This window comes from Eumetopias jubatus, unplaced genomic scaffold, assembly GCF_037043125.1.
Source record: "Eumetopias jubatus isolate StellerSeaLion01/CBP00866 unplaced genomic scaffold, mEumJub1_p1.0 scaffold_10, whole genome shotgun sequence".
NCBI classification, from domain to species: Eukaryota; Metazoa; Chordata; class Mammalia; order Carnivora; family Otariidae; genus Eumetopias; species Eumetopias jubatus.
The window spans coordinates 35,348,051-35,419,746 of record NW_028274816.1 but is presented as its reverse complement, the minus strand read 5'-3'; the positions used below and the strand labels follow the sequence as shown (position 1 = coordinate 35,419,746).

Below are 71,696 nucleotides of genomic sequence, written 5' to 3'. Positions count from 1 at the left end.
TGATGGGCTTATTCTCTTGAAATTATTTGCGAGGTTATATATTCCTCAGAACTACTTGTCATTATGGAAAACTTAAGCAAATTTAAAGGTCGTCTTTTTTTTTTTTAAAGATTCTATTTATTTATTTGTCAGAGAGAGAGAGAGGGAGAGAGAGCATAAGCAGAGGGAGAAGCAGGCTCCCCCACTGAGCAAGGAGCCTGACATGGGGCTCGATCCCAGGACCCTGGAGTCACGACCTGAGCTGAAGGCAGACGCTTAACCAACTGAGCCACGCGGGCATCCCATCATTTTGTTTTTACACAAGTGTAACATCTTGAAGTCCAACGACTCTTCTCTGGCCTCTGCCACAAGGTCCCAACGTGGCTGTGAGGGTTCTCCCCATTCCATTATGAGTTCTGGCTTTCACAGGGTCACCTGCAGCCATGACATCTAGGGGCGCCAAGGTGTGCCGCACTTCGGGCTTCACCAGTTTCTCCTCCTTCCTTTCCCTCTTCCCCTTTCTGGCCTTGGGTAGAGAGTTGGGTTGAGCACACTCTTCTACTCATAGCACACCGGCATCCCCAGGATCTCTCATGGACAATAAATACTCCCTTGTGGTCCCCAGAGGTCACTCCCATTTCTCCAGTTCACCAAACAACAATTCTCATATTTAACGTGGGGTTTTCTGGGTATGTGTCCTTGGAAAATATATCCCATTGTCTTGTGTGATGTATTTGTCATGTATGTAAATGGTATTGTTAAATCTTATTACTTTTTCCATCGAGCATCTGTTAAATCCATTCACATTGCTGCGTGTGCATCTGAACTGTTCCCTCAAATGCCTTGCCATGGTCAGAACCCCCTATTTTCTTCTTTCTCTTCCAGCAATGGGCATCCAGCTTGCCTGACTCCTTGCCACCACAAGAAGTAACACATAGGACAGCCTTGTACCTGTCCCTTTGTAAAGCTGTGTGAGCCCTTCCTTGAAATACAGACCTGAGGGTAGCATTGTTGGCTCTCGGGCACACTTGACCAAGTGCTGGTTTTCTCTTCCCCAGAGTAGCTACACCAGCTGCCCTGCCCACAGGCAGGTGGTCCCACGGTGCCCACATCCTCGCCAACACTTGGCATTATTTGGCTTTCTAATTTTGTCAGTCCAATAGGCGTTAACATGCTCTCTCACTGCTTTAATTTCCAGGATTACTAACGAATTGGAACACCTTTTCAGATGCTTGTCACCTTTTTGGGTTTCCTTTTTTATAAGTTACCTGTTGACATCGTTTGTCCATTTTCCTATCAGGATTACTCTTTCCTTCTTGCTGATTTTCACGAGTTCCGAGGATCGTCTACAATTGTGCTGTCCCGCATGGTGGCTCCTGACCATGTGTGATTACCGAGTGCTTGAACTACGGCCGGTCCAAAGGGAGGTGCGCTGACTAGGGTAAGATGCACTTATGATTCTGAAGGCTCCACATGCCGAAGAGAAAGCAAGATTCTCCAGAATTTTTATATTAATGCATGTTGAAAGGATATTCTAGATATATCAGGTTAAATAAAGTATCAAACTGATTTATCTTTATGTTTTTAAATGTGGCTGTAGAAAATTTAAAATTATGTAAGGGGCTGCATTATATTTCTAGTGAAAAGTACAGCCCTGGATATCAAGCCCTTGTCCATTTCAGACCTTGTAAACGTCTTTTCCCGTTCTGTCCCCTTGTTATCAACTTTATTCATGATGTCCTTTATTTTTGAAGAAGTCTTAATTTTGATCTAGTCACGCTTATTGATTTTGTTGCCTTGCCGTTGACCCTTTGAAATGCGTTCTGAGAATTCCTTCCTCTGTCCTGGCGCACAAAGGTATTGTCCTAAGCTTCACTGTCCATTGTCCTAAGCTTCCTTCTCTCACTCGTAACTCTTCACGGGAGGCCACTTGTATGCAAGGCTTTCTGTGGGGATCTTGTCTAGTGAGTTAGTTTTCCGCATACCATCTATTAAGCAATTTGTGGTGCTACCTTTATTGTTTGAAATTCTTACCCACGCACGTGCACACGCAAGCACGTGGGTCTGCGTGTTCATGCTCCAGCACTAATTTTCCTTCCACAGACATTATTCTTGCTAAAGGATATACTATTGAGAACATGTATTACCTGGTATGCTTTCACTTAATGGCTCACAAAAAGTGGTCTTTTGTGCATTTCTTCCCCGAAACAGAATCTAGCAAATACCATTAGTTATGACGTAGTTTTTTTAAAATCTGTGCTCTCATCCAGTTGCATAGAAAGCCTCCCACAGAACCTTCTTCTAATTCCAGTTTGTCCAAACCTTCAGTGTTTTCTATGCCGTTTCCAGTGGCAATGCTGACAAAGAGATGGATTTTATATTTTGCATTTTTCTTTCTATTATTTTACCCATTTTTACGGTAGCGGGAAGAACGAGCGTTTCCCCAGTGGCATGTGTCTCTTCTTTCACTAAGACATCTCCAAAGAGGCTTTTCTGTATTTATAATTATATTCAGTAAAATTTTTTAAAGCACGAGACTGAGTACTGTCTGATTTTACATACTGCTGAAGAAAAATTGTGGGGTTTTGTAACTTCACGTCCTAGAGGTTTGGTTTTTCAAGGTCTCGTTAATCATGACAGCTTTGATCTCATTAGCTATTAGCTCTGGTCTAATAGCAGCTAGGCTGAGAAAGGGGGGCGCTGTGCAGACCCGCTGGCCACTCCTCCTCCCCGCCTTTAGCTTGTCAATCTGATTTGGAGGCATCACCCCCCCCCCCGCCCCCCTTCAGCACACGGAATTTCTGTGGCACTGACACCAGACCGGCTCATCTGGGCACATGACCCAGACTCATCAGCCTATTCCATCCTCCTGGCCCTGACTGGCTCACGGATGGGCATGTGACTCAGGCCTGGCCAATGAGACTCAGTTCTAGGGTTTTATTGGAATATTAGGCAAGAGAAGCTTTCCTTCCATTGGGGGCGCCAGCCTGGACCGCCAGGGAAGACTATCTGAAAACCCAGTAGGCCTGACGGTGTAGCCTGAGTTCCTCCTTCAGTCTTGCCTACTCTCCAAGATATGAGCCATTTGTTTATGGCTATTTGGGTTATTTATGGTCATTTTCAAGCTAGAGAAAATTTGAGGAACCACTGTGCCCTAGTCTTTATCTTTAAGGCTATTTCTTTTTCTTTCCTTCCTTTTTTAAAAAAGATTTTATTTATTTGAGTGAGAGAGCGCACGTGCAAGAGCGCGACGGTGGCGGGGGGGGGGGGAAGGGGACAAGAAAGGGGAAGGGCAGGGGGGCGGGGCAGAGGGAGAGGGAGCGGGAGCGGGAGCAGACTCCCTTCTGAGCAGGGAGACTGAAGCTGGGCTGGATCCCAGGACCCTGAGATCATGACCTGAGCCGAAGGCAGACACTTAACCGACTGAGCCACCCAGGTACCCCTTTAAGGCTGTTTCTTAATTATAAGGATCTGTAGTGAAGGCACAGGGCAGAGTGACTGTGATCTGAGGCTTTGTTGTGGGTTATCTGTTACCCGCAGGCCTCGGGGTGGCCTGAATGGAAAGGCCCTTCGCATCCTCTGCTCTCTAAGTTGGAGCTGATGCCATCAACCACGAATTCACCAGCTTTGCGCCCACCTCCCAAACTATGTTAAATACACTAACAGTTAGCCATCCTGTATTATATACTTGACATTTACTAAGAGGGTAGATCTTAACTGTTCTTACCACCGCCCCCCCCAACACACAAAGAAAATGTTCATCAGTGACCTGATGGATCCACTAACCAGCTTGACCATGGCAATGATGTCGTGACATATACGTGTATCAAAACACCCAAGGTGTACACCTTAAATATACACAATTTCTGGTTATCAGTTACACCTCAATAAAGCTGATAAAATATATAATGCTGTGGTAAGAGTACTTGCCTCTGATTTCTGATCTTTGCAGATGTTCTGGGAAAAGGGGGGATGTGCCAACTCAGCAACCTCCTGTATAGCTAATTACCCAGAGAATTCTGTGTTAGAAAACAGTGACACTGGCATTACAATGGAAGCAGAGAACCCCAGCCTTGACAGGATCTCAGAGATTCTGATTTGTAGCCTTATAATCAGAGGACTTGTGTCATCCTAATAGAGATTCATGCTCATGTATAGTTTCATGGCAAAACTCCTTAGAAAAAGTCTGTAAGTTTCTTTTAAAATTAACATTCACTTACCCTGCAACCAAACCTTTCCATCCCTGTTTTTACTCATGAGAAATGAAAACGTGTTTACACAAAGATGTGTACACAAATGTTCTCCACAGTTTTATTCATGATGGTTCCAAACTGGAAACAACTTAAAAGTCCAGCAACAGGAGAATGAGGGTGGTTTTTTTTTTTAAGAAGTGATATATTCAGACGATGGAATACCACTCAGCAATGAAAACGAATGGACTACTAACAAATAATCTGATTAAGAAATGGGCAAAGCAACCAAGAAGACATTTTCCCAAAGAAGGTGAATGGCCAACTGGTACCTGAAAAGATGCTCAGTATCCCTACCACCAGGGAAACAGGAATCAAAACCACCATGAGATATGCCCTCATGCCTATCCAAATGGCCACCATCAGAAGAACAAGAGATAACAAGCGTTGGCAAGCGTGGGGAAAAAAGGGAAACCTCTTGCACTGTGGTTGGGAATGCAAACTGGTGTAGCCACTGTGGAAAACAGGATGGAGGTTCCTCAAGAAGTTAGAGATAGAAATACCATATGATCCAGCAATTCCACTTCTGGGTCTATATGCAAAGGAAATGAGAAGAGGATCTGGTGAGACTGGATGGGATTGGGCACGTTCAGCGTGGTATGGCCACAGACATAGAACAGGACCTTCAAAAGGTATCCGCACTCCCATGTTCGCCGCAGCGTTATTCATAATAGCCAAGACACAGAAGCAACCCAAGGGTCCATCAGCAGATGAATGGATAAAGAAGATGTGGCATATATATTACATCCAATGGACTATTATTCAGCCATAAGAAAGAAGGAAATTCCACCATTTGTGACAACACCGATAAACCATGAGGGCGCTACGCTAAGTGAACTAAGTCAGAGAAAGACAAATGCTGTTGATGTCACATATGTGGAATCTAAAAAAGCTGAACTCACAGAAACACAGACTCAAGAGGCAGTTATGAGGGACTGTGGGAAAGGGGAGATGTTGGTCAAGATTATAAACGTCTAGCTCTATGATGAATAAGTTCTGGGGATCTAAGGTACAGCATGGGGATTTGAGTTCCTGATACTGTATTATACACTTGAAACCTGCTGAGAGTAAATCTTCAATGTCCTCACCATGAAAAAGAAATGGTAGGTAGGTATGCGACACGATGCAGTTGTTACCTGATGATACGGTCTATTATGGTTTGCAATACGTAAGTGTGTTAAATCAACACGTTCTGCATTTTTTTTTTTTTAAGTAGGCTCCACCATTGCGGGGCTTGAACTCACCACCGTGAGATCAAGACCCCAGCCGAGATCAAGGGTCGGATGCTCAACCAACTGAGCCACCCAGGCACCCCAGCACATTGTGGGTCTTACAGGTACACAATGTGAAATGTCAACTGTATCTGAATAAAGCTGGGGAAGAAAGGAATGAGCTACTGATAAACGCAACATGGATAGATCCCAAAGACATTTTGCTGAAAGAGGCCAGGCCCCAAAAGTACACAGTGTATGACTTCCATTATGGGGATTCCTAGAGGAATAAACTAATCTAAGGTCTAAAAATCAGGACACAGGTTTTCCAGCCGAAGCTGGGGCCCTGGAGAAAAGGCAGCTGGGGCCAGAAACACCTGCTTCTCCCTTCCTCCCCTCCCCCCACCCAATCGCTACCAGCAGCTCCCCTGCTCAGACCACTGGCACAGGAGCCTGGAAATCAGCCATGGGTACCGTCAACGTCACGGTCAGCAATGGAGCGGAGAGCCTGCCTTGCTCCTCAGCTCAGGTTGCCAGATTTAGTGACTAAAACCACAGGATGTGTAATTGAATTTGAATCTCAGATGAACAATTTTTTTCGCGGGGGGGAGGGTTAGTATATGTCTCATGCAATATGTGGCACCTACTTACCCTAAAAAAAAAAAAAATCATTCGTTATCTGAAATTCAAATTTAGCTGTGCATCCTGTATTGTACCCTGAATTTTCTGGGTTACGCATGACAGAAATCCAACACAAACTAGTTAGGCAAAAGAACAGCTCATTCGCTGATGGTGTCAAACCTTGGAAAGGACGGGCCTCTGGGCCTGGAGCAGGAAGCCTCCCTCGGTCCCTGGTCGGCCCCTCTCAGCACCGGGATGCGCTCTCTCACGTGGCTTTGCTCCGGTCCCCCGGGCCCGCAGCAGCGGGCAGCCATCCGCGGGGCGCGGTCCTGGGTCACAGCCTGGCAGCCCCACACCCTGGGCCTCACAGGCGGCCTGGGGCGGAAGCGGCTGCAGGCGCCCGGAGCTACGGCCTCCGAACGTGGTAGGAGCCTCCAGGAGATTCGGAGGCACGTGGAGCCCGTGGGAAGCAAGGTCCTGGATGAAGAGGCGCCGCTCTTTTCCAGGGCAGGAGCAGGGTTCTGGGCAGAAATCAGTTCACAACGTTACCCATCACCACACCAGCCTCTCTGAACCGAGCCGGTGTGAGTTCTCACGCGTTTTGATCCAACTGCGCCAAGAGCTTGTAAGAGCTCACTGAGCCCGTGGAAGACGATGACGTCACCAGGACAGGTGCACCGCTGGGTCAGCCGTCCCCAGGTGCACGCCCAACCAATCTAACAACCCCTGACCCCTCCTTCCCGGGGCAGCTGCCTTCCTACTCCCTTCCCTCCACAAACTATGATCAGCATCCAAGACAGGGCAATTAAATGGTAAAAATTAGGATGTGGGCATCAGGTGTCCCCTTTAAAGACATAACAAGGAGCCTTTCACATTTTGTAAAAAAAAAAAAAAAAGAAAAAAATTGCTATTATATTAATATGCCTAACCTGATTATGGTTTCTTTAAATGCTTTTCTTTTTTCACTTAAGATATTAACGCAGACATTTTAAACTGTATCTTCGTGCATCTCCAACATTAACGAATTATCAGACACTAATTGTTCTGGGTTCTAGCCACTTCTCTCAACAGACAAAGTTTTCCATTTGCAGAATTTAAAGCATACCAGAGCAATCTGTGTTCCTTAATAGCTACAAATTTGTTAGCTTGACTTGGAACCAGCAAAACCTGGGAAGCTATTATGTAAATATAGATAATGTCTGTCCAATGATGGTAATTAATGCAGATCTCCAGAAAGGCATTCTCTTTAGGATTAGGTCTACCATGGCGATGCCTGAAAGCCTGTGGGTGGCACAAAGAACCCCCAGAACATCTCCCTCGTTCCTCAGTGGTTTCTTCAGAGTCTGAGAAAGCCTTTCCCTCCTCCAAAGCCCAGACACTAACCAGCAGTAGACAGGCCCTCTCGCCGGCTCCACCTGTTCTCCTGTCTCCCTCCCCCGCTCAAGACCTCAAAATAGGCTGCTGTGTCTGACGTTGTGTCATCTAAGTCATATTAAAATCAGTGTTGTTAAAAGTTGTGTTGACTCTTAATCAGGGCACAGAGTTGTCTGTCTCAGATTTCCCTAGACAATGAGGTTCTGTTTGCCGTTGCATCAAAGGCCTTTGTGATGAGCTGATCTAATGCTTGCTTTTTCCTTTTTGGAAACTGAGGCCCAAAGAAAGGAAGTGATTCATGGGTATAGAGAAAGACTACATTATGGAAGGGGACCTGGGATCCCCCCCCCACACCAAAAATGGACTGGTCTTTATAGTATCTACTGACTTTAGATCAATGAAACTAAATTTTTTGGCATTGTGTATTGGGCTTCAGTTACTGGGCAAGGGATGTGGAAGATGGAGTGGTGGGTAAGAAGTGGTCTTGGCCTTCAAGAAGCTTTCAATACAATATGAGAATTAGATATGAAATTAGCAACAATGTAAGACAGAAGGGGAAAAAAACATAGTGCTATCTTTTAAATGCCTTGTTCTCCTTGCCACAGGGCCTTTGCATATGATGTTTGCTCTGCCTGGTGCACTCTGTCCTTCCTCCTCATCCTCCTGGTCTGTCATCACTTCCCTTCCCCTGGGAGAGGTCAGAGTTCCTCTCATGCAGTCATTATACACTCAATTCCTTAACCAGACTGAAAGCTCCTTGAAGCCTCAGCTACATCTTTTTTTTTTAAGATTTATTTATTTATTTGAGAGAGAGAGAGAGAGAGAATGAGAGACAGCACGAGAGGGAAGAGGGTCAGAGGGAGAAGCAGACCCCCTGCCGAGCAGGGAGCCCAATGTGGGACTCGATCCCGGGACCCCAGGATCATGACCTGAGCCGAAGGCAGTCGCCCAACCAACTGAGCCACCCAGGCGCCCAACCTCAGCTACATCTTTATTGCTCACCTTTGTACTCATCCACATACGAGTGTAAACTAGCATATTCTATGTATTTTAAAACTATAAAAGATGCCCTGGGTTTACATGTAAACAGAAGCCTCAAAACAACAGAAGGTCTGGAAGCACAGGGACTTTTCCTTCCTCGGTTTTATTATGGTATAATGGACACAAATCATATATATTTAGGGTGCACAATGTTACGGCTTGATATGCATATACAGTGTGAAATGATTGCCACAATCAAGCTAATTAACATTTATTACCTCACAAGTTTCCTTTGTATGTGCGTGTGTGGTGAGAGCACCTAAAATCCACTCTCTTAGCAAATTTAAAGTATACAATATTGTATTATTGACTAGAGTCACTAGGCTGGGTATTAGATACCCCAGAACTTACTCGTCTCGTATCTGAAAGTTTGCCTGATGACTAACCTCTCCACTCTGAACCACCCCCTGAGTCCTGGTGACTTTGTTCCTCCAATATCTGTGTGTGTATTTGCACAGGCTGGGTCCTGGGGACCCAGGTGTGAGCAATACGTGACACAGTCCCTGCCTTCATGGGGCTTCTGATCCGGAATTATAATGCAGGCCATAGGGAGGGTCTTTGATATGTAGATGGATAGGAGCTTTGCCCCATTAGGGCTTGACAGAATGTGCTGGAAGGGGTTACAGAATTTGGGAAGGCCTTTGCACCTCTTGGCTGAGTGTTGGTGCATGATACAGAAGATGCTCCTGACAGTTCATTTTCATGTGTGCACTCATCGGTCTGCTCATCCCAGATGAAACTGAAGGCGTATTTATCAGATTTGCATGTGAGAACACAAAGAGATGGCTCTTATACTGGATTGTAGAATTAAGATTTGAAAAGTTCTCAATAGGTTGAAAGGACAGTTGGAGAACGACTAGAGTAGATCAAATGCGGGTGAATGTTACGAATTGGGTTATTGCCCTGTCCTCAGGGCAATATTGCCCCAACCCCCACATTTACAGGACAAAGGAGACCTAGCTTAAGAGAAATTTGTATGAAGAATCCTGGGAGGTTTAGGTACCTCCAGGCCAGCAAAGTGAATGCAACCCATTGGCCATATTAAATAAGGTATTAGGTCCACATGCACGGAGGGGACTGGGGACAAACCTGCTGGAGAGGCAGTTATTCTTGACTTACAAATCATACTGTTGCTGAGTCCCCCCACCTTCCCCATTCTCATCACCCCTCCCACTCCAGAGGCATCTTGCTGACACTCCGACAATATCGGGGTGTTGAGAGATCCTAGGATACAGCCTGGTGGAGGGGGAGCAGTCTCGCTCCTCGGCTGTCCTCTTGAATCTCAGTTCCACTACTGTTTAGCTGAGTGACACTGGTCAAGGAAGATCACCTTTCTGAGCCCCGTTCCATGGCCTGTGAGGTGGGGCAGACAGTGTGTGAGGATTCAAGGAGGTGCTCTCCACAGAGTATCAAATAGCCTCCAAGCACCCTGAGGCCCCTTCCAATAATTTCTAAGACTGGGTGTGATTTCATTTCTTCTTTCCTTTTCATCTAGATTTGATGAATTCTTCAAACATTCCACACAGTGAAAGCGAGAGTCTTGTTACCAATCCCAATTAGGTATTACAAAAGCCCCATAAATCTTGGTGTGAATATGTTATAGGGAAATGAAAGCAGGAATTGTACGGCCGTTGTTCTAAAGAATACAGCAATCATTCTCCTAAAGTCCTTGTGTAATTTTTTTGTCCACTTAGCAGTGTGTGTCTATCAATAACTGGCCCGTTAATCGATTCTTAAGCCCGAATAACACAGCTAATGGCTCCCGTTTTTCCAGCCAACACGAAATCAAGAGGCCAGAGTACACTGACAGATGGCTATTTGCCTTATTATTTGGGGGCATGTTCATCCAAAGCGCGAATGACCTACAAAATCTGGGTGTCTCTGGCTTTTGAGAATGGGATTGAGTATTGATTTCCGTACTGTTCTCTTAGTGTTTAATTACACAAGCGTGCGCTGACAACCCCATCTGAGTCATTAACAAGCTAAGCGGCTTCCCCTGCGAGCACCGCACACCTGCCACGGCTCTGTGCGGAGGGGAGCCCGTGGCTTCGGGACACTTTGGACTGGAATTTATAGCTCACGTTCCATTTTCTGTGTAAGACCAACTCCATTCGAATCCTTAGCAAATGACCCTTGTTCCAGAGGATCAGGCAGGAGGAATATGGGATGGTTAATTTTACAGGGCAGCTGGACTGGCTGTGGGGTGCCGGGATGGAACACTGTCTCTGGGGTTGTGTCTGTGAGGGTGTTTCCGGAGGAGATTAGCATTTGAATCGGGAGACTCAGGAGACTGCCTTCCCCAGGGTGGGTGGGCATCCTCTAGTCCCTGGAGGGTCTGAGGAGAACAAAAGGTCGAGGAAGGAAGAATTTGCCTCTTTCCTGTCTCACTGATGGAGCGAGGACTCAGCTCCTGCCTCCTTCCAGGATTTACAGCATCGGCTTCCCTGGTTTTCACACCTTTGGACTTGGACTGGCTGATACCGCCAACTTTCCTGGGGCTCTGGCTTGTGGAGGGCAGCTCATGGGGCCGTAACTGCATGAGCCAATTTCGCACACTAAATCTCCACCCACCCCACACACCTCCTACTGGTTGTGTTTCTCTGGAGAGCCCTAATCCGCTACATTCCTTCCAATGGCGCCCTCGCTCCCCTTATTTATCAGTACACCTGTCTGGCTGATCACTGCCCACCCCACTTCGGCTCTGGAGACCCTTGGGAGAAATGGGGGAGTGGGCGGGAGCTAAGGGGGGCCGAATGTGAGAAGAGAATGGGATCGAAAGTGTGTGTGTGTGTGTGTTTGGTGGGAGGAGTCCACGCCCCTCTGAGGACCTAGGGCTTACTTAGCCTTGAGACTTGCTTTGGCCGACGGAATATGGGACCAGGCTTCACATCAGCTCGTGGGGTTTAGCTTAGCCTCTTAATGTCTCAACTTTTGCCCTGAGAAGTGCATGTCCCAGAAAGCCACTGACCCTTCAAGAATCAAAGGCCCAGGGGTGCCTGGCTTCAGTCAGAAGAGCATGGGACTCTTGATCTTGGGGTCGTGAGTTTGAGCCCACGATGGGTGTAGAGATCACTAAAAAATTAAATAAATTAAATAAAAAAAAAAAAAAAGCAAAAGGGCCCATTAGGGAGATGGGAACCAGCCCATGGCCAGAAGAGAGCCTTGCCTTGCGCGCCTGCTGATGCATGAGTGAGCAATAACCACCTGGTGTTAAGTCCCCAGAGTCTGGGACTGTTCACTGCCCCGCATTGCTGTGGCTGAGCCTGCTTGCCCCAGTAGCTGCCCCAGGCGCTGGGGGTGGGGGGGTGGGTAGGGAATGCGATGGGGATCTGCCACGAGCTTTGTCTGACATTCAGATGGTGGCTTGCTGCTGAACACCTCCCCTCATCCCCCCAGATTGATTTCCCTGATAGGTAAAGACACCTCAGTGACGAGTCCCGGGTGCTCAAGGGGCCATGGGTGAGCCAGCAATTGCAGTGTTGTTTGTAAAGAAGAAAACTGGATACAACCTAAATGTCCATACAGAGAAGGAAGGATAAAATCCATGCAGGGTATTGAAATTCAGGGGCATACAAAAAACCCACGGCAAGCTGAATGGGCTAGGACCACACATAAGCACTGGGATGCATTTCACAAACAACATGGTGCCGAGAAAGCAAGCTGTAGAATGAGGTGGCAAATGATAATATTTATATAAAGATTAAAACCCCGAAACAATACCACATATTGCTTATGGATGCATAAATATGTATTAAAAGTAGAGACACATTCACGTGGAGGAGAAGTGGCAAGCTGACAGAAGAATCTTGGGAGCCCACGGGAAAGGGAGGGAGGGAGGCAGGCACCCGGGAGGCCTCAGCCGAGGGGGACACTCCACTCCTTCCAGGACAGCGAGTCTGAGCAAACGTGACACGGGGCTGAGACCCTTCAAGCTGTGTGGGGGCACACAGGCCTTCCTCATCCTGTGATCTTTTTGTCTGTATGTTGGAAAGATTTCAGATCAGACTGCTTTCCAGAAGGAAGCATCCATGGTGTGTGATGTGTGTACGTAAGGGATAAGCGTGGCATGGCAAGGGGGTGGGTGAGGGAGATCACAGGGGAGTCGGGTTGGAGGGAGCTGACATCCAGGACGTTCGATGGGGGTGCCCTGGGATCAGCACCATGGGTGAGGGGAGCTGATGCGTGGCCTCGGCTGGCCCCCCCAGAGCTGTAGGGCTGTGGTGGCCCTCAGAGTTGTCACCAGCTGGGCCAACGTGCCTGGGTCCTCATACACCGGTGTCGATGGGTCACGGAGCATGGGCCACCCGGGAAGGGTCTGAGCGCAGCTGAAGCTGACCCTGAGGGCAGACAGCTGAGCACCACGGCTGACAGCATAGCCCGCAATCGGGACAGGTCCCCATTCAGGGGGTCTGGCTGGCCCCACAGGTTACCTGCCATCTTAGGTCATTTGGGGCAAATCCATGAAGGACTCGGGAATCTGGACCTGGCGCTCTTCCTAGGTGTCATTCTTTCGCACACATGACTGAGACGCCTAGAATTTTAAATAACATTAAAAAAATGTTTACTTTGGAAAAACTTCTAACTTACAGAAAAGTTGTAAAAACGGGACAATGAACACCCACATGCATTTGCCCCTCGGCTGGATCCGTCACTTGTCAACGTACGCCTTTAACAAATAATATAATCTCTCTGGCATTTTCTCAGGAAGCCCTCTGCCACCTCTAAGTTAGGATGAGTTGCAGGCATCATGACACTTTCTTTATCCTCCACTCCATCAGCCCACGTCCCCTAAGAACAAGGACCTGCTCTTCCATAATCAGGTACAATATCAAGTTTAGGAAGCTCCATATTGAGTCAATACTATTATTTTTAACAACCCATATACCTTATCCAATACTAGGCTGGGTGGCAATTTCCCCGCAAAGGAAGGATCCAATCTGGGGTCATGCATTGCCTTTCAGAGTCCTGCTAAATAGCTTCCTAAAAGAACAAGACATTTTTGCTTTTTTGAGTTTTCCCGACATTTTCCAGATTCTAGTCATGGGGCGTCTCAGCTTGGAACGAAGCCCTTCCTTCCCACCAGGGCCCGGCCCAGCGTCCAGGGTCCAAGCCCCAGCCCCTTCCTCGCCCCACTCCTGCTGTCCATCTGCATCTGCCCCGGATGCTAACGGGGACCTGGGGAAGGCTTCACTTGCACGGCGCCTCTCAGAGTCTTGCTGTCTTTGCCCACAGCAGGGCAGGAGAGTGAAAGCCTCGCAAGGAGGGTCCTGACCTCACCAGGGTGCTCACACATCTGCACCGAAGCAGGGTTACTGGGTGTGGAGGAATATGCATCTCAGCTGAGCAGAGCCAGAGCTGGGAGGCGGGGCTTCTCAAGCCCTGGGAGCGGCTCCCGGTGTTCCCAGCCCTGGGGGGGGGGGCCCTAGCTCACCCATGGGAACTGGGACCAAGCCTGCACCCTCAGCTGGGGCCCCAGACCACCTTCTGCCATCAACCACGCCTTTGATTTCACACATCTGTTCAGCCACAGCCTCTCCTCTCAAGCCTTCACCCAGAAGATGCTCTGATACCTATAAGACACACGCGGTCATGGACGCCGTCAGAGGGGCCTCACGGTTTTGACAAATCTGTTCACACACAACTCACTGTCCACATGTCACAAGAAGCCGCAATTAAATGTCCCTTTATGAAAACCCCTATTGGTTTAAGCAACTGTCATTGGATTTGCTGTTACACGTGCCAAGCATTTCCAACAGATACCTGTTCCGACAGGCCCAGCTGTCCGGAGCCCGAGTTTCAAACCACCAAGCGGGTTCTCTCATCTGTTGGGAGTCTGGTTCCAGCCCTGGAGACACCTGCTGGGGGTCAAATCCTGCCACCGTCCCTGAGTGACCTGGGACAGGTAGTGGAGCCCTCTGAACCTCTATTTCTTCATCTGCAAAACCGAGAGAATAACGTGAGAATTTGGTGAGCTAGCGCAGAAGAGCACGGACAACAGCACGCTCACTGCCCACGTCCCCACGCTGACCTGCTGGACCTCCCAGGGACGGTCCCTACTCCCAGCCTCAATCTCTCCCGGAAAATGAACACGGCAAGCAAAATGTAACCATTTTATTTTCTGCACCAATCAAAAAATATTAAAGTCAGTAAAAAAACAAACAAAAAAACCCAAAACATGCCATATATACAGCTTAATGTCCTTCAAACATAGTCCTTAACACAGAAAGACCCTGCGACACAGAAAAGGTAAAAACAAACCCAATTTAAAAAAAGATGGGCAAAGCGTTCGCGATGGCAAGTCACAAAGAACCACGAATGGCTAATAAATAACCACCAGTAACTAACGAAATGCAAATTAAACCCACAGAGATGAATTTTTTTTTTAGCTATCATTTTCAAATGGTGGCATTGGGCCCCCGGGACTGGTGGGTGTGTGGGAAAGTGTGCCTTATCCCACACGGCTGGTGGGGTTTCAAATTCCTATCTTTGTAGCGCCAAACTGGCAACATCTATCAAGGCTGTCGAATCATGTTCCTATCTTTGTAGCGCCAAACTGGCAACATCTATCAAGGCTGTCGAATCGTGTCGTATCTGTGAGTTTATCCTCAGGAAGTGACGGGTGTGCTTAGGAGCTTCAGGAGTGCTCACTGCCTGCCGCTTAGAACAGCAGACAGAGATTCAACCTCGATGTCCAACAAATGGGGATCACTTAAATTATGGCACATCTGCACCACCCAAGACCTCATGCATTCGCAGAGTGGTAGAAAAAGTGTTTACTGCTATAAAAAGTGTTCACAATTTATCGGTGAGTGAAACAATAAAAACCTGTATCTACAGTAGAATCCATTTAGGTAAGAAAATAAAAATACATTTAGCAAAGGAAAAACATTTAGAATAGTGTCCCCTCTAAACTTTTTTCTTACAATTGTTTGTTTATTGACTTCATTTATTTATTTAGAGAGCATGAGCGCGAGGGAGGCGGGGGATGGGGAGGAGAAGGAGAGAGAGCATCTCAAGCAGGCTCCGCACTGAGTGCAGAGCCAGACTCGGGGCTCGATCTCACAACCCCAATATCATGACCTGAGCTGAAATCAAGAGTTGGACGCTCAACCGACTAAGACACACCCAGGTGCCCCTACACCCTCTGAACTTTAACAGTGGTTACCTTTGAATAGTAGAAGTATGGATAATTTTTATTTTCTTTTGCTATTTTGTATTTTTAAATTTCTCTCTTATTTTTAACGATCACATTTATCTTTTAAAAAAGTGTGAATAAGTTGTGATTACCTTAGGGGGTAGGATTGGATAGGCATGGGTACTTCTTTTTAATCTATTTCTTCAAAAAGTTGGTGATAAAGGTGGCTTCTCCAGCGTCTTTGGAATCTTTTGGTCTTCTGCAAAATTAGAGAAGGATCTGGCTGTACAAGTAGGCAGTGTGAATTCGACCGGGGGGCGGGGGGGGGGGGTGACGGACTCCTAATTAGGATCCTGACACGTGAAGCCAGGCACTCTCTATGGATGTCACTGAGAGTTTCAGCCTCTGTCCCATCCTGAATCCAACAAAAAGTGAAGTCATATCCACTTGGCAGAGTGTTCACTGCACAATAAGTTGAACGTAGCCACTGAAAACATTCATGCAAATATCTTCATTAGTAAAATCATGCAATTAACCTGAAATATGTGCTAAATGAAGCAGCCAAATTGTTGCAGCTTTTCCCACCTCTTAATTATAATTTTGGTAATCAATTTTTCTCCTGATTACCAAAAAGAAAAAAAAAAGTCTTCAGTGTATGCACAGTCTGAGGATGAGTTGGAACGTGAGATAAAACCCCGAATCGTTTTAGCAAAGAAGGCCATTAACCTTTCGCGTGTTTTTGTTCATTGCAGGCATTTCCTGCTAATGCTCATTGCAGAAGATGATTGGATTTTAACAAGAGCTTTTTGGATCAAGCGTTGGCCCTTCCTGAGCTGTACGTTTTGCAAATGCTGCTGTCATTAAAGGTTACCAGCACTTCCATTATCATCTTCCCGGCGTTTATTTCTTAAATGGCTTTTGACTGCCGTGTAAAAATTTTCCCTAAGTGAAAACTGACATTCCAGCTTCCAGGCTGAGGTATTCAGATGGCTGCAAATGTCCAGTGGCCACGGGAAAAGCAGCAGGGCTTGGAAGCAGGGCTCCTGGTGGGCATATCTCCCATGTTCTTTGGTCTCTTGTTCCAATTTACTGAGCTGTTAGGGGACTCGAAGGTGGGAAGGCCACGCAGTCTAGCATTTCACAAGGTGACCCTGGGGGAGTTGCTTAGCCTGGGCTGTGGGGCTCAATTTCTAGATCTGTAAAATGATGGAAGCTGGTGGGGACTGAGAGATGACTCGAGTCTCTAGTCCGCGTAAAGGAGAAAAGCCATTTGCCAGCACTTAGGCTGATACCTTTTAACCTTCCCGTTTTAACATGTTCTCCTTGAAACAGTCTACCTCCTAAGGCTAAATAGCAATTTGTCGTCTCCAGATAGGATACGACAGGTGGGTACTTATCTTTCTAGTAAGATGCTGGTTTTGACCATTTGACATTAGAGTTCCTCCTGAGATGCAGAAATGCCTAGTGCTTAGTCATGAAGATAGAACTGGGAAGAACACATATATGATATATATGGAAGAGCTAAGAAGGCAGGGTCTGGGAGAGCAGGTTGTGCACTGTGCAAGGACATCCTCTAAGGGGAGCCTGCTATTCATGGCAGAGGTACTTCAGTTTTGTGTACTTATCCTGACAGTTTTCTAGATACAAAATCTGTCCGTTGTAATGCTTTTTTGCCAGATGAAAGTAAAATATTCCAAAGAAGGGGCACCTCTTTCCAAGTTGCACAAATATATATAGGCTGCCACATGGGGAAAGCCCTCCCTGGTGATGCTGCAGTTTTGGGGGAAAACAAGGAAAGTGGGGAGCAGAGGGGAAGATGGGATGTGTGGGTCCTTCAGAGGTGTTAACCTGAAAAGTAAAACTGCCAGTTATGTCATCAGCAACAGATAGGTTTATTGGGGAATAAAGGAGAATTGCAAGTGGCGCCTGGGTGGCTCAGTCAGCTGAGCGTCTGCCTTCGGCTCAGGTCGTGATCCCGGGGTCCTGGGATCGAGCCCCTTGTCGGGCTCCCTGCTCCACAGGAAGTCTGCTTCTCCCTCTCCCTCTGGCCCTCCCCCTGCTCATGCACATTCTCTCTTTCTCCTTCTTTCTCAAATAAATAAATAAAAATTAAAAAAAGAGAGAGAATTGCAATCTGGGACAAACAAGCTGTGGCAACACCATCAGCAACTCTGGGTTGATGCAGAGAAAAGCTTTTTAAGGAGAAAAGGGGGATGCTGGGATGGCAGTGATGAGCCAGAAGTCCACCGGTGGAAACGAGGAGCTCCAGGTGTGGTGGCTTCTTGCTGGTGAAGCTGCTGCCCAGGGAGGAGGAGAACTCCTTCCAGGAGTAGCGTCCACCTGCAAGGTCAAGTCCCTCTCTTCGGGTTGGGTCTGCAACTGACTATGAGTAGAGTGGTAGGGCGTGAGCACTCCCCCTGCCCACCTTCCAACTCCATTTTTGTGAGGTTTCCCATGACTAGTTTTCACAGAGGAGGCCCTCATTAGGGGGTTATGGGGAATCTGGACTTCTGCCCTGCTTCCTGTCTCGCACCTGGAAGGGGGCGGCATCTCGGGTGGTCCTGGATTTATCAGGGGAAGTTGGAGATACAGGGAGACTAGAAGAGGAGGCCTGGAGAACAGGGCAGGTCCCCCGCTGGGAACATGACCGAGATGTGGCCAGGATCCTGGGAGCTGGCAGGGCATAGTGCGGGGCCTGAAGGCAGCAAAGGCAGGGAGCCAGGGCAAGGCGGAGGGAGGCCTGGCTGGTCAAGGGAAGGGAGCCCCACGGACAGGCTGCCCCACAGAGGTGGGCCTGGGGGAGAGGACCCAGGAGGGAGGGAACCAGAGAATGAGAACAATACCCAGCTTCCCCAGTCCCTTGGCACTGGATGCGTACATACGTGTCACGCATGTGGTGTGTGCATGTGGTGTGTCTCTGTCATGTGCGTATGTATGAGGGGGGGCGTGGGAGAACAGGAAGGCGGAGAGTAGGGAGACTGTTAAATCAAGCCCTTCTCCAATAGTCCATCCCAGAAACTCACTTAAATGATTATGGGACCCTCTTATAATGGAATATTCTAGAACCATGAAAAAAATCTAGTTCTGAAAAATATTAGAGATCAATACCACTTGTGATGATAAATGCAGAAGTCTTTGATAAAATTCTAATAAAACTCTTTAGAGAAAAGTCACCCAGACCAAACAGGCTTTGTTCTTAATGTAATTTATCACTAAATAAGAGAAAACGTTTGAAAACATTAATAATTGAAGCAGAAAATTTTAGAAATGATTCGATGCCTCCTTTTCATAGACTGGAAAGACAATGTTCAAAGGGAATTTTCCCTCAACACAAAGACACTGCATTTGAAATTCAAATCCAACAGATATTTACAGATTGGCACTGGGCCAGGGCACTGGCCAGCCTCAACTAGTCCTGACAGCAATGTGCTAGGCCCTACTCTGGCCCTGCACGACCTCTTTGGCCTCATCTCCTCCCATCTTCCCCCTGCTCACTTAGCACCAGCCTCACAGACCTCCCTGCTCTCCTGGAGCATACCAGGTTCGCTTCCGCCGCAGGACCTTTGCACGCACGGTTCCCTCGGTCTCGAACACTTGCCCTTGCCCCAGTTATCCCCATGGCTGGCTCCCCCATTTCTTTGAGATCTCAGCTCAAATGTCACTGTCTCTTTAGGGACTTTCTTGAGAACTGTATGTAAAAAAACACGCAAGGTCCATCGCAACTCCCTATCAGTGCTCTCCATCTCCCCTCTAGCTTACAGAGCCACCTGCATGCCAGGTACAGACTTACTTGTCTGTCTCCCATGCCAGAACGCAAAGGCCATGAGGACAGGGGATTTGTTAGCTATTTCCCCAGGGCCCAGAACAATGCCAAGCACAGTAATTGCTCAGAGAATATTTATTGCATGAGTGAATGAGGAGGCCAAAGAGCTGCCCTGTGGGAGAGGAGGTAACATCTGCAAATTCTCCACTTCCAAACTTTTTGCTTAGGAATCCTGCTTGCTTGCGCTTAAAACATTGTTTTCTGAGAAGGCGAGATATGCGCCTGGTGTACAATTTGAAAGGGACGCCGACCCCCGGGTCTGCAGGGAGCAAGGATGGCTGAGCGCCCCGCCCCATGCAGGGAGCCCCGGCCCTTGCCAGGCGGACACTCCGGAGGGGGACTCACTGCATTTCTCTGTTCCCAAGTGAGACTGAGCTTCTCTAGGACTTAGGAGTGGCTGCTGTTCCTTTCTGGGGCCTGTTACGAGTCCCCCCTCTTAATCTATTCGCTTGTCAGTCTTTTTTCTTATTGATTCCTAGGAGCTACTCTCATGTTAAAGAAATCAGGCCTTTGGACATTCAAAGTCTTGGGCATGTGTCATCAGCTGCCCACACATGTCCCAGCAGGAGATTTGCTTTCATGTCCCATCTGTCCATTTCCCTTGTGGCTTCTGAGTTTTGCGTCAGAAAAGTGTTCTTTGCTCAAAGATTGTACCAAAATTCTCCCGCATCTTCTTGTGGTCTGTTTGCTTGCGTTTTGATAACGTATGTTGACATTTGGGTTAGGGGCGGGTTCGTCCCTTTGTATCCCCTGCAACAGGACGGGAAGTTACCCTCGGGTCTCATCATGAGCCCCTGACATCTGACGCCGGGGAGACAGAGAAGAGAGCCGGAGCACCACATTTGTGGCTAGAAGGGGTTTCCAGTGGTTTCCCTGGGGCTGGGCCACTCTGGAACCCCCAAGTGACGGTTCCACTCTCAGACACAGGACTGGAGCTGGTCCCGTGCATCTCCAGATATTTCTGGATGTCGCATTTGATACAGAAGAATATGGGAACGTGACACCCTGTGATAGTTCTCCAGCGCCCAGTATTCTGGAATTCCCATCTCACTGTGATTCAAAGAAATCAAAAGTGTGAGTTAACCAGAGAGTACACTTGAGGGCAGGAGAGCCACTAAGGTCCCTTTCTTGGAGACCTTTGCACCTTGACCTTGGCAGGATCTGTTCTGTCTGGGCTACCTCTTCACTTGCGCCTTCCTAATCTTCCAGGCCAACCTGCCTGGGAGGGAGGAGATGCTCCTGCTGTTCTGGGTGTCTCTGCCCCTCCCTCTCCCTCCGCGGGACTCCCTCTTGGCCCCACAGGACCCTCCACGTGCTGACAGCTTTCCAAGACATTAGCTCTGCCATGCGCTTCTAAAGCCAGCCGTTTTGTGGTAAAGGTCTAACTTGGACGAAAGTAGGAAAAATATATTTGGTTATTTGGTTTAAAAAAGTAATGACTTTACAGTTTTCATAAAATGATACATGCTTATGCTTAAAAAAAAAAACTGAACAATGTTTAAAATGCAAAGAATAAGGCCAAAGGAAAAAAATGCCCTCCTCCCCAAATCAGTACCATGGTTAGCATCTGGTCTCTGTATATGAATGAAGACCAGTAACACGCTTTGCTGAAAACACATACGCACACACAATTGGGAGAAACAAGTTCGCCATTCCTTCAAAGTTAAGAAGAAAGATTATGAAAATCATAGAAGGTGAAGTCACTGACTTTCTCTTAGGTTCCATGTTTTAACTCTCAAGGATATTTGCTGACTCTGTGGCATAAAAAATAAGAAAATTGCCCATTTATTTTTTCTTCCTCCCTCCCTCCCTGCCTGCCCCAGGAACTCATTTTAAATAGGAAAAAACTATGTTTTATGGTAGTTGATTAACAAATGCGTACGTCACGGAAATCTGCAACACAACTATTGGCTTAATTAAAAATATCGAAAATCTGGGGAGTAAAGCCAATTAGATAATTACAATTGTGACACCTGAATTAATTCAAGTTTTGTTTTCTCAACTCCGTCTTAAAGCTGAAATCCGACACGAAGATATGAGCACAGTTCAATGGCTTTGAAGAATTTTTGCCTTCTGGTTTTGCCTCAGGAGCGAGAACTCAATACAAGTGGAAAATTAAGATTTCTGTTGTACACGTTAAAGATAAACTAAAGCACTCCACAGAGGCCAAACCACTGTCAGTGTCCCCACACGGCCCTTTTTATCTGTGGTTGACAGCAGAAGAAATATCGACCCTATTAATAACTAAGATAACCAGTTTGAGCACAATTTCCTGAAATGTATTAGTGGACAGTTTAGTTTTTAAGGCAGTCTGGACACCTGCATCTGAAATTTGGGTGTTCTTCTATACTCCACAGACAAAGTAAGTTGGTCTGATGTGATGGGGAGATTATGTCTGCTCACATTTCCCTTTCGAAGCACACAGTCTCTGAAATCAACCATTAGAGAGATCGTGGCTGTTGTCACTTGGTCTTCCTACTCTGAGAAGTGAATCCATCCAATAGAATAAAAGGCTGCATCCCTCACATTTCTCTCCACTCATCCATTCATTCGTCCGTTGGTTGTTTCTTTTGTTCATGGACTCACTCATGCATTCAGCAAATATTTATTGGGCATTTACTAGTGTCAGTCCCATATAAGGCAGAACAGAAACAAGGGCAGATGTATCAGTCAGTGTTTGCTGAGTAACAACAAATCACTCCTGATACTTAGTATTAACACTTAGTTTGAAACAACAGTGATGTTTCATTACTTATGATTTGGTGGTTTGGCTGGGAATTCTTCCGCTGGTCTTACCAGGACATGTGGCTAGAGGGTCAGCTGGGCCAGAAGTCCCAGTATGGCCTCACTCACATACATGGCGGTGGGTGCTGGGTGTTGGTGGTGCCTCAGCTCTCCTCCAGGCTGAGGTTCGGTCAGACCGGCTTCCTTAGAGGGCAGCACTCCACAAGAAGGAAAGTGCAAAGTACAAGGGCGCTCAGGCTTAGCCCCAGAGATGGTGGAATATCCCTTCTGTAGCCTTTATTGGTCAGAGCAAGTCATGGGGCCAGTCCAGATTCAAGAGGAGGGGAGCTAGGACCCCATCTCTAGATGGAAGGAGTGACAAAATCCCATTGCCCAGGGACGTGTACCGGGATGAGGAATCTGAGGTCGTGGTTTGCAATTCACCATAATGAAGAAGATGGATGGGGCCCCGCCCTCATGGAGCTTAGTGTCTAATAATAACACTTAGTAACAACAGCTGCTATTTGTTGAATTCTTAAAATAGAACGTGCCAGGCAGTGTTCTACACGCTTGACAGTATTAAGATATACGATCCTCACAACAACCTTCCCATGTACTAGTATGAGCCCCATTTTTCACATCAATAAACAGAAACACAGAGAGGTTATGTAACTCTTGCTGTCTAGAAGAGCTAGGTATTAAATAAATGAAACACAAAAGTCCATATGCAAGCCTACTTATGTTATTTTCTGCAGGTTAGGAGTATTTCTTAGTTTAACATCATTAACGACAACGATTGTAGTACCATCTCAGCTGTAAGGAGGATGAAGGAGGGTGGTACATGGTGCCATCAGGGCACCCATCACAGGGTGACTTGTCCCATCCTGGGGGTTGGTATGGCTTCTCCAAGGAAGGGACATTTAGACTCCCATCTAAAGGATAAAAGACCGGGCGCCTGGGTGGCTCAGTTGGTTAAGCGACTGCCTTCGGCTCAGGTCATGATCCTGGAGTCCCGGGATCGAGTCCCGCATCGGGCTCCCTGCTCAGCGGGGAGTCTGCTTCTCCCTCTGACCCTCTTCCCTCTCATGTGCTCTGTCTCTCATTCTCTCTCTCTCAAATAAATAAATAAAATCTTTAAAAAAAAAAAAAAGGATAAAAGACCTACTCAGGCAAGGAGAGGGGGTGGGGAGGAAAGGTTCCATAAGCACAGCCACCCAGAGGCTTGGGAATCACGACTGTGGACTCTGCAGCAAAATCTAGAGCAAGTAAATAAAGTCACCATGTCAGACAGCAACGGGAGAGGGGGGACCTGATGTGGGACACCAAGGGATAGTCACCCTGTCTTGGGAAAATCACTTACAGATTTTGAAAATAAGTTGTATATTTGAATACTCCATGAACGAAATTCGAAAGGCAGATGCCAAATGGGACAGAATATTAGCCTTGCATGTTACTCACCGAGTTCCCCCTGGAGTCTGCAGTCACAGAGCCTTTCCAAGCATCTGCCTAAACACACACCCATACAGAAAACTACTTTGGGGACGGGTTGTGCTCTAACTTGAGTCCAGCTTGATTAATTTCTCACCACATTTTCCTCCTCCACAACATGTCTCGATAATCATCATCAGTACTGATTGGTCCAAATCATTCGTTTTGAATGCATGTACACGATCGTTTATTTTTGTTTAAAGACTTATTTATTTATTTATTTGAGAAAGAGAGAGAGTGCATGAGAGGGGGGACGGTCGATGCGGGGCTCGATCCCAGGACCCTGGGATCATGACCTGAGCCAAAGGCAGACGCTTAACGACTGAGCCACCCAGGCGCCCATGATTGTTTACTGAAATTCTGTTCGGTTTTAGGCCGTTTCTAATTTTCTCCTATTGCAACCCATGCTACCAGGCACCTCTTTATTCTTCTCTTTGCATGTGGGTAAGTTTTCTCTACGGTGACAACTGTTGCATTCTGAACATTTTGTTTATCTTTTTAAAATGATTTTATTTATTTATTTGAGAGCGAGCGAGCGAGCAGGGGAATGAGCGGAGGGAGAGGGACAAGCAGACTCCACCTTGAGCATGGAGCCTGATGCAGGGCTCCATCCCATGACTCTGAAATCACAACCTGAACCGAAACCAAGAGTCAGACACTTTAACCCACTGAGCCACAAACGGCCCCTGAACATTTTCCCAGGGACTGCCGCCACACCACCCCATAAGGCTGTAGCAATTCGCATCTCACCAACCTTTTATGAGAGCACTCCTTTACCGATACGAGATATCGTCCATCACTTAAATATTTAACAACCTGAAAGGCAAAGAAAACCCAACAACAGCAACAACAACAAAGCCAACAAAAAACCCAACAAAAGGGTTTGATCCTGATTGATCGTCGTTCAGTTAGTTTGAATGTGAATTGTCCTAATTTCCAGTGCAGTCTTATCAATTTTAAAGTGGCTGTGTTTATGAGACACTATTTCACATTTCAGGCGTAATTTGCTTTGGGAAATTGCCCAGTTTTCTTCAAAAGTTTGTGGATAAATTGAGGGTTAAATTGCCTCCAAATGAAGTTGAAGGTTTATAGCAATGTGTATGGCTCTGAAGGGTATCAAAGAACAGCTCGGAGCAATTTCAAAGTACTTATAAGGCTAGAGCAGATATGAACAGGGAATCCATGATTTGTCTAGGGCTTAATCATTACAGAATTCCTTTTGGGGTAATAACACAAATTGGCAGGCCACCTTTCCTTCTGTGCAGAGTAAATGTGATAATGCTCTATTCCTTGTATTCATCAAGATAGGACGGTGATATCCCTGTTGATAAGTGCAGGCTTTATTATTTCTGAAGTTGTTTATGGAAAGAATGAGTCAGCAGGAAAAGCAGATGTGAAACCACATGAAATCTGAACTGGGCTTTTGACCAGAGCTGCTTTAATAAAAGCCATTATGTTTTACTTTATACCTAGACATTGCTATTTTAAATTTAATCACGCTGAAATCTTAAGTGGCATAATTTTATTAAATTCCAATGGAATTACTTGAATGCAAGTTTTTTTTTTTTTCTTTAAAAATTACTCCAAATTGGGCTGAACTGATTCTAAGTGCTCAGGACTGGAACACTGGGTGAAGTCATGGGTGGGGATAGAAAATAACCCTGGGAAATGGGGTCATTATGCTTGGGGAATTTCATATTATGTTACTGATAGAGAATGCAGATGTCCCTCTGAATGCAGAATAATGTTTCCTGTGGTGGTTTTGGGGTGTGATCATAGGACGGTGAATTTAAGAAAACAACCATGTAATATTTAATCCATACAAAGAAGTTATCTCTTGCACCAGGCTACCCCACCCACCAAAAATCCTACTGATGTGACTTCTCTAACATACATCCGACTCCCCTCAGTTCTCTAGAAGTCTACTGCTGGTCTAGGGCAATCTCTTGTCTGGACCACTGGGGGAGCCTCCAAGGGGTCTTCTGGCATCCACTCCAGCTCTGGGTGCTGAATGTGGTTTGCTGTCAGTCTGGCAACAATACCGTCCTTGCTAAGAAAATCCAAGAACTCAATAACCCCAGTAACCCCATCTCCAACCCAGGGGTAGATTTTGGTTAATCTAAGCCAATTAGGGTAGCCCCATTTTCCTTGCAGTGAATGGTCTGGAGTAAGTACATCATTCTGTTCTGGTCAATGGGCTAAGAAGAATTCTGCCAGGACCTTCTGGGAAGAGTGTCTTCATTCCTAACAAAGAATTACTGGAGGTGTTGATATTATTTCCTTTGGCTAGTATTGTACCTGGATGTGATGCCTGGAAGGAGGGTCCCCAGCCTGCCACCAGCCCAAGGATGAGGCCAGCATACTGGGGGAGGATGGGGCCAGAGCCTGCCCATGAAATTAGGAAACTGGTCTGGAGCCCAGACATGCCTGGCCGAGTTGGCTCTACCTTCATGCTCCATGAAAAGGGAGATAGGAATCTTCCTTCTCCTTGAAACCAGCTGGAGTCTGGGATTTCTATTACTTGTAGGAGAGCACCCCGTGCCTATGTTTTCCCACATGGGGACAGGTTATAAAAACCACAAATCCTAATATGTTACTTCTCAGTTTAAAATCTCTCAATGGCAATAATGGAAGCAGCAGAAAGAGACATTAAGAAAATAATCCCATTTACAATTGCACCAAAAATAACAAAATACCGAGGAATGAACTAGAACAAATGATCCTAAAATTTGTATGGAACCACAAAAGACCTCAAATAGCCAAAGAAATCTTGAAAAAGACGAACAAAACTGGAGGTATCACAATCCCAGATTTCAAGATATACTACCAAGCTACAGTTATCAAGACAGTCTGGTACTGGTGCAAAAACAGACACATATATCAATGGAACAGAATAGAAAGCCCAGAAACAAACCCATGATTATATGGCCGATTAATCTTTGATGAAGAAGCAAAGAACATGCAATGGGAAAAAGACAGTCTCTTTAACAAATGGTGTTGGGAAAACTGGACAGTAACATGCAGAAGAATGAAACTGGACCACTTTCTTACACCATATATAAAAATGAACCCCAAATGGATTAAAGACCTAAATGTGAGTCCTGAAACCATAAAAATCCTAGAAGAGAGCACAAGCAGTAATTTCTCTGACATCAGCGGAAGCAACTTGTTTCTAGATCGGTCCCCTGAGGCAAGGGGAACAAAAGCAAAAATGAACTATTGGCACTTCAGCAAAATAAAAAGCTTCTGCACAGCGAAGGAAAGAGTCAACAAAACTAAAAGACAACCTACTAAATGGGAGAAGGTATTTGCCAATGACATATCTGATAAAGGGTTAGTATCCAAAATCTGTAAAGAACTTATACAACTCAACATCAAAAAAAAAAAACCCAAATAATCCAATTAAAACATGGGCAGAAGACATGAATAGACATTTCTCCAAAGAAGACATCCAGATGGCCAATGGTCACATGAAAAGATGCTCAACATCACTCACCATCAGGTGCAAATCAAAACCATGATGAGATACCACCTCACACCAGTCAGAATGGCTAAAATTAACAAGTCAGGAAACGACAGATGTTGGTGGGGATGCGGAGAAAGGGGAAGCCTCCTACACTGTTGATGGGAATGCAAGCTGGTGCAGCCACTCTGGGAAACAGTATGGAGGTTCCTCAAAAATTAAAAATAGAAGTACCACGTGATCTAGTAATTCCACTGCTGGGTGTATATACGAAGAATACAAAAACACTAACTTGGAAGAATACACGCACCTCAATGTTTACTGCAGCATTATCTACGATAGCCAAACTATGGAAGCAGCCCAAGTGCCCATCAATAGATGAATGGATAAAGAAGACGTGGTATATATATGCAATGGAATATTACTCAGCCATACAAAAGAATGAAATCTTGCCATTTGCAACAACATGGCTGGAGCTAGAGTGTATAATGCTAAGTGAAATAAGTCAGTCAGAGACAAACACATATGATTTCACTCACTTATGTGGAACTTAAGAAACAAAACAAATGAGCAAAGGGGACAAAAAGAGAGACAAACCAAGAAACAGACTCTTAACTACAGAGAACAAACAGATGGTTTCCAGAGGGGAGGGAAGTGGGGGGTGGCGCTGAGGAATCAGGTGATGGGGGTGATGGGGATTAAGGGTACACTTCTCATGAGGAGCACCAGGTGATGTATGGAGTTGGTGAATGACTATATTGTACCCTGGAAACTAATACAACACTAAATGTTAACTGTACTGGAATTAAAACAAAACAAAAATCCTACTTAACTGACAACAACAACAACAAAACCTTTCAATGGCTTCCTGAATCTTTTGGAAGAAAGTCCTGATAAGGCCCTTGGCCATCTGTTCCCTGAAAAGCGCTTTAGGTTTTATTTGGGGCACCCTCTCCCTGTCTCTGAGCTCCAGCCACAAAGGTCTTCTCCGAGTGGCTGGAAGCTCCAAGCTCCTTCATGCTCAGAGCCTCTACGCACAATGAGCCCCTGCTGCAACCATCTCTCCAGCCTGGTTTGCCAGCCAACTCTTCCAGCTCCTGTGAGTCTTCCTAGCTGCCTCCACCCAGACATGTGAGGCCCCCTCGGACGGGTTCTCACAGCACCCTTTACTTTCTTGTAACCCATCAGTGTCTCAGACTTCCCTTGTTTGGATGACCTTGACAGCTTTGAGGAGTACCAGTTGGTTATTTATTTATTTTTTAAGATTTTATTTATTTGACAGAGAGAGACACACAGAGAGAGGGAACACAAGCAGGGGGAGTGGGAGAGGGAGAAGCAGGCTTCCCGCTGAGCAGGGAGCCCGATGCGGGGCTCGATCCCAGGACCCCGGGATCATGACCTGAGCTGAAGGCAGATGCTTAACGACTGAGCCACCCAGGGCCCCGAGGTTGGTTATCTTGAAGAGTGTTCCTCTCTTAGAGTCTGTTTGATGTTTAGCCTCATGATAAGAGTTTGGTTAGGAGTTTTTGGGACAAAGATTTTCATAGGTAAAGCGTCCTTCTCATCCATCATAACAAGGGTGCATGCCATCAATATGACTTCTTTGTTGATGTTGACCTTGACTGTTCGCCTGAAGTGTGTCTGTCAGGTTTTCCCACTGAAAAGTTACTTTTTCCCCCTTCCACCCTGTACTCTTTGGAAGGACATTAGTCTGCGCAATCCACAGCCAAAGAGTGGGGGGTTTTGCACCCCCGGAGCACAGTTTTAAGGAAGGCCTGACAGAGCCATCAGGGAGTCCATGAGTCAAGGGTCACCTGTCAGAGGAGTCCCACGTTCTCCAGGAATGGGCCGGGCTCACTGTTTCTGCCATGCTCTGTCACTGGCTGGGAACAGCCCACGGCAAGCTTGGCCTCAGTGCAGAAGTGGCAATGGATTTCAGGAGCTGGGGCTGTGGGGCGGTCGCCCACCCTGCAGGTGGAGATCTGCAGGACAGCTCCTCAATGCCACCAAGGCCAAAGGGAGAAGCCACGTGTCCATGTCCCCCCAACGGTCCAGCCGAGGTCCTAGCCAACCACCAGGTGATGCCTCCAGCCTCCGTGCCTTCACTCCAGAAGCCCGGGTCATCAAGACACATTCTTTCCACCGTGCTCTGTCCAAATTCCCCACACCAAATCTGGGAGCACTAAAAAAATGGTCCTGTTAAGCCACGAGGTTTTTCAGTGATACGTCACACAGCTCTATAAACTGGACTGCTGCCTGCCCTCGCTGTTGGGAGGCCCACCTGTCCCTTTATAATAAACTCCCCTCTCTTGCTTATGTGGTCCTAGTACCTTCTGTGATAGCCACCCTGAAGTGTCTCACTGAAGACTCCACCTGGCCTGTGGGTTAAGAAGGTGCTGGAGGCTCTTGGGCGAGGCTCTGGAAAGAACAAGCTGCCTTTGACAGCATCAAAATTTAGAGAACCCCGGGGAGCTTTCCCAAGCCCGGGCTCAGCCCTCCTGGACCCAGGCCACAGGCGTTGCCCCTTGGGTAAAGGCAATTTGTAATTCATCCCCAACGCTGAAAATGCATCCATTTGAAGGGACTGGACTACTGCGGTAGAAAGCAGGGGCAGAGCGGCTCAGCGCCCAGGGGAGGGGCGTGACCCACCGGGGCCATGAGAAGTGGCTTCCCCCCTGGGCAGGAACGCTCAGCATCTTCTGAGCAACACAAATTGAAATGGTGAGACCAATCCTTTGACACAAAGAAGCTCTGGTAAGGACTCAGAGCTATTTTCTGCTTGTATCAAGAAACTGAAGCACGATTTTACGCAAACAAGATCTGCTGGTCTCTAATGCATTCTGGACTGTTTGTTCACCACCTTTCAGAAAATTAGAATTTCTGTTTAAACAAAAGATTTTCTTCTCATAATCTATTTATGGCTGACATTGCAAAAGTCATCTCATAACGCAAATCAGAGAGCGAGAAGTAGAGAGTGCGGGGAAAGGGCAGGAGGGGTGCCGAGGGTCACCGAGGTGGGAAGGAGCAATTATTGGCTTTTTAGGCATCTACCTCATTCTAGCACGTCCCCAGGGGAGGAAGGAGGCAGGGCAGGAGGGAGGAGGAAGGGAGAAGGGAGCGAGGAGGGGCTGCTGTGGGGACTTATTCGTTATCCATCCCTGCTCTCCTTCCTTACACCATGTGGATTTCATTCCAGCATCTATCCTGTCTCCAAAGCAGTCACCCCCCCGCCCCAGGAGAAGCTGCTCCTACCTCTGGCTCCAGGATGTGTCTGCGTCATCCAAGGGCATCAAAAGACAGTAGACTGTGGAGGTAAACTGTGGAGCCAGACGGCTTGGGCTAGAATCCCAGCTTTTCCACTTACAAGCTGTGCAACCTTGACCAAGTGACTCAACCTCTCTGGGCCAGTTTCCTCATCTGTAAAATGTGGATAGGAATTACACCCCTCTTATAGTGCTGTAAGAGGACTGAGTATTTTAAAGTGCTTACGAGGCTGGCTGGCACAGAACATTTTGTTAAATGAATAAACGCAATTTCATTCTCTTTACCAGTATTTTGCTGAGGAATGAGGAGTGGATATGTGACTGTCTCCCGGCAAACATGCATGAGCAGGAACTGCCCCTCCTCCCCTGCCCCAGATTTCTTGTTATGTGAGAAACACACAGCATGTCTGCTAGAGCATCGAGGGGGTCGCTGCTCCTCACCACGGAAGCCTTCTGGACTTACTTCACCCGAAGTGACTCAGGTTAACCGTTGGCTAGGGGTTCACAGCGGTGATCCTGCATACTTGGGAACTCTTGTGACACCAGAAAACAAAACCTGCCACTTCCTTCCAAATGCAGTGACATTCCATGAATGCTAACTGTAACTTAATAAAGGTGGCATAATGATATACTTTGTAGATCTTTATATAAACACGGGCTGGGCTTTGCAATTTCCTGTCTGTATTCTGGGGTCAATACCATTTTCTTCCAGGTCTCCAACAGGCGTATATGTTCTGACAGGCTTGTAGGCCCTATGCCCTGGACCACTGATGCCTCCTGAATAAATATGGCTCAGTGCTCAGTACCCAACAGACTTCCCACGACGCAGCACTGTGGCTGCTGAGCTCCCCTCAGAGCCTTTGTCGTCCCTATCAATGGCTCTCTTGCAGAAACACAGCCCATCTTCCCAGCCTGGAATCAGCAGGTGACAAGGCGCTCTGCTTGGCCAGTCTTGGCTACATGGCCACCTTTGGACCCAGGCTGTTCAGGCGGGAGGGAAAGGTCACTGTTTCATGTGACCTACGTAGGTCAGGAGAAGACTTTGCCAGAGTCACAGGGGACACCAGCAGCCAAGGGGATTTTTCGGCAGTGATTACATTAGTCAGGCTCTCACGCGATAATTCTAATTTACTGACCGCCTGACATAAACGAAATAGATGCACATATCTGCCCGCACGCGCACACCTGCCCGCACTGCACACACCTGCCCGCACGCGCACACCTGCCCCCACGCGCACACCTGCCCGCACTGCACACACCTACCCGCATGCGCACACCTGCCCCCACGGCACACCTGCCCGCACTGCACACACCTGCCCGCACACGCACACCTGCCCGCACGCGCACACCTGCCCGCACTGCACACACCTGCTCGCAGCGTCCAGGGCGTGGGTCAGAAGCTCAGCTCGGATGCCGCACGCCTTCCGCGGAGCGGACGCGGGCAGCACGCCCCGGGTTCCTCCCGCCCAGAAGCGGAGCGTGTTCAGGCCTTTCCACGTACCACGTTCGCCCCCTTCCCATTGGCCAGAGCAAGTCACATGGCCCAGGCCACGAGGAGCGCGTGGGAAGGACGCACCCACCCTGAGTCCCCGGTTGGCTGTGGGGCTGACCCTGACCACCCCCTATGGGAGTGAAGACCAGCCTGCCACAATGTGTACTGCTGTGCCTGGTGTCTGTGAACTTGGCCTGTCTTTCCGGTGTGCCGCTGCCCTCCTCTTGGCCAGGCTGCGGCGGAGCAGGGGGGAACTGACCGCAGGCGCCTTTAAAATACGGATTTCCCGGTCATTTCAGGGACCTGGCACTAACACCTTGTTAGCTTCCCTCTCCCTGCAAATCACTGCGGCTTAGTTACCGTGGGAAAGCAGCAGGAAAGGTGGGGGGATACGGGTCATCGTGCAAGTTGGGGAATTAAGAACAAAGAAAAATGGATTCTAGAAGTAATACATGAACATGCCCGTTAAACAAGTCCAACAATAGAGACGTGTGCAAATCAAAGATACGGATGCGCCCCTCACCCTTCTCTCCCTGACTCCCTGTGGGGGGAAACTGTGATCCCCTGCCTTCGCCTCCTTGCTGTCCCGAGTGTGCCTTCCTCCAGAATCCAGCGTCCAAGCAGTCTAGAAGCTTCGGTCCTGTGGTTTGTTAGAAGAATTCCTTCCCTTCCCCCAGGCTGCCAGTTGCCTCCCTGGAGCTTCTGGAATTACACAGAGTTGGAGGTTTCTAAGGATGTGCCAGGATCTCTTTTTTTAGTAGACGTGCTGCGGAAGTGAGCACTGTGCCAGGATCTCTTATACGAAGGTGCAAGCTGGCCTGCTGTGTCTCGGGACAACAGTTACACCACGCTGGGGGCTCTCCCTTCCATAGAAGGCCGAGCTCCCCTTCCCTCTTGTTGATGTTGACCGGCCAGGAGTCGGTGTGTGTTTCCCACCCCATAGTAGCCCAGCGCAGAGCATCCTCTTTCGTATGCTTATGTCCCCAGTAGGTAACACTGGTTGTGGAGGGGCAGTTGGGGGTGGGGATGGCCCAGGTCCTTAACCGAGTACTATTAGGTCTCTGCCTCAATGGGGTCAGATCATTAAAACAGTCACCATGTGAGATGTTCTGGATGTGTCCACCCTCTGCCCTGTTACAGAGAACCGTGGCAGGGTCCACGCAGTGGCCTGAGCTATAAAGCTGGGGAAACAGCCGATTGGAGAAGAGGAGAGAAACTTACCCCATGGCCCCGAGGGGCAGACACACCTGGATAGAAATCTCAGCTCTGCCACCTGCTACTTGTGTGACTGCACACTGTGTGTCCTTCAAGCCGTTGGGACTGGGGCAGCGAAGCGCCACAAACTGGGGGCCTTGCAACAAACAGACACGTGTCCTGTCATATTCTGGAGGCAGAGGTCTGAAATCAGGCTGTCGGCAGGCCCACGCTTCCTCTGGAGCCTCCAAGGGAGAATCCTTCCTTGCTTCTTCCAGCTTCTGGTGGCTTTGGGCAATCATTGGTGTCCTTAGGCTTGTGGCAGAACCCCTCAGATCTCTGCCTCCACTGTCACCTGGCCGTCCCCGGGGTGCTCTGTGTCTGTTCGTTTCCCTCCCGTTACGACCCCAGGCATTGGATGAGCTCCCCACCCCCCCCACGCCAGTCTGACCTCACCTTAACTTGGTCACATCTGCAGACTATTTCCTAATAAGGCCACACTAGCAGGAGCTTGGGGAACACCGTTCTACCCACTCTAGTGGCCCTCCTGTATCCCCCACCTTGTCACCTGAGCAGACACGAGGCTGCCATCTGATGGCACCTCTCTGCCTGAGAGCTTCTCCGTGCCACTGGAACCATGTTGCCACCAGAGCCACCGCCTCAGACCCACCCCCTCTGCCTTCAAACAATGGCTGACAGCAGTCTTTATATAAATACCCCAGCCCCTTAGCCCCTGGGGGTGAGTCTGGGGCGTGCCCAGGCCCCAGGTGCTCACGGTGGTAGCTGTTTTGACAAGCTGCCCTTATCGGTCCCACCCTCCAGTTCCCCAATAAGTGTTTCTTGCACCTCTCACAGACTTACACTTGCTTCTGGAAGAACCCCCAGATGAGGCAATAACAGGCACTCAGTTGTCTTTCCCCCCCGGGGCAGGCAGGCACGTGGTGGCATGGGTGGGTAGGGTCAACAAAGCAAGCAGCTTCCGGAGGGAGCAAAGCGGCCTCTGTTACCACCTGTGGCTGCAGAAACGAGAAGGTGGGAAGATCTGAGAACAGGAGAGTCACGTTGGACTAACTGGCTGTGTGCTTTGGGGCGGGCCACTTACCCTTTCTGTGCCTCCACCCCCACCTTTAGAATGGTGATGGGGGGACCTGATGACCCGTAGAATCTTTTCTGCCTTTGGGACTCTGGAAGTCTATAAACCTCTTCTCCCCACCCTGACTTTCAACAATTTCTTTGTCTGGTTCATCTATTCTAACATTTTTTATTTATTAATGTTTTTTTGAGGCAGAGAAGAAGTGGAAACGGGGGTTTGTCTCTGAGGGGCAGGCTCATGTTTTTTGTATGGGTTCAGGAAAACACGACATGGGGACACAGTGGAAAGTTTTACTGAGAAAGAAACAAAATGTTTTTCTTTATCCTATGTGGAACAGGCATTTGCTCATATTTGGCAACAAGATAAAGTGGCAGGTGGGTTGACTTAGGATCAGATGATCCCGGTTGAATGTCAGCTCTGCCTCTTTCTAACTCTGTGATGGTGGGCAAGTTCATTCATTCATTCATTCATTCAATAAATACATATCTGTGGGTGTTGCCAGGCCATGTCCAGGATTTTGGAGAGTCAGTGGAGAGCAACATGATGGGTTCCTGCCCTCTTGGTGCTTCCAGACTAGTCAGGGAGAAAGACATTAATCCGATAACAACCTGCATATACATTTACACCACAAGAGCAGCTCTGAAAGGTAGGAAAGCAATACACAAGGATACTGGCAAGATCCGCAAGATTCGAAAAGGTCTTCCTGATGATGTGATGTTGAGCTGAGATGTAAGTATGCATAGGTGTCTGCTGAGTACAGAGTGGAGGGGAAGAATAGCATTTCCAGCAAAAGAAACAGCACATGCAAAGGCCCTTGGGTGGAGGGAGCCAGCTTGTCCTAGAAACAACCCTGGGAGTAGTATTTACTCATCTGTTTAGAAACAGAAGAGTCCATCAAAATGCCTAGCTCTCTAGGTCACTGTGAATATCAAATGAAATACTGTACAGAAGAGTGCCTATCAAGGACTTCCTCTTTTCAATCTTGAAAAAGCCAGCAGGGCTCTGAGGTTCCGGGATTTGGATTCTAGGTCCCAGGAAAGCGAATACTTTCTGCTACCTCTGTTGCAGGTGGATCAACGTGCCTTTTGCTGTAATCTGTTGATTATTCTAGTCTCACCCTGAAGGGCAATGGTTGGTCTTGCTACTTGGGTGTTTGCTTTAGTTTTGAGAACTGGGAATAAACTGTTCAGGCTCCCTGCCATACCTTCTTGTCAAGCAGGGTCCCTTGAGTTTGGGGACTTCCCCTGTCCTGGGGTCTTAGTTGCATAGAGCTGCCCTCTGCTGGCCATTGCCCGAGATCTGGGGTGGCTCTGAGACATAGGCAGGATTCCATGCAACAGAGTATAACTCTGTTTCAATTGGCAGGTTGGGGGAAGGGGGCCTCCACTCACACCTATGGTCAGACTCTCTCCTTCCCTCCCCTCTCCTTCCCCTCACCCACTAAATGGGCACCTAAGCGCCCCCCCCGCCCCCAGCTCTGCACATCCTCGATCTTACTGTGGTCTGTACGATGCCTCCCGGCAGATGTTGGTATCCTGTTTCTAGAAACCAGGCAGGAGCTTAGGCAGTTGAATGACTTTCTCAAGTTCCTGGGCAGGGAAACTAGGTCAGCCTCCTGGGGGTGTGACCTCTGCACAGGGTTTGCCTTCAGAACCACCCTCCCCCCTTTTGGTTTCATACTTTGTTGTCACCATCTTGAAATTCTTAATAGCTTTTGAACAAAGGAGCTCGCATTTCATTTTGCACGAGGCCCCACAAATGATGCGGACGGTCTGGCTGTTAGAATAAGAGCTTCAAATCAGAGCTGCTCACTCCAAACCCAGAGCCCTAGCGCCTCCCCCAGGGCTGTTCTTAAAACACACATCTGGCATTTCCCAGTTTGGTCCCCACCAAGGCTCTCCATTACCTATGGGGTGAAGCATCTTATTTGCTAATGCAGGCATTCTAGGTTTAAACTGAAGTGTAGCTGATATACAATATTCTCTCTTAGCCTCAGGCGGATGCACAGTGACTCAACAGTTATGCATCACAAAGTGATCACCATGATGAATCTAGCCACCATCTGTAACCACACAAAGTAGCTACATATTAACTATATTCCCTGTGCTGCATATTGGATCCCTGGGACTTATTTTATAACTGGATGTTTGTATCTTGTGACCCCCTTTGCTTCCCTCCTCTCTGGCAACCAGCAGATTGTTCTCTGTATCTAAGAGTTGTGTCTGTTCTGTTCTTTTAGAGTCCACATACAAGTGAAATCATGCAGTTATTTGTCTTTCTTGTCAGACTTACTTCACTTAGCATTATACTCTCCAGGTCCATCCATGTTTCCGCAAATGGCAAGATTCCATTCTTTTTTATGGCTAATACTCCAGTGTGTGTGTGTGTGTGTGTGTGTGTGTGTACACACACACAGAGAAGATGTGGTTTTTTTTTTTTTTTTAAAGATTTTATGTATTTGAAAGAGGGAGAGCATGAGAGCAGGGTGAGGGGCAGAGGGAGAAGCACACTCCCTGTTGAGCAGGGAGTTCAATGTGGGGCTCGATCCTGGGACCCTGGGATCATGACCTGAGCCAAAGGCAGAAGCTTAACCAACTGAGCCACCCAGGCTCCCGTCCGTCCGTCTATCTGTCTGTCTGTCTATCATCTATCTTTTCTTTATTCATTCATCCACTAATGGACGGTAAACACCTGGAGGAGGGAAGGTTGGGGAAGAACACTGAGGCTTTGGCAATAAGCCCAGAACAATAAAGGCAGCATCTCTGTGGGTGGGGCCCCAGTACTGTTGTGTGTAAAAGTTTTCCAAGTGGTTCTAATGAGTGGCCAGGCTGGACCCCCATTGGTGGAGGGCCTGGCATAGTTCCTGGCACTCAGTGGGTGTTTAATAAATGCCTTCTAACTTTTTAGAGCCATGAGTTGACTAGAGGGCTCAGGCTAAAATGAGTCTTGAGCAAGAACAGACTCATCTGGGGTTTCAGGTGGGTCAGAAAAGGAGCTCAGAGTTTATCAGGCAAAGGGGGGGGTAGTTTACCAACGACCTGGGGTTGGCTGGAGAGGGGCTACTTCAGTGGGGGAGGAGAGGGAGAGAGTGGGAAAGACTTGCAAATGAGGCGCATCTTCCCACATTGAATATTTGGTTCACTCTTTGCGTAGAAATAGCACCCTGTTCTGTCTTGGCAACTTCTCTCCCTCATTCATCATTCCAGCATTTTGATGAGCGGGTTAATTCCAACTCTGGTCTTAGCAGAAGGCATATGACCCAGGCTTGGCCAGTTGGATCATTCTGTCTTTCTCAGCCACTGTCAGTGGCTGAGGGATGGGCATGTACCCCAAACCAGACTACTGAGATGTGACCCCAGGATGTTTGTGGGAACCCTGACCCAGAGCAGCTCTTTCTTGAGGGGGTTCGATGCAATCTGGAACTGCTGGTGGTCATTTAACCATGGTGGCAAGGGCCAACACAGAGGATGGCAGAACTGACTGCTGGCTATGGACTCCTGATGAGTGTATTTGAGCACTTGGATTCAGCCATCCCTGAATCTATACCCAAACTCCTTCTTACAGGACTCAACAAATGCCCTTACTTGCATCAGTGAGTTGAAGTAGATTATGGGTCACTTGCAGCTAAAAGCATGCTGACAATAGGAATGTAAATATCCCGGACATGCTTCCTAATTCACGACTCAGCCTACAGAGATTCGTGCAAAGCTGAACATCCAGTCCAGAGTGAGGGGACATATATGCTCAAGGGGCATACAGTTTCCAAGTCTCAGGTAGCCAGCATCCTGAGGATCTTTCTCCCCCATTAGAGCAACTGTAGATCTTTGAGACAGAGTAGTCGGGGCCCATTTATTCTCTGACCACAGATTTCCAGTAACACACATATAGCTGAGCATCAAATGTTTGCTGAGCATCTGCTTTCTGCCAGGCACTGTGTGGGGCACAGAGATTGCAAAGATGATTATGTTTCCAGGTCAACCCAGAAATCCAACGCAGCCATTTTTAGAACTGTAGACTGCAGGGTATGGGAACATTCTTCATATTTATTATTTTTTATTTGAATAGTCTCAAGAAAATTTAAACCTACTGCACACTTTAAAAAACAGGTAGTAGGCAGTCACATTTTACTATACTAGTCATGAAGTGAAGCTGATGCAAAGAACACACGTGTGCAAATCTCTCTATTGATTTGGGGAGCTGACGTTATTGGGAGAGACAGGTGGTTAATTCCACGGGGACTCTGATGACAATGCTGGCCTCTTTAAGGCTCTAGATGGTAATAACACAGGTTCTTTTGAGGACAGGTTCAAGATATTGGCACATCTCAGTGGGTTCCTAGAACCTTCCTCTCCTGCAGCCTCTTGCTGATCTGTGCCACACCACATTCTCAGAGTTCTGCCAAAGGATGGGCTTTGTCCAGACCGAAAGAGAGCAAAAGCCAGGGTAAATCCACCAACTCCCTGTTTAAAGCAATACTTAGTATCAGAAATTCAACTTGAAGCCTGAAATGCAGGCCAGGAAAGTGGTCAGGAGGGCAGCGAGCAAAGCATTGTGGAAGGTGAACAGAACCGAGAGCAGAGTGTGAGTGAGTGAGTGAGTGAGTGAGAGTGTGTGTGTGTGTGTGTGTGTGTGTGTGTGTGTGTGTGTGTGTGTGCGCGTGTGCGCGCGTGCGCGCGCGCACAGTGCTGGCCTTTCTTTGCTCTGCAAAAGGCTCTGTTCCGGAGACACCGTCTATACAGCCACTTTGGGGAAATTCACATTGGATATTAGCAGGTTGCAAGTTCTGAGAAGTCCTGTTTGGAAAAAGTCTGTGCACCCTGCTCAGGGTAATGTTTCCCCACCTTACTTAAGCCACTGAACATCTTTTTTTTTTTTTTTTTTTAGTAGCAGCTTTTTTTTTTAATCCACTCTTTAGAAAACATCTGCTTCGTTATTACATGGTCTCCTGTTCCTAACTGTGGCAGGTTATCCCTTACACAGAAGGAATGAGCGCTGGTGGTATGTGTGTTCATTCATTGCATCCGTGGGACCTCTCAGGCTGCTCTGTGATCGGGGCGCCAACAAGTGTGACAGGGCAGCTCGAGCTTAGAGGAAATCCCGATGTGATCTGGTTTGCCTACTCAGAAGTGGAGCTGCTTAGTTTGTTCTAGTGAGTTCCAGCCAGTGTTCTTGTGGGCCCTTTGCCTACCGTCTACATACCCGCCCCCCAGCAGGACTTCTGCCAGGAGCCAAAGGGGAAGATGAATCAAAGTCCCAAGAGGCCCCCAGCATCTCTCAGACGGAGGGAGACAGACACATGGCAAAGAACTTGAGGACAATGGGGTGTTAAAATAAAGCCGTGCTGGAAATACCTAGGGGATCACAAGAGAATGAAGCTCCCTCTCTTAACCAACTGAGCCACCCAGGCGCCCAGAGGCTCCCTCTCTTGACGAGAATGAGGCTAGTTTCCTCTTAAAGGGATAGAGGACTTGGGTCTTAACGGCTGAAGAGGAGGTTACCAGGCAGATAGGGGTTGAGGACACATTCCAGGCACGACAAACAGGGAACTGTGTTGGTGTGAGGTGGACAAGTTCCGATTCCAGTTCCAACATGGGGATTTTTCCACACCAAGCAATTCTCTGACATCAGCTGGGTGTCCCGCAATTCAACTCAATTTTGACCCGAGCTACCCGGAGATAGGACGGCGTCAGATCTCACAGCTGAGGGCTCAGTCCTGCAAGTCCGCCCTCCAAGCCAACTGCCAAGTCCATTGTTAGCTGTGCTTGTGGCCTGCCCGCTACAAACCAGAGCCTCCCCAGCCCCCCTCCTTGTTCGCTTAATTTGCTAGAGCAGCTCACAGAACTCAGAGAAACATTTTACTTACCTGTTAACAGCCAAGTGGAAAAGATGCACAGAGCGAGGTATGGGGAGAGGGCATGGAGCTTCCAAGCCCACTCCCCCACTCTTCCAGAACCTCTCCACCAGCCTGGCTTCATTAGTGAGGGATGATTGATTAAATCCTTGGCCCCTGGGTGGGATTTAACCTCTAGCCATTCTTCCCTCCCCGGAAGGCTAGGGGTGGGACGGAAAAATTGCAGCCCTCCAATCTCTTGGCTGTTTCCTCTGGCAACCAGCTTGCATGCTTAGGTGCTTTCTAAAGAAGTTACCGCCTTAACCTAAACTCAGGTGTGGTTGAAAGGGGTTTGTTATGTATAACAAGACACCTTTGTACAGAGGAGGGGCTCGCTGGAGAAATTCTTTTAGCTTTGCCGTTTGTTTGAAGATTTTCATAATAAAGTGTTGGGGAGGATGAATTCTTAATCCAAATTTATTATTTCCCTCTTTTGCAATGCTCAGTTATTCTTAAGCTTCTCTCTGATTATTAAACTTGCCAGCACCACAGCAATTACTTCCTGCAAACAAGGTGTCAGAAGCCTTAAATGAATTTTAGACCTAATTTAATCCCCAATTTACTTGCTTATGAAAAAAAAATCTTAATTTCTCCAAACCAAATCAACCCTTGATATTCCAGTTACAGATTCTTTTAAAAAGCCGGCTGTAAAAGGCAAACTAAGCCAGTCACCCAGAGATGGTTTGAACGTGCTCCTGAGGACGGGGAGAAGAAGGGGGTGTTAGAACTTTGGAGACAGATGGCAGATCCCAAGCAGAGAGTCAGGTGAGCCTGAGAATGTGTCTGGTTAAAGGGGAGCATTTGTGCTCTGCTCCGGAAGCAGGGACCCACTGGGCCCCGGTGATGGCTGGGTGGAGACATGGAATGCCAAGGAAATGCAGGCGAGCAATTTGATGCTCTGAACACTTTCCAAAACGTCAACTCACTAAGCAAACCAGCAGGTAGGAGTCGGATAAACGCGCTCCTGTGTTGGACGTGGGCAATACGCAAAAGCATCGCAGATGCTTCCAAGACTCCAACAAACATAACGTGTATGGGGGTACCCCCGGGGGGCCCCCAGCCCATAACATCACACCTCCCTCCCTGAGAACCACCCGCCAGCCTGACTGAGCCAGGGGCAGACCCCCAGCCACACTGGGCCAATGACAGCCTCTCTCTTTACACTTCCAGGTTGGTGGCCCCGGGGATGGGGGGTTTGGGGAAACTGAGGTTGAAGACATGTTGAGGTCTGAATCCAGGACCAGTGAATGTGACCTTGTTGGGAAGTAGGGTCTTGGCAGATAAAATCGTTAAGATGAGCTCGTAATGGGGCAATGTGGTCCCTGACCCAAGGACTGGTGTCTTCATAAGAAGAGGCTGTTAATGTGGATGCAGACACACGGGGAGAGTATCACGTAAGGAGGCAGAGACACAGGAAGGAGAGGCCACGGACGATGGGGCAGAGACTGGAGCGAAGCAGCCACAAACCCAGGGACTGCAGGACGGCTGGCTTCTGTCTCACCCCCACGCCGGCCTCCTCAGGGCCACTAGAGGCTCCGAGCTCCGAGCGCTGTCTGAGTTCAGGCCAGGGAAAGGCAGGAGAGCCCGTGCTGCTGCATCTGTCCCTTTTGCCAGGAACGCAAAACCCTCCCCAGAGCCACTGGGCAGGTTTCCCGTGACTTCTCATGGGGAACGGCATCAACCGGCCCCATCCAGCGGCCAGGGAAGCTGCAGGAGTGCCGCTTTAGCTCTCCTCGGTGCTGGAGACAACTCCTGAGACCCACGGAAGCCATGGCCACACCGGGGAGCGGGGAAATGTGCCCTCCGCAGGCCAGGGGCGCCGGGCCAAGTGTCAGCGGCCTCGTTCCTTTTTCGAGGCTGGGAGGGAGATTCTGTCTGCTGCCTTTCTCCCGGCTTCCGGTGGCGGCTGGCCATCCTTGGTGCTCCGGGCCACGGAGACCCATCACTCCAGGCTCAGCCTCGGCTGCCACACGCTGCCATCTCTGTGGCCATCTCGGTGGCTCTTCTGGAAAGGACCCCAGTCATTGGATCTGAGCCCATCGTAATCCAGCCTGACCTCGCCTTAACCAGGCGACGTCTGCAGACTTTCCACAGAAGGTCACTTTCACAGCTACTGGTGGTTAACGTGGACATGAACAGAACCCCAGAAGGTTCTGGGGGGGACACAACTTAACCCATAACAGAGGTGGACAGAGGGAAAGGGCTTGGGAGTGGTGCTGGGCTGGCCCCCGACGTGATGCTTGGGGATCTGGGCCAGGGTGAGGGAGAAGCCAAAGGAGCACCACACGGCTGGCCTGGGCCGGGCAGAGTGAAACTGACTCCTAAAGCATCCCCAGGGCTGCCGCGCGCTTCGGACTTCTCACCTCATAAGGGCCGTAAATATCCCTACTGTTTAAGCCATCTTAGTCGCTGCCTGCAACCGAAGCCATTCTAATGCCTCTTCTTACTGAAATAAAATATTTGACCATAAATACTTGAACTTGGCGCCTTCATTTTGGGCTTAAGTGTTAAATGCTTTCCTTTCTACCAATAAGAAGGAAAAAGTCATGTGTTAGTTACTTCCTTTTAGGATAGCTAACTCAAAAGATAAACGAGAAATTTACTCTTTTCACCAAATGGCAAACGTGAGTTCTTTTTAAGGACCCAAAACCATCCTTGAAACCCTCCAAAAGTCCTTTTAAAATGTAATTTCACAAATCTCTTTCTTGTTATTAGTAAAATCTTGTTACTTTCACAAGCTAAACTGTATCTCAATACATTGACGTTCGACAGAATTATCAACTCGCAGGCTCACCTGTGCGGGAATAGAAAAAACTGTGTCCAGACCGAAAGCGTGCACTTTCACGAAAATAAAGGTAAATGACCAGTAAATTACTACTTTTTAATAAATAATCTCCTTATTGGATAACTTCTCCTGCTAGTGAAATATTTACCATGCTCTCTAAAACCTTTTTAATCAGCTGAAATGCTCAGGAAGCTTTAAATGATTGGGTATCCTTTTGTGGCTTAAGAGTTGAAATGATTTTTTATTAAAGTACATTTTAATAAGAGGCAATTTGATTTAAAGTGATTCAAGCTTTCATGGCGTGAGGGCTCTTCACACTCAGCTCCGTGGGCTGAAGGGCCCTCTCCTCATTTCACCGGGCTGCAAGGTCACGCTCTGCCCAGTGCCCGCATGTTCCGCAGAAATTAAGAATCAATTCCTTGTAAATTACCTTAGGACCAACCCAAGCCGGAGCGCCGCAGCTCGAGATCATCCTCTGTGCTTTCTCTGTGTTGTGTTTTCCTGCGTAGGAAATAACACAGAAAAACAATAATCTGGGGTACTGATGGACCATATGGATCCCCAGGCCCCCGCCCTGTGCATAGTGGATCGCGATTTACAGAAGAGAAGGCCAGGAATCTGCAAGTCGATCTGCAAGTTGGCTTTACTGTTGACTAGTCTGACCCCCAAAGCTGAAGTTGACACCTTAAGGCCCTGGTTCTCACACTTGAATGAGATTGGAACCCCTTGGAGGGTGTGTGAAAACTCAGGCCACCCGGCCCCACCCCCAGGGTCTCGGATTCAGTGGGGCTGGGCAGGGCCTGGGAAACTGCATTTCTAACAAGGTCCCGGGGGATGCTGATGCTACTAGCCTGGAGACCCCATTTTAAGAACCCCATTCTCAGAACCAACTATGGAAAATGAGTATCAGTAGAACGCAGAATGATTATTGTTAGCACTTTCGTGACCAGAGCAGATGCCATTGCAAATCTTTCAGAAGGACCAAGACCCAATACGGGGTCCTCTGAAGAAGTGATAAAATCCAGAAGAGAACAGGTGTTAGTTTCCAAGGAAGAAAACGCTTAACATTTCAACGGTGTTAAATGTGGCATTGAGCAGGTAAGCTAGCACGTCAGTTTAGTTTCCAAGAGTTCTTGCCCAGTTTATTACATTACTTAGTACAAAAGAGATTCTTTAGCTATGAGCTTACTGAACAGGAACTTGTTAAGACATTACTAGTGAATTTTTCCCCCAGAATTGTTCCAGAACTCAGATGAGTTTGAATAAACCTGAGAAATTTCTGGCAGGGTTTGTGGTGAAGTACATTTTCTCAGTCAGTGATTCCAGAAACACCGGCTCAGTTGTGCCAGAGAGGTCCCACAGGGTCTGCCCTCCGTGGCCGGGAAGACAAAGCTGGGTGACAGATCCTCCTTAAGGCTCGTCTGCCTTGAGGAAGTGAGACTGGCCCACTAAAAGAATCTTACTGCCTTTCCTTTTGATGATGCCGGCAAAATGTATGTGTCGTGTGATCAACCTCTCAGAGAAACGGTTCTGGTTGAAGGTCTGGCCAGTGATGGGGGCTCAGGGACCCCAGCACACCTGTGGCCATCATAAACCTTTTCGGAAGGCTGCTAGCAAGACCGCGTGATTTTGACAGCTGGCTTCGGAAGAGTCTGTCTCTTCAAGATTCTTGCTTCTGGCCCGGTGAACACAGGTCCTGACTGAGGAACACATGAGTTGGGTACACACCAGGGACTGATTTCCCTGTAGGACATGATTTTGCAGTTCTCCCAGCTATGCAGTGTGTGTGCCAGGCCGGTCCCGGGCTCCTGTGGCCTGAAGAATTGGGGCCTATCCTCGACCTCGATAGGATTTTGCAGCAGGATCAGTCAGGTGGCCTTCTTCTATTTCTGAGAGAGGGTATCATTAAAAGGAACAACCATAATATTTAAATTACCAGAAATGGCTCTTCTGATGATTATCCGCAGCCCATCAGAATTAACTGGGGTTTCTTCTGCATCACACGCCTTTAATTTTAAGATATTTACTATTTCAAGTTTCTTTCTGGAAACACTAACTGGGTTTTGATGACAATTTCTAAGGACCTGTCAGAGGTCAGAGGCAGTGGAACAACAGCAATGGTTTAGGAATGGATTACTCGAGGGCTGATGAGAAGGAGAAAATCTCCCGCTGACCTTTGATAATGTCAACAACCTTCGAGTGCCCCCGAGGTGGTTGGAGCCCGGATGCCGCGGGCAAGGCAGTGACGTAAGCCTGAAGCTGAATCGGGAAGCAAGACATGAACTGTCAGGGACCAGAATTCTGATGGGGTTGAAGCGAAAGTGAATCGAACCAATGCCACATAACCTGTACCAGCCTCAACTCTCCAGGTCGGCATGGCAACTGGGCAGTCAGAAGCTTGGCAGAGTCCCGTTTGATCTGCTCGGGGAATTACATCACCCGATGAGCAGCACTGGACAGACCTTCTCCAGTGCAGCTCTCGACCATGATGCACAGGCGAGCTGAGCACGAGGCCTGCTGGCCGGGTCTACCTGCAGGAACTCTGACAGCGTGGGTCTGGGTGCTGCCTGGTTGTGGGTTCTGAAATGCTCCTCAGGTGGCTCTCCTGCGCAGCCAACGTCAAAAGCAAGCGAATTCCTCATTTAATCATCTCCAATGTTAACAATTTATAATCTGGAAGTTACATCTGAGAGGTCGGTAACACACCGTAGGCTGTCCACCCGACAGGATTCTGATAGAATCCTGGCTTTGTTCTTTTATCTCCTCTGAGGAACCAAGAACTATTAGAAGGGGCCTCATCGGGGCTCACGCTGGACCATGAATGGGTCAGGCTGGGGTTTCTCCCCATTGCCATTGCTGACATGTGGAGCTGGCTAATTCTTGGTGGTGGGGGCTATCCTATGTACATGTTGGAGGATGCAGAGCAGCATCCTGGTCTCCACCCACCAGATGCCAGTTGCAGCCCCGATCCCCAAGTCTTGAGAACCAAAAGATGAGAATCACAGAGCTCAGCCTATCACTCGGGGCCTGGTGCCTTGCCAAAGATGGTTTCAGACACAGGCATTTAGGGATGGGCAGTGAGGTGGGAACACCTTTGGGGAAACATTTTTTTCAATCTTAAAAAAAAACGGAGAAAGGTGTTCTCTTTCTGTGGGTTGCACCAGGACAGTATAAATCTGGGTCCTGGATGGTCTTGCGGAGGTGTGGAATTCACACTCCCCAGAGCGGCCCTCCCTGCGGATTTGTCACCCTGCGAGGTCATGCCACCCCCTTTGGCTTATGAGGCTTTCTCTTATATGCAGTGAAGTGCTTCCAAACACCTGATCCTGAACTCGGGCTATTCTTAATTCTGGGCAACGATACTGTTCCTCTTTGGAAGGTAGACATTTTGCTGCTGTCCAATATGAGTAATTGGTCAAAATGTATCCACAAAAGTGGGAAACTATAAACATACCATAAAGATGACCACCAGGAAGCGGGGGAGCAGCCCCGAGACATTTATGTATGTGGTCTATAAACAGGCTTTGGTCTTGCTCTACACAGCATTACATTTCACCAACAGTGGCCAGGGACCCACGGAAGCAGATGTTCTGTATCTATTAGCTATAAATCTAATCTGAGGCAGGTGTCTGAAGAACTTCCAGGCACCCCTCTTGGTGTATGAGGGCAAAACATTAGAATTGATTCTTTTCTAAGACTCAACCTGACTTGTAGAAACAAACTCCCTTCCTATTTCCAAAGTGATTTGTGGGGTGAGGAGTTCAATCATAATCTCTCTGGTTTTTGTTTCTGGGCAGTGACTCACGGCTCCCCTCCCCCCATTTCCATTCATTGAAGAGGAGTTTTAAAGAAGCTGCAGCTCAAAGCCGACACTTACCTTCATAAATGACGGCTGAAGATTCCAGGTGATGGCGGCCTGGGTACCTTCTTAAGACTTCTGTACCCATCTGTGTGTGTGTGTGTGTGTGTTTTTAACAAAGTGACCTGATAAGATGGTAAGGAAATGGGTCATTGTGGGAGGGGCTCTTTCTCCCCCCCACCCCCCAGGAGGGTCTCAGGGACAATTTCAGTGCGTGAGAAATGATGAGGTGGGAGCCAGGAGACGAATGTGAGCAGCAGGAGTTAGTATTCCCTGGGATTCTGTCAAGGCAAACATTTGAAACACTCACCTGGACTTGAGTTGTTCTCAAATAACTTGTCCAGGAGAAAACAAAAAAAGATGCTAGTCCAGGAGTACAGGTTTTCTCCGAGCCCTGCATAGTTTTAATCCTGAATAAAAATTCACGTCAAGCATGTTTAGTATTTAAGTTGGGTGATGTTTAATTGAAAACACAAAATCAGTCTTTTGAAAACTGAATTTCAAGATCCACGGAGGTAGTGGGTCGGTGATTCCCAGAGCGTGCATGGACATATGTATTTGGAGGCAGACGAAGCCCAGCTGTGAGTCAGTGGATCCACTGGACCCCCACTGGGCCAGATGTGGGGGGTCCAGTGTCTCCGCTGTTAGCTGCGCGATCTCACGGCCACTCACCCATGGGTTCTTCTGTTTAAACAGAGACTGATGAGATTAAAAACCTAACTCAAAGTTGTCTTGAGGATTAAGACAAATAATGTAAACAAAATGCTCAGCCCAGCCAGTGGTTTATAACAAACACTTTCAGAAAGTGCTAGCTAGACTGTCAACTGTTGCCAGTTAATTTTCAGGGTTAGATCTGACAACAGATGGTGCCAATTCCTCAACTTAAACTGATCAATATAAGCTACCGAATTAAAAAAAAAAAAGAAAAAGAGGAACACAATTATTCTTAGAGGGAACCTTCAATGTACAAACAGGATGTTAAAAACAGGATGCATGGATTGTTTGGAGGACACTCTGTTCCCTTAGCAGCAACGTTGCAGTTAGGATCCTAACAACTCACAAAGACAAATTAACCTTTAATTACCCAAAATACGGGACGTTTATTCTGATAAGGTCATACATGATGGCACTTTACTAGAAATGAAACAGAAAATAAAAATTGATGAGATTAAAATGTTCAATCCTGTGGCTTGAAGGAAAGCGCTAGGCCCAGGGAGGAAGCTGATGGGGGGCCTCCAGGTTTGGGAGGTGAGGGCATTCAATTGAACCGAAGTGTTTTGCTTAGTGCAAAGCCCCCTCCATGCTTGTTATATTCATCAGTCCTAAGTAGGATCTTCATGACCTTTAAGTGGACACAAACCAGTTGGAGTATAAGAGAGGTAACACACTGCCCTGCAGAGACTGCTCCCTGAACTGGAAAGGGTCCATGCTGCTCCTTGCAAACAAGCGCCTCCAAGCCTGCAGGAGGGGGTGTCAGCCACAGAGGAAGCAGCACAAGGAGGGGCCCATGGCCCCAGGCGTGGCCCCGGGCTGCGGCCCGAAGGTGGAGACAAGCCAGGGGGCTGTGGCAGCAAGCACCTGCTCCCAGGGGTGTGGGGTGACGGGGCTGAGCGGGCATCCGAGGTTCTCGCTTCCACGGTGAGGAAAGCCATCCTTTCGTACAAATGTGACGGCTTCACCAGGGTCCCAAAGCTATTTTATATCAGGCTAAATAAGGCTTTGCCCGAAGGCTTGGCCAAGAGGTCGAGTACTTGGCAAGGCAGGCAGTTATAAACTGAATCCAGAGCTATTTATTGGATTACTTTAACTGTTATATCCCCCTGTGTATTTTACAGCACGCTAATTCAATGAAATGTCAATTAGGTGCTAAGTGTAAAAAAAGATCCTTGGTCAAATAACTTGGAAACTGGCAGGTGAGAAAGTTAAATCACATTACTCTGCTCTGGGACCTCGGAGCCTTTAATATGCTAATTTGAACTGTGAATTTTCAGGAAGTGAATCTAGTAGGAGGCAAGTCTGCTAAACCCAAGTGACCATAAACCCTTCTTTGCTAGTGTTTCTCCAAGGACAAGTGTCCTGGGGAACGTACTTGGAAAAGGCCTGCCTCAGGGATGTGGGTAAGCCCAGCTCTCCTCAGAGGGCAGTCTGCCGCCCTGGCTCTGGCGCTCCCTGGCCGCCCTCTCCCACAGCACAGCCCCGCCCACACCCACTTCCCCATGCGTGGCCTCCAGCTCTGTGGACCTAATCCTTCCAGAGGTTTTAGCCCATCATCTAAAATGGTGTGTCCATTTAAATCCGAAAATGTGGAAAACCAAACAAATCATTGTGGACACAAAGGACGCGTCAATAGCAGGATTTCAGGCACCTTTATTCATGGCAGATATTTCTGGTCAGGAGCTTGCCTCTGAAATCTTTCCCTTACGTAAAGACAACTCCTACCTACATCCAGACAGCAAGTGGCCGTGTCCGTGCCACGTGCCAGGTCCTCTGCCGGGACAGCGCCTGGCAGCGCCCTACTGGCCCGCCAGAGAAATTTCTGCAGCAGGGTGGTTAAGAGTGCTTAATCCTCGTATCTCAGAAGAAACTTACTTTGTGTTACCTACATCACCTATAACTAGGACAGATGATTTCTTCATCATATTACCTATTTGCAATACAAACACGACTGGTGATAGAGGAAACTTCAAAACACTCACTGTGTTCGCTCATTCAGGGCTTCCTTCTAAGAAGCACTGTCCCCTTCCGCAACTTTTCCCATTTTCTGTGGACAAAGTCCCTTTGCTGGGGCAATCACATGGGTCTCCCGCAGTCAGTCCCGGCCTCCTGGCTTAGCACTCCGGGCACTGCTTTTTTGAGTGGCAAGAGTATTATTATCCCTATCTTCTATAATCAATAACAAAACTGTGATTCTGTAAGAATTTAGGTAAGAAATAGTTGAAAGAAATCAGTCTTAAAAACTTGAGCCGATTACAAGTCATCTATCATTTTCTAGCCAAGCAACCGGCACGGACTTGACATGGGTCTGTCTTCCTGTTCTGTTCCTTTTCCCAAAGCAGTAGCTCCCAGACAAGACGGCGAACTGGGCTGTAAAATCCTGCCAGATTTTCTATGGTGACGATTGTAGAAGAACAGCACAGGGGCCTACTCAAGTATCCAAATCTCATGCAAAACTCTAATGAGTGCCTCGGTACCTTAGGCGGTTGTGTCACTTTGTGGACTGAACGATTCTCGCACATGGAGTGGCAGGGGTTACTCGTCAGTGCTTCGGCCTCTGGCCTCAGAGACTTAATACAGGATGCTGCGGGTCAGTGTTGAGTTTTGGCAACCGGTTAGCGCCAGAGATTTCCGAATCAATAATTTTTAAATGTTGTTTACCCATGTGAAAAGTACCACCAAACATGCTATTTGGTGTTGGCTCGACACTCTGTGCTGAGAATTAAAAGAACCCTCAACTTGCCACATGTCTTCCTTCACAAAATCTACTTATAACGGAAGGGTCTACCGGATGTCTAATAAAAAATTACACAGCAACGTTCATCAAACAGCAACTACTACAAAAGGAATGATAGAAAACAACAACTTCACAAAAATACACTAGAAAAGGTGACAATTTTATGCAGGAACCGCCGAAGTTTTAGTGTTTAATATTTAACAGCACGACTGACCAAGGTCCAAGATGTGGAGTTACCATGTTCAAGAAACTGGGGGGAGAATCACTCTACAGACTATACAGTACGTGGTAAGAAGAACGCACACTTTAGGGTAGAAAACCTGTCTACACACAGCAGTTGCTTCAAAAAGCCATTCGGTCTTCTCTCAGCTTGTGAAAATGGTGTTCCGGACTTCAGTGGGGGAATTAGCCACCTGCTGGAAAAGAAAAACCATCGACACATTATGCTCCTACAAGGACAGAGCACACGGACACGTAGCACTGTCAAATAGTACAAGTCCTTTCGAAGCCTCTAGTCAACTAGACGTCCTCTCTTTGCGCGATGCCCCAGCAAAGATACCGCAACCGATTTAACTGGAAATCTTTATTTAAAAACTTCTGAATCCGTTCCCAGCTCTTCTTCCTCTGGATCAGCCCTGTCACTCGAAAAGTCTTCATCCTGCGGTCCTCCATAGGATGTGCTCATTCACTGGATGAGACTTTTGACCGCCATGTGGCGTGAGACCCAGAGCAGCAGGACATTTTCCAACTCCTCGCTCTCTAGGAATAATGAGGACAACCCACACATAGCAAGTGTGTGACTGACTCACACACTGAAATCAACCTGGTCTCCTGGTTAAAATAACAACAAATTTCAAAGTCTTTTAGCTCCCAAGTCTCTCTCTTCTTGGACTTCAAAGCTACCTGTATGTCACAGCTACTTGTAATGTGGTCCAGCCAGGACATGACCAAAACATTTAAAAAAGGAATCTGGTGCTTTTTACTGTATATTCTGCTTGGTCCTCTAGTTACCTAAAAATTCTCAGTAAACTTTACTTTCATAGGGAATTAAAATGCTTGGGGCACCTGGGTGGCTCAGTCGGTCAACTGTCTGCCTTCAGCTGGGGTCATGGTCCCCGGGTCCTGGGATCAGTCCCGCATCGGGCTCCCTGCTTGGTGGGGAGCCTGCTTCTCTCTCTGCCTCTGCCCCTCCCCTGCTTGTGCTGTCAAATAGGTACATAAAATCTTAAAAAAAATAAAAAAAATACTAAAAATGGGATGAAAGAAAGGGGAGTTTCAAAATGATTTTTGGGTTGCAGCGAGGTAACCACCATACTCCTGAAAAGCCTTATTTTTTTAATTAAGATTTTATTTATTTACTTGACAGAGAGAGACACAGCGAGAGAGGGAACACAAGCAGGGGCAGTTGGAGAGGGAGAAGCAGGCTTCCCGCGGAGCAGGGAGCCCGATGCGGGGCTCGATCCCAGGACCCCGGGACCACGACCCGAGCCAAAGGCAGATGCCTTAACGACTGAGCCACCCAGGCGCCCCCTGAAAAGGCTTATTATAAGGAAGAAACCCACTATGGGGAGACTAAGGCAGCCAACTGCATCTTGCTGTCTTGCTACGCGGCTACTGTTGATCATCCATCATTCCTCAGATTATCTGGAACTATGTAGTGGAAATTAATTAACTTTTAGAAAGATTTTATTTATTAGAGAGAGAGAGAGAGGGCAGAGGGAGAGGGAGAAGCAGGCTCCCCACGAAGCAGGGAGCCCCACGTGGGGCTGAGATCACGGCCTGAGCTGAGATCATGACCTGAGCAGAAGGAAGACGCTTAACCGACTGAGCCAACCATAGTGGAAATTTAAATCAACTGTAGGGTGAAGGCTTACTGTGGCCTAACCCGGTTCATTCAAGTCATAATCAGGTGCTGTCCTGGCATTTATCTAGTGGAGGGGGTGTTCCCAAGAGAACCCTTAGAATTCAAGGCATTTATGAAGTTGAAGGTGGCAATGTGGGGTTTGGGTTACCAAAACAAAAACAAAAACAAAAACAAAACCTGCCAGCAGTAAGAATTCGCAGGCCAACGAAATACATTTCTTGGTATTTGGCTGCAATGATACAAACTCAGTGATTACCTACTGTTAACCAATACTAAGGATACAGGTCTAATAAAAACCAGGAAAATGAAAGATGCTTGCTAGGATCACGGCTGGGAACTGATGGAGAGAGAAAGCCTGGCCACATCCAAGTTACAGTGACACACACCTGAGACTGTCGCCTCCCTCACCTTCAACTCTTTGGTGTGGCAGGGATCTTGTTTTCACCCTCCAGCTCTTCCACCCCGGCCTGTGTCATGAGGTCTGCAATGTTTTTCTCCAGGTCGTCAATGCGACTGCTCATGTCATCAAGTGGTGAAGTTAAAGGCCACACACACCAGCACCTCCCACCTCTGATCCTTTCCCTCCGGGGCCCTGGACACTATGGCCTGAAACACAACTGTCTCCGTGAAACTGGTTTTCCCTATGAGTAGGGTGAAATTCTGGTGGTTACCAGGAGTCTGGGGCAAGGATCACACGCCAGCCCTGCCCTTTCCTAGTCCGGGGACCTGGGCAAGTTCGGCCACTTTTCTAAGCTGCTGAGCGTGCATCCGCTAAACAAAGGCAACACTACAACTTCTTCCTCAGGCTGTGGTGAGGCCCAGAGCAGAGATCCCCCTCAAATGCTTAGCTCACAGTCCACACTCATATTAGATATTACTGTTGGCAAACCGGAAGCGTCTGGAGGCCAGGGGTCCAGTTCAGCGGTACCCCCAGCTCTCCGCACTGCACCGCTCAGGAAGACTCCATCCAAGCTCGGTTAAAAAAAAAATAACAATAAAATAAAAAATGTGGTAAATGACTGCCTGCAGCTGGCCTGCAAACCACACATTTATCAACACCGCTCCTCGGACCATAGGAGCCAAGGGCCCACAGAGGCTGACCACACATACAAAGGATATTTCTTCCAATGATCTGGTCGGACATGGTCTGAAATTTATCTTGCATCTGTTGCAGGAGCGTCTGCACCTGAGAAACAGGAAGACCACCTGGCGCTCACCCTGGGACACCGGCTTGGGTTCGGGACGGGGGTCCTGGTCCCGTTCCTCCGAAGCCTCTGGGCGGCTCTGCGGCCTTCAGCAGGGACTGTCGCCCCCCACCCCCGCCCCCGGGTTTCGGTTCCCCCCGCCTGCCCCCGTGACACCGACTGGCTGGCGAGACCCCTCTCCGTCGCGGCCGCCGCGATCCACAGTTCGCTAGGTCTTTCGCGGAGGCCTCGGGGTATGAGGAGTGCGGGGAGCGCTGGGGGTGCGGGGAGCGGGGGTGGGGTGCGCGGGTGGGGGCGGCGGCTCAGGTCGGGCGAGTGGGGCTGGTGGGGTGCAGGCTGGGTCTGGGGGCCTCGGCCGCTGGAAACCCGGCCTCCGGAGACCCGGCCCTTCGCGGCCCCTGACAGGGCGCCTCGGTCCGGGGGCCCCGCGACCTAGGGCCCGGCAGGCGTCCCTTACCACCGAGGTGAGATCCTGCACGGTCTTGGGGTCAGTCTCGGCCATCTCCCCGGTTCCCAGCTTGGCGGCGAAGTCTCAACCGTCACCCACACTTCCGTTTGTCGGCGCACACGCCCCGCCCCCAGCGGCCGCCTCTCGCGACGACTGAGGCCAGCCGCGGGACCGCGGGGCGTTGTGGGAGTTGTAGTTCGCGGGACGCGCCGGAAGGGCCTGCGCTCTCGCGTTTCCGTTCCGAGCGAGGCCCCGCCCCTCCCCTCCGCCCTGCATGATCCCGCCCCCAGGAGGCCCGGCCCCGCCCCCCGCCCCTCGCTGAGCCTGGGCGAAGAAAAGGGGAGCTAGCCCCGCAGGGGGAGCCGTTGGGGGGGGCGGTGGTCTTGGTCCTTTCCCAGGCTGTCGTTAAAGGTCGCGCTGGTTTTGTGTGGACCGCCAGGACACACTTATGGGCGCCTGCGAGGTGCCAGGCTCAGGCCTGTGCTACCGCCAGTCCTCCTACAGAGCCCTGCAAACCCCGAGTAGGGAGAAGGGGGTCGGGTCACCGGAGGGGAAACTGAGGCCCCGTGGTGAGAGGTGCACCCACCACGCGCCCAGCTGCCCAGCTGCAGGCCTGGTCACAACCCTGACCCCAGTGTTTCTCCTTCTGCCCAGACGGTCGAGGGGAGGTGCTGACTCAGTGAGGCAGGTGGTGGTTAACTATAAAGAATAACGTAAGTTCTGGATGGTGTAGAAATCCTGAGTGTCTTTTCATAAAGTCCGCACGTGTTAACCAGCCCCACCTCAAGAAACACGACCAGCTTCCAGGAAGCCCTTCAGCCCCTTTCCTATCACCCCTCCAACCCACCCACGAGGGCGACCGGTCACAATCGTTTGTGTTGCTGTTTCCCCACTTCGTGTAGGTGGAATGAGACAGTAAGCCCTCCCTAGCGCCGGGCTTCTTTCGTTCAGCGTGATGTTCCATGGTGTTGAGTGGGGAACGTTTCTGGTTTGGGCAAGGGGAGGTCAGCTGCAGGGTTCAGAGGCTGGATTTGGGTGTTTAAGGAGGGGGCTGCTGCTGAGTTGGGACCTCGAGCTGTTGTGGGGGGTGCAGTGTGCCCCGCACATGGTAGGATGCTGAGTGACTGACTTCTCTGACTTCTACCCACTAGAAGCCAGTAGCATCCCCCCCACCTCAATGTGACAACTGGAAATACCTCTAGATACTGCCCAGCGTCTCCAGGGGTCTGGGGGGATGGGGTGGGGGCCACCCTCAGTTGAGAACCAGTAGCTTTAGAAGGATCTATGGACATTGCCTAGAATTCTGTTGGCTCGGTTTTCAAGTATGAATTTATTTTCGATTGGGGCATTGCTTGAGAATTTTCCTCTGTATATATTGACATTGGCATCCGTTTCCTGGGGCAGCTGTGACAAATTACCACGATCTGGGTGGCTTCAAACAAGACATTTATATTCCCACAGTTCTGGAGATCAGGAGCCTGAAATCAAGGGGTTGGCTCCTTCTGAGGGCCGGGAAGGCAATCTGTTCTGTGCCTCTCTCCTAGCTTCTGGGGGCTCCTAGCAAATCTTGGTGTTTCCTAGCTTGTAGATGCATCCTGCCCCTCTCCGCCTCCGTCTTCACGTGGCCTTCTCCCTGTGTGTCTCTCTCTCTCCCTATAAGGTCACCAGTCATGTTGGATTTGGGACCCACCCTACTCCGGTATGACGCCCCCTTAACTTTTTGTATCTGCAGAGACCCTGTTTCCAAATAAGGTACATTCTGAGGTACTAGGAGTTAGGATTTCAACATGTCTTTTTTTGGTGGGTGGGAGGGGGACCGAATTTAACCCAAAGCAGTTGGTGAAGTAATAGCCCTTGAAATCTGTATCATACTTGGTATTTTATACTGTTTACATAAACCTCCAGGATGGTTTAGTTCATGAGTAGCCACGGCTGGGTAGGATTTCAGGCTTTCTTGCTTCTTGCCCCAGTCACTGGGACCCCCATACTCTTCATAGAAGTCTGGATCCCCACACCCTGGATTTGTAGCCAGATCTGGTTTATGGCTGTGAGCAACACAGAACACAAATTAGCACCAGGACTTACAGTTTTGTTTTATTTTTGTTTAGGGTGTGTGTGTTGCTGGCAGAATTCTGGAGTCCTTTTTATCCTGACTGAAAAGTTCCTGGGGCGCCTGGGTGGCTTAGTCCATTAAGCGTCTGCCTTCGGCTCAGGTCACGATCCCGGGGTCCTGGGATGGAGCCCTGCATCAGGCTCCCTGCCCAGCGGGGAGCCTGCTTCTCCTCACCCTCTGCTCCTCCCCTCCACTCATGCTCTCTCTCTCTCAAATAAATAAATAAAATCTTTAAAAAAAGTTCTTGACACTGTTTATTGGAGGCTTTTCTTTTGCACTTAAGCAGAAAGACAGCATATTTTTTCTGTATGTAGACCAAGGTCTTTTTTTAAATAATTTTTATTGTTATGTTAATCACCATACATTACATCATTGGTTTTTGATGTAGGGTTCCATGATTCATTGGTTGTGCATAACACCCAGTGCTCCACGCAGAACGTGCCCTCTTTAATACCCATCACCAGGCTAACCCATCCCCCCAACCCCCTCCCCTCTAGAACCCTCAGTTTGTTTTTCAGAGTCCATCGTCTCTCATGGTTCGTCTCCCCCTCCGACTTACTCCCCTTCATTCTTCCCCTCCTGCTATCTTCTTTTTTTTTTTCTTAACATATATTGCATTATTTGTTTCCGAGGTACAGATCCGTGATTCATCAGTCTTGTACAATTCACAGCGCTCACCATGGCACATACCCTCCCCAATGTCTATCACCCAGCCACCCCATCCCTCCCACCCCCCACCACTCCAGCAACCCTCACTTTGTTTCCTGAGATTAAGAATTCCTCATATCAGTGAGGTCATAGGATACATGTCTTTCTCTGATTGACTTATTTCACTCAGCATAACACCCTCCAGTTCCATCCACGTCGTTGCAAATGGCAAGATCTCATTCCTTTTGATGGCTGCATAATATTCCATGTGTATATAGACCACAGCTTCTTTATCCATTCATCTGTCGATGGACATCTTGGCTCTTTCCACAGTTTGGCTATTGTGGACATTGCTGCTATAAACATCGGGGTGCACGTACCCCTTCGGGTCCCTACATTTGTATCTTTGTGGTAAATACCCAGTAGTGCAATGGCTGGATCGTATGGTAGCTCTATTTTCAACTTTTTGAGGAACCTCCATACTGTTTTCCAGAGTGGCTGCACCAGCTTGCATTCCCACCAACAGTGTAGGAGGGTTCCCCTTTCTCCGCATCCCCGCCAACATCTGTCGTTTCCTGACTTGTTAATTTTAGCCATTCTGACGGGTGTGAGGTGGTATCTCGTTGAGGTTTTGATGTGGATTTCCCTGATGCCGAGCGATGTTGAGCACTTTTTCATGTGTCTGTTGGCCATTTGGATGTCTTCTTTGGAAAAATGTCTGTTCATGCCTTCTGCCCATTTCTTGATTGGATTATTTGTTCTTTGGGTGTTGAGTTTGATAAGTTCTTTATAGATTTTGGATACTAGCCCTTTATCTGATAGGTCATTTGCAAATATTTTCTCCCATTCTGTCGGTTGTCTTTTGGTTTTGTGCACTGTTTCTTTTGCTGTGCAAAAGCTTTTTATCTTGATGAAATCCCAATAGTTCATTTTTTGCCCTGGCTTCCCTTGCCTTTGGCGATGTTTCTAGGACGAAGTTGCTGTGGCTGAGGTCGAAGAGGTTGCTGCCTGTGTTCTCCTTTAGGATTTTGATGGACTACCGTCTCACGTTTAGGTCTTTCAACCATTTGGAGTCTATTTTTGTGTGTGGTGTAAGGAAATTAGACCAAGGTCTTTTAAACAGCTACTTTACACAAAAATTTCACGGATTTATAGTCATGGCTGATATACTTACTTTGTAGGGTTCACACACCGAACTTAACTGAATATTGTTGCATTAGCAAAACTATTGAATTAGGTGTAAGACACTAGCAATTAACCTTTAAAATTTTGGTTTTGAACAGCCCTTGTTTTAAACCTTAGCATTTTTTTAGAAAAAGATCTTTCTAGATTAATTGTGTAACTGAAGTCATTCCCTTTCCCCCTTTTAGGACGGTGTGGTTTTATTAAGCTAATGTGATATGTTCACACTGGCTCTTTGGTTCAGCTGGGCTGTCTCCGCACCCCTCCCTCGCCAGCCCTGCGCTCCCCTGGGCACGGGGGGGGGGGTGCTGCTTGGCAGTGAGATGCTGGGTGTGCCCTGTGAGAAGCAGGGGTCACCGCAGGCGCTTGGAGAACCTGCAACTCGTCTTTTCCCTGGCTGCACCTGCATCAGCACCGTTGTGACCGGACGCTGGTCTCAGCTGCTGTTCACCCGCTCTGCTGTTCTCCCCGGTGGCGGGGTGCCGCTGCGGACGAGCAGCCTTCTGCCACGGTGCCGGCCACGAGCCAGCCCGCAGCCTTTCGTAGACTGTCCAAACCTCCCCGGTCTCTTCAAACCCAGTGTTTCATCCCTTGCGACTCAGAGGATGACTTTATCTTCTGTTTTGCAGGGACAATAGAGACTATTGTCACCCATGTCCTACCCTCCGTGTCTTTGTAAGTACCTGCACGTGCGTGACTCCGGTCCTTGTTGCCTCTACACCAGGTATCCTGCCTCCTGTGCGGGGTTGGGCCCTGGGCCCCGGACCTCTCAACCCACTCCAGGAACATGCTTCCTTCTCTTAGCTGCCCCTTCCCATGGACTCCTTCCTCTGGGTATATAAAAGTGGTAAAAAAAACCCCAACAACACAAAAAACAAATAGAAAACAAAACCACTCCAATAAGGTGGCCCTGTGTGGTTCTGTGCTACCACTCAGTAGAATGCAGAAAGGGGTCTAGAGAGAGAAAGTACTAGAGAGAGAAGGTTCTAGAAAGAGAAGATTCTAGAAAGAGAAGCTTCTTGAAAGAGAAGGTTCTAGAAAGAGAAGGACCTGTCACCTACAGGTACTGGATCTGCGACCTTCTCTTCATGCAGTTTTGCTTGTTTTGTTTCTATCAAAAGGCATCGAAGTGATTCTGGATGCCTGGTCACAAGTGAGACACATAACAGGTGGTTCTTCATTCCTCTTTGTGACAGGTGCAGTGTCTCTGTTGGTTCTTAGTGAGTCTAAGTCGTTGCTCATCCTTGTTTCTCTCTCCTTTTAACACAGGGCAGCCTCCTGCCTGGACCTTAGGCAGACGTATTGTCTACCTAAAAGTTAATCACTTTTTTGGTTTTCATTGTATTTATTTTATTATTTCTTAAAAGCACTTTATTGAGGTATGAGTGCCATGTAAAGAGCTGTACATATTGAAATGTATTCAACTCAGCAAGTTTGGGGATAAGAATACGCCCATGAAATCATCACCATCAAACTCATAAACATACCCATCACCTCCCAAAGTGTCCTCCTGGAGGACACTTTGTTCCCTTTGACCAACATCTCCCCATTTCCCTCACCCCCAGTCCCTGGCAACCACCATTCTACTTTCTGCATCTATGAATTGTGAATTTTAGATTCCACATGTAAGTGAGATCATATATTATTTGTCTCTCTGTGTCTGGCTTGTTTCATTTAGCATAATGCCCTCTGGGTCCATCCCTGTAGTCACAAATGGCAGGATTTCCTTCTTTTAAAAGGCTGAATCATAGTCCGTTGTGTATATATATATATATATATATATATATACCACGTTATTTTTATCCATTTATTCCTCGACAGACACCTAGGTTGTTTCCATGCCGTAGCTGTTTGTGAACAGTGCTGCAGTGAACGGGGAGCCCAGTGATCTCTCCAAGATCCTGATTTCAATTTCTTTGGGTAAATACCCAGCAGCGGGATTGCTGGAGAACGTATTAGTTCTCGTTTTCATCTTTCGAGTGCTGTTCGTCTGTGAGCGGGACTGTTGATGGAGACTGTATGCCAGGCCATAGGATCTGTGGCCAGTTGTTAAGATCCACTGATGCTGTAAGCTCTGCCCTCCACCGCCCCCTTTTTCTCTGTTCCTAGCTGTTCCCGGGCTATTCAGCAGTGCCGATCCCCCGATGTTCTTGGCAGGACAAGACACAAGTGGGCGATGTCCTGCAAAGCTGGGGAAGCTTTGGACCGGGAGATCTCTCTTGCCCCTGAGCTGTGCTGCCTCGGAGGAGGCGTGAGGTGAAACTCTTCTTACCTCTTCAGTGCATCTCTCCTCTGGCTTTTTCGCTCCACCGAGGTACTGGAACATTTCAGGGGTGTTTCTGGGCTCCCAAAAACATGTTTTCATCTGTGGGTGGTTGTTAAAATTGGTATTTCTGTAGTGGGGAAGTGGGGGGGGGACATGTAAGGACTGGACCCTCCTATTCTGCCCTTTTGCTTTGTATTTATTTTGATTGTTACTTTAGTGTACCCCAAGTGATGGTGGCTTCTCATTCATGGTGGTAATATATGATTTTCTCTTAAAATATGCCCATTTAAGCAAAAATGATAAATTTCAAGTTATATAGTTGAAAACTGTAGTTGTAAGGCAGATGCCCTGCGGTGGCGGAACTTGCAGAGGTGGGAGAGGGACATCATTAAATCATGAAGATCTTCTTATAGGATTAAAGTTTAGAAAACTCTGGCCTAAGAGAAAACAGGGAAGCAGAGGGTAAAGAGGTGGTGCTTGCTTTTCAATCGCACATTGTTACGTTCTTTCTTGGCGAAGGGAAAGCATAAGGAAAGGTTGCCGAGCTGCTGTACCAAGTCCCTTTTCTTGAGGAGAAATCTCGGGAAGGGTAGTTGGGAATTTCTGCAGGTGCCGGATATCTCTTTTGTATAGAAGCAGCATTCAAGGCACCAGTCCCCCTTCCGCGGGCACAAGGAGGGGGCTGGGCAGGGTCTTCGGGATCCACCTTGTAGGGGTGTGTAGGACTTGCTGAGGAGCAAAGGTAGGGCTCCATTTCGGAGAGAGGCGTCGAGTTCTGGCAAATTTCCTTTAGAAATGCCTGCCTCCTGGTACCAGTCCTCCTCGCTTGGATTCCCATGTGAAAAGCCAGTTTTGCTGTTGTCTCTGGAGTGTGCCCTGGGTTCTTTGTCTTGTGTGCAGGAGCAGGGGAAGGTCTCTTTGAGGCTGTGTTTACATAAGAACAGAAAATTGTTTTATGGAGAAGAATGGTATGATCAGCAGTGTCCGGATCCATCTTGAGTTGTTTTGCTTTTGGTTTGAAGTGTCGGGTGACTTTCTCATGCTCATTTGTGGCAACTTTCCAAATTAGCGTCTCCGTGATTGGCTGCCAAGGAATCAGTTTCCTATTTATTTACGCAAACTGGCAATTTCCTGGAGACAGATGCCCGGGGAGGAAGGAAATGTTTCAGAGAGACTCTGACTTGCACGTTTGGTTTTCTTCTGCTTCCCTTATGCTGTTGTGTCAGATTGTCTTGTCACCGTCAAGTTCATGTGTTGTACACGAGAGGGTACAACCTCGAAGGTTTATTCTGGGCCACAGGTGACGTGGTGCTGTCTTAGGGTACAGTGGAAAAGTACCGGTGTTGGGAGTCACATGCACCCCTTCTAGGTGAGACCTAGTGTGAGACAGTTTTCACTTGTGAGCCTCGTTGTCACATCCGTGCAGTGGAGATACAGCGTACTCCAATATTCCACGAATTATATACATGATATATGCAATGTAATTATATTTCATATAAATTACATGTTATGTATACTATGTATATACATGCATGCATATGTAAAATATCTGGTTCGTGCGAGGCACTTATTAACTATTAGCACCTTTCTTCTCTTTTGTTAAGGACCTCCCTAAAGTTATCTTGCTTTCTATTTCTATCTATCAAGCTTCTATTTCTTTCTATCAATGCATATCTATCTATCTATCTACTATTTTTAAAGATTTTATTTATTTATTTGACAGAGAAAGACACAGCGAGAGAGGGAACACAAGCAGGGGGAGTGCGGGAGGGAGAAGCAGGCTTCCTGCAGAGCAGGGAGCCCGATGCGGGGCTCGATCCCAGGACCCTGGGATCATGACCTGAGCCGAAGGCAGACGCTTAATGACTGAGCCACCCAGGCGCTCTATCTATCTATCATCTATCTATCTATCCATCTATCTATCTATCTATCCATCCATCTATCTATATCTAATCATCTATCTGTTTCTTTCACATCAGAGGGCTCTGACTGTTACGAAGGAAGCAGAGGGAAGAGTTATCAGTCAGGCTAGCACTTGGTTTTAGTCTTGGTCTTTCAACATTATAGGCCAACCAGAGCCCCATTTAAAAAAAATATACCTTTGCTCTGTCGCTGTGTTGAAATGGTACTAAAGACAGTCTAAGACCAAGTACACACATTAAAAATCCCAGATAACCTTTATTTAAATATTTCACAAACAAGTTACAAGTTTCTTTGCAACTACATGGTAAATCAAATGTTAATTTACAGCTCAGGAACTGTAAACAATTCAGCAACTAGGGCCCAAAGGAACTGCATCCACAATAGAATGAAATATTTTAAGATGATAAACTTTTATCCCTTTTGAGTGTTTATGAAAAAAGATTTAAACTTTCTGAAAATTTTTGTCTTGGGGGGATAAATAATATTTACCACCAGAACAGTGTTGATGTGTGCACGACCACACAGACTCTTTTTCATATAGCCTTCACTTTCAACTCCTTAATAATCTGAATCCATGTAAACTGTAGATAACGAATGACTTTCTTGCTTTCTAAAGGAAAAGCTTTTGAAAAGGTAGCAGAAAATGGAAATTTTCAGCATATACTAACAGTGCTTCCATGTGCTACTTTCTCAAAGGCTTCACAGCTTCATGGTGAAATTTTTGTGGTCTTACTACACCTGTTGCTTCTCACCATATCCCTACCAACCAGCTGGCACTTGGAAGCCAAACAAAATGGTTCAAAGGCTTCTCGAGCTCAGCAACCCTCCAACGATTAATGTTATGATAGCAATGTTGCACAAGTGATAGGAAGAGGCTTTCCTCCTTACTGAATTTGATGAATATCTAAATTATTTCGGCTTAATTTAGACAGTTAAAGTTCTTATCTGAAGTCCTTGTTCACATGTTCAATCTCACCATTTTCTTCTGTATCTACCTATTTTGCATACGCTTTTATATAAAGAAGGTCAAGATTACAGAATTTTTTCAGTAGTGGGCTAATCCATCAGCGATGGGAAATATGATAAAGGTTAACACATTTGACATAGCAAAAGAACCATTAGTTGCTTTAGACAAACAGTTATGAAAGCGTCTTACCACCAGACTATGAGAAGTTCCAAATTTCAACAGCCAGATAAGGAAAGAAGTTGGGATGCATCATCTTTGTGAAAAGTGTAGCCAGATCACTGATGATGATGGAGATGGTGATGATTTTATTGTTATTTCTTAGTGGTTAGACACAGAAAGTAGTTCATTCTTTCTCGGGGCTCACCTTTCTCTTGGTGTGATTTACCTGTCGATTCGTGCTTATGAACACTTCACACAAACAGGTTAAGGTGCAACGTTGAAAAACTCAGAAGTGCTTGGAGATCCTTTAGTTTGTCTGTAGCTGAGCCCAGGGCAAGCCCCTGAACGCCCCATGCTACTTCTCCTTAAGCTTTCCCTCCCCTCGGTTGGTTTGGCCGCGACCGGGTACTTGGGAGGACAAGAATGTACTTTCGCACACCTGAGATATCTAATTAATCTAGTAGGAGTCCCTCATGCATCTGTGCACAAGCCATGAGAGGGAAGGAAGGAAATCCTGGGAAATCCTGGAGAAGATGATCTTGTGCAGGAGACATTTCTAAAGTTTACTATGAATTGAGAATGGTGTTGCTGGTTCTTGACAGCTCTTAGAACTAAGAAATAGTAGAAGGTCTATTTACTCGGTTTGGATAGATAGTCCTGCCAATGGAGCCTTCAGACTAGAGCTTGTCTGGTTTGGCTGCACGACTGTGAGTGGCACCATGACATAATAGAAATAACAGAGCCCTGCAGCCAAACCAGGTGAGTTCTGGAGGTCACTTACCTTGGGCAAGCTATTTGATTTTCCTGTCAGCTTTCTTTATCTGTAAGTTGGAGAAGGTAAGAGTCCTTGCCTCATAGGGTTGTTGTAAGGGGTCAATGAGTTAACAGGTATACAGGATTTTGTGCAGTGTGGATACATAGTAAGCAATCAATAAATGTAAACCATTATTATTATTATTAGCATTATTAATGCATATTTTTTTTTACCTTGTTCATACACCCCAGGAGAACTGTAGACTCTTTTCTCCAGAACCAACCCGGAGAGCTTATGTATGGGTCCAGCTGCACTAAACCCAGCATCGAACACAGCCTTGTTAATCATGTTGTACCTGCCACCTATTAAGACTGAGACCCAATGTATTTATTTTGGATGACATACAATGTGACCTAATTCAAGGATTTGATGGTAAATGGTTATGCCATTTATTAGACTGTTTAGAATCACATTTTGGAAATCTGGGATGTTATCAAAATTTCTAAAAATGGTCCTTGAGAATCAAAGTCTTCTCTGATACCTACCACAAAAGTGAACCAGATTTATTTTGCTATCCTGTTCAGATTTGCAGGAGTTGGCAGAGAGTCACGGCAGATACATCTACCTGAAATGATGTTCATTTGGAGGAACTGGCAGTACTGAAGGTAACTTTTTTCTAAATTAGAAAAGGTTTGCATGTTTTTGCTAAAACAAGTTATCAGAAATAATTTCTCATATGTAAAATGGAAAGAAAAAGTAATTTTTAATCAATTCAGGTGGTTGACGTATTAATAAAATAGTGAAGATGGTGTGACTGTTCACTCAGTGGAAATAAAATCCTCAGTTTTGTGCTCAGCAATCCAGAAAAGAAACTTCTGGCTCTTACTTACTTTTTTTTTCAGTAACTTGGACTAAAAGAAAATGCATTGGTAATAATGAAATAATGCTTTGATTCTACTTTTGCTTTCAATAAACAGCGGAAATGTGTTTGAGCAAGTTAGAAAACATTCTGCCATTCAGGAAACGCCACCACTTTGGCTTCAAAGAATTGGTCACTTTTTTTTTTTTGAAAGGATTAGAAAGAACTACACAATAGCAATATCTCTGTCCTGATGAGAACTCGGGACAGGGAGCATACTTAAGTAGGGGAAAATTAAGGCATATGTTACTTAATAATGAAGTCTGTACTTTATTCCTATTTTTCTGTGTTCTAAGCTAAGTTAAGCTGGTAGCTTGGTTTGCAAGGTGCAGGAGGGCCTATTGGATTGAGGGACGTGGAGTCTTGCACTTGTTGACCTGAGTGAATTGCCTACTTGACCCCTGGGTTTCTCCCTAGGGATAGCCCAGATTCACGAAGGAGGCTGAGCTTTCCGATTGTTAGTTAGCTAGCCTATGGACCAGGCTAGCTGCTGAGTTTGTCTGAATCTATAAAGCCAGAAGAGGACATCTTGTAGAATGTGAGTGCGCAGGCTTGGATCCCGCACCCCCCCCTGCCCCCAACCTCTGGGCCTGCTCCGTGCATGGGTGGAGAACCAGTCTGTCGTGTTCAGGATGCAATATCTCCTGACTGAGCGACTGGACTTGTTCGAGAGAGATAGACCCATGTTCTGGGACTGCAGACAGATGGTTGTGACCGTGTGCCATGCGGTCATCAACCTGAGGATGATCTTGCTCCTCTGTGAGTATAGCCATTTTCTTTGCAGCTGATTGCAAAATGCTCAAATTGTTCGTTATGATGGACAACACGGGTGCACGGTCCCAGCTGTGAGTGGGGGCTTCTGGCTTTACAGACTCCCTCAACTAACAGGAGATGTACGGGGGACCCCAGATGACCAGTCCAAACTGTGAACTTGCACTAAGGCAAGACCTCGCATCGGCAACATGAGACACAACATAGAAATCAGAGAAGAGCTACTGTCCAGCCGTTTTAACCACCAATACCCATTTATTTTAATGGAAAAAAAATCTGCATTCTCTATGCTCCAAAAAGACTTACTATTGAAACAAATACAATATATGGAACTCAATCTGCATAATTTCACTACAATAAAGACAACATATGACTCCTACTTCCTACAGAAGGCGAACTGAAAGCACAGGTGCAAACAGAGATTGCATAAGAAAGCATGGGTGTGCGTGGGTGCGCGCGCGCATGTGCATGTGATTAAAACCTTTAGTAAGCAACTGCACTGAAATATGCTAAGACACTTACCTTACGCTAGTTCGTGGCCAGCTCTAATAAAAAGCCACAGGCTGTCACTAGTTTCATCTGATAGAAAAATTTGGTGTGAGCTTGGATGGTTCTTTACAGTTTATCAACAAGAAGATAATCTTAGTACAAGCATGGAGTTTCCTCTTTGACATGCTCACAGAATAAAAATCAATTACTTTTCATACATAATGAATATCTTTTATTTTCAGGTTTGCAAACAACGGTAGTTGAGTCACACAAAAGGGTACTTTTAAAACTACCTGTATTTACTCTATTTTATGCCTGTATATATGAAACAAACGTGTATGTGCATAAAGGGGTGTCTATACATGTGGGCATATACGTGTACACACATGTGCCTGTCAACCTCCTCCCACGCAGGTAGGGCCTCCACGGTGACGTCTGCAAAGGTACAGATACTGAGGAGAGACAGATTCGCTGCCATGATCTGCGTCCTTGTAAGAACCGGTGGGACTGGATTCATGACACCTACAGATGCAGAGGGATGCCCCTGAAAGAATATTTCAGCCCTTTTCTTGGCATTTGATGGTAAAATTTGCTGCTCTGCCCCTCACCACTTTTGCTTGGGATCATGGCATGGGGTGGCAGTGAAAATTGGTTGCAGTCCTTTACTAAAGAGAAAGGACTTGTGTCTCTGCTCTCCCTTTCTGCGGACCTGCCTGGCAGGTGGTGGTGGCTCGCAGACCGCCCAGGACGGTGGAGAAGTGTCAGCTCTGTGGTCTGTACTAGTGCTTCGCTCGATGCCGAGGCCCTGGAGGGGACAGCGGCGTAGCTTCTATTCTTTCTTTGTGTAACCTCTCACAGAAGAATGACATATCAAAACTAGGCTCCTTCTGTAGCGTTTCTCTCTATAAATACTGTGTATATACACATACAAATACTCACACATATACAAATACGAACCCACAGACACAGCTGCATGTGTGGAGTGCTGACTAGCGACATGGCAACACATCAGAAAAAGTAGTCATTGTCTCTGCTCCCAGAAGGTCAAGTTATATGCTGTGATCTTTAAACATTCAGGGAAATTCAGAAGATTCCATTAATTAAAGGAGAAATGGTGAAGTACAGACCCAGTGAAGTTGCAAAGAAAACAAAAATCTGAAACAATTGAGGCCTAGGTGTGAAGTTTGAGAGCTGTAAACTGCAATCTTCAGATTTGGATTTTTTTTTCCTTTTTCCTGTTGCTATGGAAACTTGGGAATCAAGCTTCAAATATCAGGAGTTCTCACAGACCTGAATGGAAAAGATTCAGAGTTAAGTCAAGGAATAGCACAACTTGATTCAAAGCGTTTTAGCTAAGCACTAGATAAATGGCTGATGTGCCGTAATAAACACATTTATAAACACGGCACTACCTGGGGGAACTTTTTTTTTTCCTTTGGCATGACATCTGAAGAGAGCGTGAATAGTTCTGCTGGTTTATGTCTTAAACAGCTGGATTGGTCTGAAAACGCTCATGCTAAACCCCTCATCTCAGACCCACAGGGCCGACTGCCTCTGTGACCCTGAACTCTGTCCCTTGCACAGTAGCCCAGAACTCGGCCATTTTAGGGACAGATTGACTTGGTAGCTGAGAGACTGATTGTCGTCCCAGATACTATTTTTTGGTCACAGGGAAGAGCAAGAGAACTATTGGTGGTTCTTCAGACAGGGTGTATGGGTTTCCTCCGGCTGCTCTAACGAGTGGCCTCAAGCTGAGTGGCTTGAAATAGCAAAATGTATTCTCTAGCATTCTGGAGGCTGGAAGTCCAAAAGTGAGTCCTATGGGGGCTAGAATCGAGGTGTTGGCAGAGCTGTGTTCCTTTTGGGGGCTCCAGCGGGGAAGCCACTTCCGTGCCTCTTCCAGCTTCCAGAAGCCGCCTGTATTTGTCTCATGACCCCTTCCTCCACCTTGATGGCCTGGACTGTCTTGTCCAAGATTATTGAGGTCACCAAAACTGTGTTTATTCTCTAAGATGTACACCAGCCCGGGGTCTCCACTCTGCCGGATAATAGCATGAGCAGGAATAGCTCGGTTCTCTGATGCTTTGGCTTCATGATGATTATATCTTGGCTTTATGCAGGGAAATGGTACCACTAAAACTTGTGTTATAATCAAAGAAATAGACATGTGTAAAGGTCAACCTACTATGTAAATGTAGTTCATTCTGGAAAGAACCGATGGCTAGAATATAATGGATTAACTTTGTAAAGCTTGGGCCTTTTCTTTCAAAACCTGCTGAGGGGCAGATCAGTGTGACAAACTCACCCACCTACTCGGTACCCCTCTGGCTTTTAGAGGTTAATCCTCTCACTTACCTGCTTGGAAAATTTAAAGCAGCTTCGCTACAATGAGATAAAAAGTCTTTGTAATGTGACTCAAGTGTAAACAACATGATACTGGTTAAGGCTAAAGGTGATTCCTTTACAGTTAGGAGTCTCCGGGACACATTTAATTTCGTTTTTCCAGCTGACTTTTTCACTGTCCTGGCCACCATTATTGTAAACTCTGGTTACTTGGGCTGCATTGCTGGTGTCCTGCCACATTCACCCATATCTGAAGAAAGACTTGAATATATTCAATGGCATCGTGAATTTTGTTTAAAAATATCCCCATCTGTTTTGTTTCTTAAATTCCACATATGAATGAAACCATGTAATACTTCTCTTTCTCTGACTGACTGATTTTGCTTAGGGCCATCCTTTAGTTCCTTACCTTCTAGCTCCATCCACGTCGTTGTAAAAGGCAGGATCGCATTCCTTTTGATGGCTGCATAATATTCCATTGTGTTTGTGTGTGTGTGTGTGTATACCACATCTTCTTTATCCACTTATCTGTCAATGGACATCTGGGCTCTTTCCATAGTTTGGCTATTGTGGACATTGCTGCTGTAAACATTGGGGTGCAGGTGTCCCTTCGGATCACTATGTTTGTACCATTTGGGTAAATACTTAATTGTGCAATTGCTGGGTCGTATTTGTAACTGTTTGAGGAACCTCCATACTGTTTTCCAGAGTGGCTGCACCAGCTTGCATTCCCGCCAACAGTGTAGGAGGGATCACCTTTCTCTGCACCCTCACCAACATCTGTTGTTTCCTGACTTGTTAATTTTAGCCATTCTGACTGGTGTGAGGTGGTATCTCATTGTGGTTTTGATTTGTATTCCCAGTGATGAGTGACGTTGAGCATCTTTCCATGTGTCCATTGGCCATCTGGATGTCTTCTTTGGAGAAATGTCTGTTCATGTCTTCTGCCCATTTCTTGACTGGATTTTTTGTTTTTTGGCTGTTGAGTTTGATAAGTTCTTTATAATTTTGGATACTAGCCCTTTATCTGATAAGACATTTGCAAATATCTTCTCCCGTTCTATAGGTTGCCTTTTAGTTTTGTTGACTGTTTCCTTGCTGTGCAAAAAAGCTTTTTATCTTGATGAAGTCCCAATAGTTCATTTTTGCTTTTGTTTCTCTTGCCTTTGCAGACGTGTCTAAATCCTTAAGGAATTTCTGCAAATGTGCACTGATAGGAATGTAACCTCTGCCCATCTGTAAATTACACCAGCATTTCTAAATATGTCACCCAAAAGGTGATTCGGGGAAGTGCCAAAAAGTGAATCTTCATCTCAGACCTCTCCTCTCCCAGCACTGATCCATACCCTCAAGGCTACTCGGCCACAGTTCTCTTTGAGTCATGACAGCCTCTGAAAGGCTGCTCATAATTTGGGCATTGGTTTCATGACCACACCGCCCCCCCCAACCTTGAGAACCCACATCCTCCCTAGGAGGTGGCCACGTTACATCAAGACCCACACATCTCCCCTCATCTCTTCTCTGACCCCCAGCCCAATGTTCCTGATCAGGACATGGTTTTCTAATAGAAGGCTGAAGCAGATATCAACAGAGAGCAGATGCTTGGCAGAACCTGTCAGGCTCCTCTCCCTGGTTCCCCAAGCATACCTTAGGTTCTACATCACTGCCATGGAACTGGGACCTTTCCTAAATTCATAAGAGCTGATGTCAAAACATTTCCTCTCAAAAGCATGGGCAGTGCCCCACAAGGACATGCACATGGATGTTCATGGCAGCATTCTACATACAATCCCCAAACTGGAAAACAACTCAAATATCCATCAACCAGTGAGTGCATTTTTTAAAATGTGGTATATCCATACAGTGAAATACTACCCAATAATAAAAAAACTACCGATAGGGGCACCTGGGTGGCTCAGTCGTTAAGCATCTGCCTTCGGCTCAGGTCATGATCCCAGGGTCCTGGGATCGAGCCCCGCGTCGGGCTCCCTGCTCAGTGGGGAGCCTGCTTCTCCCTCTCCCACTCCCCCTGCTTGTGTTCCCTCTCTCGCTGTCTCTCTCTGTCAAATAAATAAATAAAGTCTTTAAAAAAATTGTATAAAAAAAACTACTGATACATGCCTCAACATGAATGAACCTCGAAAGCATTATGCTAAGTGATAGACATCTGATGAAAAGGACTACATATTTTGTGATGGCATTCAAATCAAATGTCCAGGCAAGGAATAACTATAGACCGAAAGCAGGTCAGAAATTGCCCGGGGCTGGGATAGGGGCGAGGTCTGATTGTAAAGGGGCACAAGGTAACTTTATATAGTAATGGAAATGTCTTAAAACTAGATTTTGGTGTTATAGAATGCTATACATTTACCAGAATCAGTATAGAAGATAAATTAATGAGAGCAGGTAAATTTTATGTTATGTAAATTATACCTCAATAAAGCTGCTAAAAAACATTTTCCAGTGTGGTGTTAATAACTCAAAATAATAATTTTGGTCACTGAGGAAAAAAAATTGACTGAATAAAACCCACTAAATTAAAAAAGTCTCCAATCCCTGTTTAAGTCAATTCAGACTGTAACATAAATGATCCTACCTCTGAGGGCTATTGACTTGATTACATGAGATGGTCTATATAATTTACGTAAATTAATGTGCGTGGCACTTAGAAGCCCTAGGAGGTCAACTGTCATGATCCATGCAGTTGCACTCCTTAAAGGGGCCATAGCTCCTGTGTAAAGCACAACTCAGGGCCATCTGCAGGCAGAGGGCAGCCTGCTCCACCTGGGTTGGGTGCTTCTCCAGGCCCTGTCTCTGCCCAGAACACATTTCACAAGAAAAAGGAACAAAATATTGACACGCTCAATGAATGGACTGTATGATTCCATGTATAGAAAATTCTAGAAAGGCAAGCAAGTAATCAGACAAGGCAGACCAATGAGGGTCTGGATTCAGGGGAGGGGATCAATAGCAAAGGCACACAAGGAAAACTGTACCTTGGTGTTTGGTGTGGCTACACAATTGTGTACATTTACCAAAATGCATCCAACGGTACCCTTAGAAATGGGTGAATTCTATGTCCAAATAATACCTTCACACAAAGCATTAGAATTAAAAGTTATTTTCAGCGGCCGTTTTGCTCATCTTGGTCACGTCTTTAAACTTTTTCATTGCGATCGAGGTTACAATTCAATTCTCCCTCCTCACCAATGTAGAGACATTTAATTTTGGTACTTGTTAATATGGTTCACCTGACCTGTCTTTTTATGTTCTTGATATTGCTGATTAATTAAGCCTAAAACAATGTTCAAAAAGGTTTCAGGATGATATTCTTCCCTGGAGCTGCCTGAGTCACACCACACAGAACCCTACAAACCACCCCCCTCGACACCTAACGGAGATACCAGCCCTTCATTGAGAGGGTCTTAGGGCAAGCACAGCACAGCTCTTCAGTGTCAGCAACACATACGCTTCAACAACAAAACTGGCAGTAAAATTAATTCCATTTA

The 71,696-nt window shown here is 47.2% G+C and overlaps 1 protein-coding gene across 5 annotated transcripts; it reads right to left on the bottom strand.

Moving 5' to 3' along the window:
* Positions 1–49,032: 49,032 nt before the first annotated feature.
* On the bottom strand, positions 49,033–53,771 carry HSBP1 (heat shock factor binding protein 1). 5 transcript variants are annotated; one of them, XM_028095100.2, is made up of 4 exons: positions 53,663–53,771; positions 53,120–53,186; positions 52,387–52,529; positions 49,033–50,552 (listed from the first exon to the last, which is right to left on the bottom strand). In XM_028095100.2, the coding sequence occupies exons 1-3, from the start codon at positions 53,705–53,707 to the stop codon at positions 52,411–52,413; spliced, it is 231 nt and encodes a 76-aa protein (XP_027950901.1). In that variant the 5' UTR covers positions 53,708–53,771; the 3' UTR covers positions 49,033–50,552; positions 52,387–52,410. The 5 variants fall into 5 exon arrangements, with proteins under 5 accessions (XP_027950901.1, XP_027950908.1, XP_027950884.1 ...); XM_028095107.2 differs by having other exon boundaries at positions 49,033–50,549; XM_028095083.2 differs by having other exon boundaries at positions 52,409–52,529.
* Positions 53,772–71,696: the final 17,925 nt, after the last annotated feature.

Bases quoted from the DNA above. Each gene is read 5' to 3' on its own strand.
- HSBP1 (XM_028095100.2), bottom strand. From the start codon at position 53,707: ATGGCCGAGACTGACCCCAAGACCGTGCAGGATCTCACCTCGGTG. The intron at 53,187-53,662 runs GTAAGGGACGCC...CCTGTTTCTCAG, and splicing joins TGCAGGATCTCACCTCGGTG to GTGCAGACGCTCCTGCAACA. The intron at 52,530-53,119 runs ATATCCTTTGTA...TAACTTCACCAC, and splicing joins CGACCAGATCATTGGAAGAA to TTGATGACATGAGCAGTCGC.